We start from the raw sequence: 72,089 nt of genomic DNA on the forward strand, positions 1-72,089 counted from the left end.
GTGTTTTCTGCTACTTTTTGTTATTTTTGAACTACTTTTTTAAACGCTTTTCTTTTCTTCTTCCCTGTTCTATTTCTTCTTTCTTATTTTGCTTCCTTTCTGCCCAGACCATGGCAAAGGGAGCCGGGAAGAAGCCCGCAAAGGGGAAGGGTCCCGCACCCCGTGCCCGGCTCCCGTGCGGGCGTTTGAGGGGGGAGACAGTGATAGCTCGGGAGATGTTTAGTGCGGAGGAGGTGGCCGCACTAATATTTCATGTCCAGCGCCGCCCCCCCAAGACCATCATGGGAGGCTGCAAGATCGCAACCGGCTACGGCATCCGGGAGCGCCGGAAGCGGTGGGAGAAGGTGTGCCGGGCCATGTTTAAACTCTCTGGGGTCCGGTGCACTTATAACCCGGCCACCCACCGCTGGACGGATGTCATGGACCGGGAACGCGACTTGCTGGACGTGCTTGGCGTAGAGATCCCCGGGCTTGGTGAGTAGTAATAGCTATTTCTAGCTATTTCATCACTACTCTGTTTTATCCGGCTCTGTTATTTGCAAATGTTTGTTTTTTACCAAGAGCAATAATGCTGCCGATTACATTGTAGGTAAATTATGTTTGAAAATCTTCTATGCATTTCAGGTGCAGTGCTCTCCTTCTCAGTAGCCTTGCTACTATGCTTATTTGTTTTGTATTTTGTGTTCATTTCATTGGCCTGAGAAATTATGTATGAGTGTAGTGTAAAGAACTGCGTAATGCTAGACACTAAGGGTCATATTTTCAATTACCGGCGCATCCCTGCAAAGTAGCAGGGATGCGCCAGTAATTGTGCGCCATGCCACCACCACCCATGGGCCCAAAACGTCACAGAAGCCTTACGCATCTGTGCCGCAAAGGTGGCGCATTGCTGGAGTTGCGTGCCAACGATGGCGCAGCTCCAGCAATGCTCTGGGGTGCCCGATCTCCCCAATGCTGCATCAAGCCGTACGTCGGCTTCAAGCAGGCGCAGGGTTTGAGTCACGCATCATTGTCCTAAAAGTGACTGATTGACATCTTGTAGATTTCCCTCAGCCACTTTTAGGATTCGTTCCTGCGCAGGAACGCCCTCCCTTGCGCCGGAACGCCCCCTGATGGCGCAGGGCTTTACAACGTGATGCATCTCCCATATGCGTGACTTTGTTAATATACGCCGCACCATGGCGCCTCTTTTGTTCTGCCGCTGCGTCACAAAAGTCACGCAACAATGGAGCAAAAGAGCCGCAAGGGGCTTCAAAATCAGCCCCTACAGACTCAAGTCCAGTCCTTCCTTTAGACACATGGCTATAAGAAGAAATAGTGGTGGTGGTCGGTGGATTTATAGTTTGAGTATTCACTGATCTGCAAGCACGATGGACTTTGTCTGTCACTTCGCGTGCTGCGGACTGCTGCCTGCCAGGCCAAGGTAAACCTTTTTAGTAGTCTGTTTAGTGAGTTACATAGGAACTTTCAAGTCAACGGTCCGAAAATCAAGCAATACTAATAACGTAGTATACCACATGAGATCGGTCAATATATCCCGTGGAATAGTTGTCTATCTATTTGCTATTTCGCCAAAATATTTTGTATTGTTATTTTGAAATGTTTGATTTGGTTGACAAATATCATCCATGTTTTCTGGTCTTTCTTTCTTTCATGTTGTACATCAGCTCCCCCCAGGTGCAAGAGGACACAGGAGGAGGAGGAGGGTGCTGTTCAGGATGCAGGCCAGGATCGGGCAGGCGAGGGCTCCTTTGCTGGCCCCAGTAAGTTTTAATTTTAATATAGAGTACCTATTTTTTCCTAGCGTTCCTCATTCGATTTTTTCTAAATCGTCTTTGATCTTCTTGTAGACTGGATCTAAATTCTTATCCTGCCTCGACTATGACTCCCTGTGGTATTACTAGATTATTCTTATTAGTCTGTCTGTGTAGCTAACTAAGATTGCACATTTGGCAATTCCATTGGACTCCCATTCTAGTCAGCAATAGCTCTATGCACTGAATGCAGTCCTCTGGGATTGTCCATAATGTCTTTTCAAGTCTTCGAAATGTTTATGCTTTGACAATTGCCAACAATAAAAAGGTGAATGACCACCAAGAAAGAATAAGATACTACTTTACTTTTGGTTTAGATACTAGGACAATCCATTCTACTACTGTTGCAGGGACAAATCTGCACAAACAGAACTATGGACACGAAATAATGCAATAAATGATTACATTGTATTTAGTTTTTTTCACATTTCTTTATTCCTCCTAGACCAAATATTATATAGTAGTGAGTGGTGTATTCTAACATTCTTAAATGTACTTTGTAGGTGGAACATCTGGTGGTGGGGCCAGCGCGGTGGTGGTGGTGTTGGACGAGGACTCTGGGGAGGAGGCGGTGCAAGTGCCCGACGTTCCTGTGAGGGTTCACACGGTGGTGGCGGGAAGAGGTAAGCTATATATTCCTTACTTATTGAGATTGAAGACTGCATAGTGTGCTTTCTGCACGGGTGTATTATAAATCAACCAGGTAGTAGCCTCCTCTAAATGTACTTCGACTTAGCTGTGAAGTCTTTGGCGAGAAGAATCCCAATAAGATCTGAGATGAACTTGATGGATGGGGTGAACGAAAAGCGAAAGAAGGGTGTAAGTAAGTGTGGAAGGACGAGAAATTTAATGATGGCTGGCAAAGAAGAATGATATGTGTTTGCTTGGTCCCCGAGGTGGCTGGGAAGGAAAGAAAATGGTATGATGCATGACTGGGTGAATGATGAAGCAAGGATGGGTGGAAGGAGAACAGCCTGGGTGGGTGAAACAGAAACTGTATGTGTGCGCATATACTTTGAATGGATGGATGCCTGGATCATGGTATTATCTGACTCTTAGATAGCATATGTGTATCTAGAGAGAGTAGACGGTCACTGGATGAACTAAGTGTTACCTTGAAGAGCATGTAACACCGCACCCGCACGTCCGTTCCAGTGTAGGAAAGGCAAGGAAAAGAAGTTGTAATTTTGTCCAAATACTACCATGAATAGTAGCAGTAGTTTGTATTGCAACTGCAAGCACAGCATATATCCGGTTCTTACGGTGGACACTCCCTACCTCTCTTAATAACTTTAGTTTAGTAGTAGTACGTCATTCATGTGTGGGTGTATCACTGTTCACTCAATAATAAGCAAAGCACCTAAAGTCATCCCATATGTCATCAAATACATCCCATGTGAAGTGATAGATAATCAAATTATTTAGCTTCTTCATTTTCCTTTTCTAGTACTCATTTGCACTGTAGGGTGAAAGCTAAATTAATTAAGCAGTAGCCCTTGTAACAGAGTATTCTCAGTGCCACCCGTAATAGAAAAGGAAGAGCTTCACCACCTGCATGTACTGGACCGGTACAGTAACGCAAGTCTGTCTCACTCATCATGGTGTGCGTCTGTTTTTCTCGGGTGCAAGTTCACTGCGCTGGCATTATGCCGGCTTGCATAAGATAACGTACCAATTTTCCTAAACAAGAGAGAAGAAGAAGAATAAGACTGGTGGACTGTCATAGTCGACTGTAATGGAAGTCCATAGTGCTCATAGAATTAGTTCCTTAAACTCCCACTAATGTTAGAGCAAGGATGAAGAAGTGGGAGGTTAGATAGATACTGTCCTCAATAGTTATGTACTGTGCTTTCAATTTGCTACTTGTGCTGTGACACAACTTTGTGCTCAATCACTTTGTGTTATTAATCTTAAGGAGCATTGGTTACAGACTATGTCTTTCTTTCTTCATATAGTTGCTCCTTCCAAATCAACTAGACCATCCCGGAGGGAGCAGGCTCGAGTGGCCCGGCAACGGAGGCTGGATGCCACTGTCGCCGAATATCGGCAGCTGGTGGCCCTGGAGGAGGAGGACACGCAGTCAACCGGTACGACAACAACAACATCTACTGGGACAGCTGCATCCTCCTCCGTGCCCCCACGGGCTGCCAGCCAGCGCAGTGCTCCAGCGGTACGGAGCCGGGCTACCAAAGCCAACCGCCGAGCAGCAAAGACACCAGCTGCCCCCCACAGGAGTTGCAAGGCACGCCAGCGCCGCTTATCCCTAAGAGTGTCCTACCTGGAGCAGGAGGTCCATACCTACAAGAACTTGGTGGAGGGCCTCCGCTTCGAACAATCCACCCTCCGCAAGCAGTATGATGCCCTGGCCGCTAAAGTCAACAGCACCCTCCCGTAGTGTAGTGTCCCTTGCCCCTTTTTTAGAGACTTTTGGGGGGTGGGAATTGGGAGTTGGGTTGTGGGACTTTTGAAGGACAATCGTTGGGGTTAGGGAGGGTCTTGCAGGAGATTATTTTGTTAGGGCTACTAAAATATACTTTTTGAAACTTTATCTGACCATACCTGTTTTTTACTGCTTTTGAGTCTGGTGGGTGGGGGTTTAACAGTAAGTTTGTTTTCCTGAGGAGTCCTAGGACTTAAGTAGTACTACCGTCAATCTCTCGTCTATTCCTAATACTCCATTATACTACCTCCCACCAAACGCTTATCTGACCTGTAATTTGTGTTTGAAAGTAGGGCTAGTCCCAGGGCTGGCTCCACAGGAAATGGCGATTAAGGTTGGCAATCCTGGGCGGATTAAATGTCCTCATTGCGGTGGTACTAGTGGTGTGACACAGTGGCAGTTGCATGCATATGGAAAAAAAGAAAATGAAACCTGGTTTGTCCTTACTATAGCATTACAATGGTACGATAGAGAATATAGGAGGTGACAGTTCACTAGAACAGTGCCACACAGAGCCTAACAAATGGTAAAGTAGAAAGTATAACTAGTACTTGTGTTGAATTTCTTTGACATTGGCTACTACTACAAGAAATAGTACTGAAGCTAGCTGAGTAAGTCTAGAATATATCCTCGGATTCCTTCACCAGCCTGTTGCTATGACCTTATCCCCCCCAGCAAGTGTGTGGAATTATTGATGTCATTTAGTCACACATCAAGCAAAACCACACAGCCCGGGGGGAGACGGTTAGGGTTTTGAAAATGGATGGGAATGGGGGTTTCTTTTTGGGTAGGTTTTGTTGAGAGAAAAAAAAAAGCACAGCATTGACAAACAAGAATTGAAGATAAAGAAATCTTTGGTTACATGGCTAAATCTTTTGAACACTAAGTGCCTCTCACAGAGTAAGTGATCCCCTCTTTCCCACCATGTATTTTCTTCAAGTCGCTTGCAACAAAAATTACACATTCCCACGAGTGCTCTAAAACCCCAGAACTCAGTTGCAAAAACCAAGAACACCCCGAAACATATGCAATCCTGCTGCTAGGGCTAACCCTAACAAACCCTAAGTTACAAAAAGTACCAAAACCTTATTCATCATGGATGTTGTTAAAAGCAGTTTTATCCGGTATTAGACCTTCCCAGCAATAGCCCCAGAGCCGTCAACCCAGGCGAAAACAAGTAGAAGACCCCCAAACTGCCAAAAAGCAAAAGTACAAAAATGTGGACTTTGTCACTTTTGTGAAAATTTGCCAAATCACTCCGCGCGCGCTCTGCAGCTAGGCCCTAACTCCCCTCTGCCTCCATGGATTTCCTTCAAACCTCTTGCTATCTAAACTATCCATACCCAGTAGTGCTCCCAGACCCCGAAACCCACCCACAAACACCAGGAAGGCCCCCAAACAGGCCCCCGAAAATGCTACATTGAGCAAAATCTCAGAAAAAATGCAAAACCTTTTTCATCATGGATGTTGTTAAAAGCAGTTTTATCCGGTATTAGACCTTCCCTGCATTGGCCCCAGAGCCGTCAACCCAGGCGAAAACAAGTAGAAGACCCCCAAACTGCCAAAAAGCAAAAGTACAAAAATGTGGACTTTGTCACTTTTGTGAAAATTTGCCAAATCACTCCGCGCGCGCTCTGCAGCTAGGCCCTAACTCCCCTCTGCCTCCATGGATTTCCTTCAAACCTCTTGCTATCTAAACTATCCATACCCAGTAGTGCTCCCAGGCCCCTAAACCCACCCACAAACACCAGGAAGCCCCCCAAACAGACCCCTGAAAACGTTACATTGAGCAAAAAGTCAGAAAAGGCAAAACCTTTTTTCCTCATGAATGTTGTGTAAACCAGTTTTATCCGGTATTAGACCTTCCCAGCAATGGCCCCAGAACCGTCAACCCAGGCGAAAACAAGTAGAAGACCCCCAAACTGCCAAAAAGCAAAAGTACAAAAATGTGGACTCTGTCACTTTTGTGAAAATTTGCCAAATCACTCCGCGCGCGCTCTGCAGCTAGGCCCTAACTCCCCTCTGCCTCCATGGATTTCCTTCAAACCTCTTGCTATCTAAACTATCCATACCCAGTAGTGCTCCCAGGCCCCTAAACCCACCCACAAACACCAGGAAGCCCCCCAAACAGACCCCTGAAAACGCTACATTGAGCAAAAAGTCAGAAAAGGCAAAACCTTTTTTCCTCATGAATGTTGTGTAAACCAGTTTTATCCGGTATTAGACCTTCCCAGCAATGGCCCCAGAGCCGTCAACCCAGGCGAAAACAAGTAGAAGACCCCCAAACTGCCAAAAAGCAAAAGTACAAAAATGTGGACTTAGTCACTTTTCTAAAAATTTGCCAAATCACTCAGCGCGCGCTCTGCAGCTAGGCCCTAACTCCCCTCTGCCTCCATGGATTTCCTTCAAACCTCTTGCTATCTAAACTGTCCATACCCAGTAGTGCTCCCAGACCCCGAAACCCACCCACAAACACCAGGAAGGCCCCCAAACAGGCCCCCGAAAATGCTACATTGAGCAAAATCTCAGAAAATGCAAAACCTTTTTCATCATGGATGTTGTTAAAAGCAGTTTTATCCAGTATTAGACCTTCCCAGCAATGGCCCCAGAGCCGTCAACCCAGGCCTAAACAAGTAGAAGACCCCCAAAATGCCAAAAAGCAAAAGTACAGGTGATTAACGTTTTAATTATATTAACTTGTGCAAAACAAAGAAAGACAGAAACACAGGAATAAAAGTCAATAAGTACAAAAAAGAAAATGTCTGAATTCATTGGCTCATTTTCAAGCCTCGGTGTCAGGGAAGAAGAGTTCGTCCTCATACTCTGCGAAATGATCAGGCAGGAATAGGTCAGTGTCACCTAACGCAGAAGAAATTCCCTCATCTAAGTTGCTGTCCTCCTCGTCTTCTTGCGTCGTGCGATCTGGTACTTTGAAATCTGGTGGTATGAGGTGCTCATTCATCTTGATCATTGTCAATATCTCCACATTTTTGGGTGAGAGGCGGGTCCTTTTGCAAGTTACAATGCCACCAGCAGCACTGAAAACACGTTCAGAAGACACACTTGCGAGTGGGCAAGACAAGTAATGTATAGCCAGGCGGGAGATCTCTGGCCACAATTATTTTTTCCCATGCCAATACGCCAATGGGTCAGCATTAACATAGACCTCTGTTGAGTCACTCAGATAGTCCTGCACCATCGACTCAAAGTTCTCCACGTTTCCTCCACTTTGCTGAATTTTCGCTCTGACCTTTTCAGAACCATAACCAATCTCAGCTAGCCAATCGTCTTCATCACCCGATATTTCTGTTGTGTCTGGTGCAGATGATGCGGTTGCCGGTGTCTTTAACGGCTGAGAGGTCACTTGTGCCACAGCCACAGGTGCAGAAGTGGAGTCTTCTGACTGGGGATGGCCTGCTGATGCTGATGTACTGCCTTTTCCTTCAATTTGCTTCCGTTCTTTTTCAAACCTGATGGCTGACCAGGCTACCCAACGGTTGTACTTTGTAGCATCTTCATCACTAAAAGGAAATAATGCAGAGCCTGCCAGCGCCTTTTTGTAGCGTGGATGCAGAATAGTAGCACAAATGTAATGCTGTTCTGAGTGGATCTTTTGAAGACGTTCATCGCCACGTAGACGCTCTAATAATTTCTCCGCCAAAAGAAAAGCGTCTTGCTTTTCTTCATCGTTTTGAAACTTTGAAGACACCGCCTTCAGTTTGCGCTCCAGCATGCGCAACAATGGGATAGCTTTTCCCAAATCACAGTCCTCCCTGCTGACTGCACGCGTGAAGAACTCAAAAGGATGAAGCATGTCTGTCAGGCTTTTAACTAGCTCCCATTGCGCCGCATTTAACCTCAGGTCCTCCTTCACAGCTGAACCCATTGTTAAGAAATACTGATCGAGTACCGTAAACTGCTCATACAGATGCTCAAGCATGTAGAAGGTTGAGTTCCAACGTGTTGGCACCTCCTGGATGAGTGCTTTCACTGGCATTCGACGTTCATGTAGCAGGCTCCTCAGATGCTTCCGGGCCTTAAAAGAATGGCTGAAATGGTTGCACATTTTTCGGCAGGTGACCACTAACTGGCATGCTGGACTTTCTTTCTCCAAGAATTTTTTAACAACCAGGTTTATACAGTGCGCCAAACACGGCACTCTGAAATAGTCACCCAGTTCCATGGCCTTAACTACATTGGCGCCATTATCCGTGGAAACATAACCAATGCCGCGTTTTTTGGGAGACAGCCAGTGAAAGACCTTTGTGTTGAACTCATTCAAAATGTTTTCTGCTGTATGATGTTTCTCCAAGCCAAACATGGCTAGTGTTGCATGTTTCCGAGCAGCTTTAAAAACTTGGTCCAGATCAGCACCTGCGTTTAGCTTTGCTTTAACCCCTGAAAAAGAGACCCAGTGTGCAGTGATGCACATGTAATCAGTGCCTGCGCCACTGGTTCACATGTCTGTTGTGAGATGTATAGTGTGAACAGCACTCTTCTGCAAAGCTGCCCCAATCACCTCCAGCACATCTTCATGTAGTACTGGAACCGCAACTCGGGCAAAATAGTACCGGCTAGGAACCTTCCATTTAGGGCAGAGCGCTGCCACTAATTCGAGAAAACCAACCCCTTCGACAAAAGAAAATGGGAGAAGATCCAGCGCTAGCATTTTAGCCAGCTTAGTGTTATACAGACGCACCATTGGGTGGTTGCTGTCATATGGCGCGTCTGAAAACAACAATGTTTTAACGTTGCCCTGGACCATTTTAAGGGACGATGATAACTTCTTCGACCCAGTTACGCTCGCTGATGAACTTTTTCGCATTGGTGTCTCACTCTGTCCCACACTCTTAGTGTGGCTCCCAGGGGTACTGGGTGTAAGTGAAGTGTGTGACACTTCTTCCTCCTCGTCATCATCAGATGGAACATCAACGTTTTCTCGACTTGCAATTCGGGCTTCCTTGATCTGCTTTAGGTGCGCCAACCATTGGACAGTGTGCTGTCTCTTAAGATGACCTCTCTGGCCTCCAGTCCCATAGTTGGTACCAAGCTTACCACGACTAACTGCAAGCTTACAAATGCTACAAATGGCTATGTTTTCCCTTTTTGTGGAAACACTAAAGAAGTCCCAAACTGCGGACTTGAAATGTCTGTGGGGGCCGGAGGAGGCGATACTGGTGGTGGCCGTCCTGCTAATGCCAGATGAAGTGGAGGATGTGTATTGCTGAACTTTACTATGTTGTGCACTTTCACCACCACTAATTGAGGTCGAGGTGGATGGAGGTCCCTTCTGGCAAGTAAGAAATATGGAAGTGGTACGTTGTGGTGTACTAGTTAACATCAATGATTCTGGTGTTCCCATTGCCTCCTCGTCGACTTCATCATCACGCTCAGCAGCCTGTCGGGCTAGGGTCAAAATGTCTGTTTGCTGCATGCCCGCTGGGGCTTCAGTGACGTTAGTGATGATGACTGTGTCGTCGTCGTGAGAGTCTTCAGCAGCAGGAGTATACGCCACTTCTTGTTGAGGGTCATCACACTCCATAACTTTGAGAGTTTCGACGACCTTCCTTTTACGCTTAGCTACCTTTGTCAGATCATGGTGTGCCTCCTCAACCTCACTCTCAGACGGCAGTGGTGCTGGTTCCCAAGTAAGATCCAGATCATCAGAAGGAGGTGGGCTTGAAGAAGATGTAGACACCAACACCCTTGATCTTTTCCTTGCTCGGGATGTGGACGACAATGAATGATCATCAGGAGGAGTGGCTTCCTCGAATGATACCTCGGCTTGATTGTCCATTTCCAGATGTGCCCCTACTTCTGGAGGATCAACTATTGTGGATACTTGTTGTGCCCCTCCATGCACCTCTGCTTGCTCCTCTCCTTGCGCCGCCTCTCCTTCCACATGTACTTGGGCTTGTACTTGCACATGTGATTGTTGTTGCGGCTGTGGTTGTTCAACACTCGTCAGATGAGCTACAACAACCTGTGTTGATTGAGGGACATTGCTGCTGCTTTCTTGCGATGAGCCAACATCACTGGTCGATGGTGATTGAAGAACTATACTGGCTGTCTCTGAAGCACTCAAGGGCTTGGACCTAAGTTGGCGTGGTGGTGGTGGCACTGAGCCCAATGGAGCGGAGGTGCTGCTCCCAGCTTGGTCCCCAGCAGACCCCGCTGCTGCAGCAGGCGTAGTTTTTTTTCCCCAAAAAATGTGGCGGTCGTCATCACACCAGTCTCCTTGGCAAGTGGCGCCACTTGCTTCTTCTGCTCCTTACTGGCAACTTTCTTGCTAGAGGAGCTACGGGTAACTTTTTTTGGGGCCATCTTCTTCAGATGTCACTCTGAACAGCAGGCCACAGTTGCACAAGTTGCAGAGTTGTCTGTGGCCACACGTGACGTTGTGCTGCACACACCACAGCAGGACTTCTTCCTGGCACTGGTGGTTCTCTTGTGCACCTACAAGCAATGGAAGACAGAGGAACATTAGTTATACACCCCAAAAAGTCAAAAAAACACACAAAATCAGCACAATCCCAGCCCATCCATGGCCTGAATGGTGTTTAAATTCAAGAAGACAACCCACAGAAAGACTAGGCCCATGCACCACTCACTACCCCTGGCCAAAATGCCCCACCAGCAGCCCCAAAAAAACGACAAAAAACACAAAATTCAGCACAATCCCAGCCCATCCATGGCCTCAATGGTGTTTAAATCCAAGAAGACACCCCACAGAAAGACTAGGCCCATGCACCACTCACTACCCATGGCCATAATGGATGAAAGCTAGGCAAAATAAGTGCAGGCCTCAGACACTGCCTCTCTTCAAAATGGCCCCTTGCACCCCAAGCATATGTTGCTTGCCTGTACCAGCACTCAAGATGGCCACCACCACCACCCACATGGCCAGTCCAAATCAACAGTAGCACTCCCAAAAAAACAAAAAACACACAAAAATCACCACAATCCAATGCCATCCAGGATGTTTACATTAAAGAGAGTGAGACCCCACAGGCAGACTCAGTCCATGCACCACTCACTACCCCTGGGCAAAAGGCCCCAACAGCAGTCCCAAAAAAACGACCAAAAACACAAAATTCAGCACAATGCCAGCCCATCCATGGCCTCAAGGGTGTTTAAATCCAAGAAGACACCCCACAGAAAGACTAGGCCCATGCACCACTCACTACCCCTGGGCATAATGGATGAAAGCTAGGCAAAATAAGTGCAGGCCTCAGACCCTGCCTCTCTTCAAAATGGCCCCTTGCACCCCAAGCACATGTTGCCTGTACCAGCACTCAAGATGGCCACTACCACCACCCACATGGCCAGTCCAAATCAACAGTAGCACCCCCAAAAAAAGGAAAAACACACAAAAATCACCACAATCCAATGCCATCCAGGATGTTTACATTAAAGACAGTGAAACCACCACACAGCCAGACTCAGTCCATGCACCACTCACTACCCCTGGCCAAAAGGCCCCACCAGCAGCCCCAAAAAAACGACAAAAAACACAAATTTCAGCACAATCCCAGCCCATCCATGGCCTCAATGGTGTTTAAATCCAAGAAGACACCCCACAGAAAGACTAGGCCCATGCACCACTCACTACCCCTGGCCAAAAGGCCCCACCAACAGCCCCCAAAAAATGACAAAAAACAAAAAATTCAGCACAATCCCAGCCCATCCATGGCCTCAATGGTGTTTAAATCCAAGAAGACACCCCACAGAAAGACTAGGCCCATGCACCACTCACTACCCCTGGGCATAATGGATGAAAGCTAGGCAAAATAAGTGCAGGCCTCAGACACTGCCTCTCTTCAAAATGGCCCCTTGCACCCCAAGCACATGTTGCTTGCCTGTACCAGCACTTAAGATGGCCAACACCACCACCCACATGGCCAGTCCAAATCAACAGTAGCACCCCCAAAAAAACGAAAAACACACTAAAATCACCACAATCCAATGCCATCCAGGATGTTTACATTAAAGAGAGTGAGACCCCACAGGCAGACTCAGTCCATGCACCACTCACTACCCCTGCGCAAAAGGCCCTAACAGCAGCCCCAAAAAAACGACAAAAAACACAAAATTCAGCACAATCCCAGCCCATCCATGGCCTCAATGGTGTTTAAATCCAAGAAGACACCCCACAGAAAGACTAGGCCCATGCACCACTCACTACCCCTGAGCATAATGGATGAAAGCTAGGCAAAATAAGTGCAGGCCTCAGACACTGCCTCTCTTCAAAATGGCCCCTTGCACCCCAAGCACATGTTGCCTGTACCAGCACTCAAGATGGCCGCCACCACCACCACCCACATGGCCAGACCAAATCAACAGTAGCACCACCAAAAAAAAAGGAAAAACACACAAAAATCACCACAATCTAATGCCATCCACGATGTTTACATTAAAGAGAGTGAGACCCCACCATCAGACTGAGTCCATGCACCACTCACTACCCCTGGGCAAAAGGCCCCAACAGCAGCCCCAAAAAATCGTCAAAAAACACAAAATTAAGCACAATCCCAGCCCATCCATGGCCTCAATGATGTTTAAATTCAACAAAACAGTTGTATAATGCATGCACCCATAACCAACCCTGGTCCTACTGGATACTGTGGCTACCCACAATATATTTTATTTAATGTTCTGAAAAAGTTCCAAAATTGTAGTTGCAGCAACTGTAATGCCCCAACAAACTTACTTGTGAAAGTTGATTTCTAATCCAAAAGTGATCCAAAGAAAGTCAAAAAGGCCTCAAATCCAAATATCCAGCAGCACCCACAAAAAGTAATCCTTCCAGGTCAAGGTCCAAATGAAAGTGACCAGCACATGAAGAAAGCACTGGGAGGAGCCTGCTGGACAGGAACAGGAAGTTGGAGACTGTGGGGCACTTCCTTCCTCTCCCCCCCCCAAAAAAAATGGACTCCTTGCAACAAAAAAGTGCAGGCAAATGTCAACCTGAGGAGTGATTCTGATAAAAATCATCATTTTCTGAAGGTTTATGCTGTTTGCTGGTGGATTTCTTGTGCAGAATTGCAAAATCTCTATTTCGCGAGTGCGAGATTGGTCCTGCCCGCCGCACCTACGTGTTCGCAATTGCGAACTCTCGCGATGCGTGCTGTGCAAGGTAAGGTGGCAAGCCGCGATTACGTATTCGCGGGCGTCAACTCCCGCGGGATCCCGCAGCAAGATCCAAAATGGCACAGCACTCGCAAAATATCGAGAAAAACAACTCGGCAAAGGCTGAATGACGGAAAGTGAACGCCGTGCGCCACGCCGCGCGCCGCAATATTGTATCACCAAGCAAAAAAATCTGCCGCGTGCGAATTAACGGATTTTCGGCAAATTCGCTAGAGTTCGCGGATTGCGAATTTACCAAAAATCCGCAAATTCCGCGAGCGGAACGGATTTTACGCCCATGCTTAATTTGTATGCATATTGCTTAGCACATTATCATGTTGGAGGGGGGGCTGTGACACTTGTTGGTACCTTAACTGTTCCAAGACCTGTGCACTGTGGTTGCCCTTCATGATATTTTGGCACTGATCATGAGTCTCAACATGGAGTTCTGCATGGGTCTGCATCAGTGGCCTTTGTCCTTGGTATGCTTTGTATTTCTCATGTGTTAGCTACATGTGCACACTGTCCATGCATACAAAGTTAGGCTTGTGCATACTCACACTGGACAGTGCGTGTGTGCATAGTCACAAGAAATATTGCAGGTTCTTTGGGAATAATATTGATGTGCAGCCACACAATGTGACCTTGGCTTACTTTATATAGCTTTCCGGTTATTGAGAGCCAGATTCTGACTTTTCACTACTTGGGCTGTATTACTCACATTGACGGAGTGATTGGGATGTTGTGATGGGCCTGCCTGTTTAGCCTTGTCAGTGGTGTGCTGAAGTGGACTTGTCACTATGCACTTAGCCTGTGGTGCTGGACAATGTAGTAATTGTAGGATTTACAGGCAATGTTATTGGCTCACAGAGATGATTGTTCAACATTGTTTTATGCTACATGTATGTATTGGTGGTGCAACACAGTTTTGGCTTGGTGTCCACACTACTGTATTCACATTTCTTTCCCATGTGGTTGCGGATGTGTCAAGAATGTATCAATGTTTTTCACATTCACAATTGTAGGCACATTAGCTTTGCCATTGTCAGGATTTTGTATATGTGTGCCGCTTCACTTGACAGCCAGTGTGTGTTATGTGCTAGCAACTGTATGGTCTGGGGATAGATGCCCCTGTGAGGAGTTTCAATAAAGTGTCTGATGATGGAGGGAGCCTCTGTACCAATCATATACCCACACCCAGTAAACAGGTCAGGCTTTTAACCATCACCTCCCTGTTGTACACTCTGCCCCCAAGTTCAAACATGGTCATGTGCAAATCTGTCTATCCATGTGCCTCATGGAAACAGTCTAGCCATATTTGTCAACCAATGCCTTCCCTGGACTGGTAACAAGGTTCCTGCAACCACTTTCTGGCATTACAGCCATCTTCTGCCATGCTTGTTTGTATCCACATATGTGTTTCACACAAGCCTGGCTGTAGACAGCTGTGATGCCAGTGAGAGGTGATTGAATACTTGTTTCAGTTCCAGGGATGGCATCACACGGCAGTTCGGGCAGGACTGTTGCTATGTGGCACAGGGTAAAACAGATTTGAACATGACCATGTCTGGACTTGGGTGGCAGAGTGGGCAACTGGACGGTGATTGCTCAACACCTATCCTGTTGACAGGCCGTGGCTCATCATTGTGACTGTCATCCAAGTTGTGGCCTGGTCTGTTACTTGTATCTTTGTATACAATGAGCGTTGTGTCTATTACAATTGCGCATTACTAGGCTTATATATGTACAGAGTTATGTGGCATGTGACTCATGATGCATGCCATGATTAGAAATGCCCCCAAATTATTTGTTGCTGATATGTATGATGTGTACAGGTGACTGATATATTTGTCATTTTCTCGTTGCCAACAGCATCATCACCACAACCTGGAGGAGACACAGGCACAGACTGGACAGAGGGACCCAGCAACAGTGCCACCAGCTTAGAGGAGTTGGAGGGAAGCAGTGGCACAGAGAGTGAGGGGAGTCAGGCGGCCGGACCTCATGAGCACGACACCTCCTACCATGCGGACGGCTCAGATTCTGACTCCCAGGAGCAGGGGGAATATGCAGCTATGCCATCTACTACAACTATGGCTGTCCCCTCCTCCTCCAGACCCATCTCCACCCTCCCAGTTGTTAGGGTCCCTAGGGTCCGTGCTACCCCCGTGTCTCCTTTGTCCCCGGCACCACAGCCCCTGCCCCTGTCTCCCCTGCTGCCCTCAGTGCTGAGCCTGTGGACCTGCTCCGGCAGATCCAAATTGGCCAGACATCAGTGCTGACTGTCCTCCATGGCCAAACACATGTCATGACACAGTTGTTGTCACACATGGAGGGCATGTCATCAGCCATTTCTGGCCAAAGTCGGAGTTTGGCAGCCATAGAGTCATCATTGATGGCAGCACTGTCCATCCTGCAGCGTCACCCCCCTCCTTCAGACCCATCCACATCACCCTCTCCCATACCTGTCCAAGGTACACGCAGACGCCACAGGTCAGACACCATAACAGACACACCCAGCACACCCACACGCAAGTTGAAACGCAAATCTCCATACACCCAATATCAAGGGGAAGAAGGCACACCCACAGGGAGAGGGGACAGACATCACAAACGCATCCACAGACCCACCACACCTGACTCACAGCCCTCTACCTCCACCCCCATTGTGTCCCCGGGTTCAGGTAGTAGTTTGTCCGAGCTGGCAGCAGTGTGCAGCACGGAATATCTGTCAACCTTTTGCGCTGCACTGTCCACTGTGGAGGAATCCACCCCACCTGCACCCACTACACCTGCCCTTCCCTCTCCTGTCCCTGCGGTGCCGGACCATGACTCCGATAATGCCCCTCATGTGTCCACAGACATCTGAACTCCGTGTGCAGGCAAGTTTGGGTGTGTCAACATCCACAACGCCACCACTGTTGTGGACATTTATTTGGACTGGACATTGGCCTTTTGTGAGCCTGGACTAATTACTTGCTTATTTTACATTGTTTGGCTGAATAAAGCGTTTCATTTTTCATTCAGAAGTTTTGCTTTTCAGGAAATTACTTAAGCTGCTGTGTTCCTACGAGTTGGTGTAATGTTCATTTTTGGGTATTGTGACAGATGACTATTTCGTGATGGTAATGAGGTGGAACATCGTGGGCCAGATGTAGCTCGGCAATTACTGGTCAGTAACGGCCGATTTCAGCCGTTACCGACCGGTATTTGGGAATTGACATGTAGGAGGCATGTTATTTACAGAATCGGTATATTTACCGATTCGGTAAATTTACAGAATCGGTAAAATACCGAATCGGTAAATCTACCGATTCTGTAAATCAATATGTAGGTGGCACTGTAATCAGTGCCACAGTCCCTTACCGAATCGTTATTTACCATTGAATACTATTCCATGGTAAATAACGAATTCCAGTGTACATGCACATCTGTGCATGTACCCTGTGCCATGTGGCACACAGACATGCCCTAAGGGCCTGTCTGTGTGCCACATGGCACACAAGCCCGAAACAGGGGTGCAACAGGGTGTCAAAGTGACACCCTGTCCCCCTTGTAAAATCGGTAATTTTACCGACTCGGTAATTACCGAATCAGTATTTGCTATTGAATCCTATGGGCTTCAAGGCCCATAGGAATCAATGGCAAATACCGATTCGGTAATTACAGAATCAGTAATTACTGAATCTTACAGATTCGGTATTTTTACTGAATTATTTACCTACATAGCAATTACCGAATTGTAAATACCGAATCTGTAAAATTCGGTATTTACCATTCGGTAAATGGCTATTACCTACATCTGGGCCCGTATGTTTGTGCTATCCCAATGTTGCATCAATTTTTCTAAATTGTGCTGTGTGCAGTATGCAGGCAGAGATTGTCCCAAAGAGTGTCCCTTCCTCAGTGACACATGTGATCTGAACTAGGGACAGTTACACAATTGTAGTGATGAAGTGTGTGTTGCTTCCCTATAGATTTGTAGCTTCCCTTCGGCAATGCCCATGCCTGCTCACAAATCCATTCAGATAATTGGTCAGTGCCATCAATGCTACTCACTGTGCTTGGGGTTGCAGTATGTATTAAGGTCTTCAGGGAGACCATCAAACTTTATCACACTATGCATGACAATGTTATCAGCCTTGACGTTATGATTCAGATTGTACATTTTTTACATTTGGACACACAAAATACATGTTGGTTCTTTGTATCTGGGGGATTACTAGCCTGTTACATCCATGAGGGAGTACATGTTGCACCCCCTGGACATTGACATCATGTCCGGTATGTACATGACACTTCATTAGTCCATTTGTGCATCATTTATTTGGTGGTCTGTTACATGACTACACACTATTGAGTCATGATGGAGGGGTGTGTGCCAGCAAAGTAGACAGGTGGATATACATGTGGGATCTGACAATACACCCACATGTGGTGTGTCACCCAGTGTGTGACAGGATACCATTCTCCGTGGTGTATGTCACTGCTATGTGTGATGTGTTGATATGCAACTATCATGAGTGTTCCCAGTTAGGGATGTACACATACAGGCATGTACTTGCTGTATGATGTTGGACATGCACACCCCTATGACTGTGCACAGCTGGGGGTCCTCTGCACCCAACCCCTGGACCCTTAGGCACTGCTAGGAGTCCTCTGCACCCACCCACTATACTGTTGGGCACTGCTGGGAGTCTTCTGCACCCAACCCCTATACTGTTGGGCACTGTTGGGCACTGCTGGGAGTCCTCTGCACCCACCCCCTGTACCCTTGGGCACTGCTGGGAGGCATCTGCACCCACCCCCTATACTGTTGGGCACTGCTGGGAGTCCTCTGCACCCACCCCCTATACTGTTGGGCACTGCTGGGAGTCCTCTGCACCCACCCCCTGTACCCTTGGGCACTGCTGGGCACTGCTGGGAGTCCTCTGCACCCACCCCCTATACTGTTGGGCACTGCTGGGCACTGCAGGGAGTCCTCTGCACCCACACCCTATACTGTTGGGCACTGCTGGGGGTCCTCTGTATCCACCCCCTACACTGGTGGGCACTGTTGGGCACTGCTGGGAGTCCTCTGCACCCACCCCCTGTACCCTTGGGCACTGCTGGGAATACTCTGCACACACCCCCTATACTGTTGGGCACTGTTGGGCACTGCTGGGAGTCCCATGCACCCACCCCCGTACCCTTGGGCACTGCTGGGCACTGCTGGGAGTCCTCTGCACCCTCCCCCTATACTGTTGGGCACTGCTGGGAGTCCTCTGCAACCACCCCCTATACTGTTGGGCACAGCTGGGCACCCCCTGTACCCTTGGGCACTGTTGGGCACTAATGGGAGTCCTTTGCACCCACCACCTGTACCCTTGGGCACTGCTGGGAGTCATATGCACCCACCCCCTATACTGTTGGGAACTGCTGGGGGTCCTCTGCACCCACCCCCTGTACCCTTGGGCACTGTTGAGCACTGCTGGGAGTCCTCTGCACCCACCCCCTATACTGTTGGGCACTGATGGGGGTCCTCTGCACCCACCCCCTGTACCCTTGGGCACTGTAGGGCACTGCTGGGAGTCCTCTGCACCCACCCCCTGTACCCTTGGGCACTGCTGGGCATTGCTGGGCACTGCTGGGGGTCCTCTGCACCCACCCCATATACTGTTGGGCACTGATGGGCACTGCTGGGAGTCCTCTGCACCCACCCCCTATACTGTTGGGCACTGTTGGGGGTCCTCTGCACCCACCCCCTATACTGTTGGTCACTGCTGGGGGTTCTCTGCACCCACCCCCTGTGCCCTTGGGCACTGTTGGGCAATGATGGGGGGTTTTTCCACCCACCACTCTGATGTGACGAACCGTACCCCCAGATTTCTGACGTGTGTGCGGCACGTATCACTTTTGCAATGGTGATATGGGCTAGCGTGTGACGCACCGTAGCCCGACATTTCAGAAGTGTGTGCGGCACGTATCACTATTGAAATGGTGATATTCGCTTGCGTGTGACGCACCATCCCCCGACATTTCAGACGTGTGTGCGGCGCGTATCACTATTGGTATGGTGATATGCGCTAGCGTGTGACGCACCGTCCCCGAGATTTCTGACGTGTGTGTGGCACGTATCACTATTGCTATGGTGATATGCGCTAGCGTGTGACGCACAGTACCCCGAGATTTCAGACGTGTGTGCGGCACATATCACTATAGCAATGGTGATATGCGCTGGCGTGTGGCGCACCGTACAGGTATACTTCTGTTGTTGAGGTGGGTTGTACTCACCGTCTGCGCCGTCGTCGGTTTCTATATACGAGGTCATAGGCGTACAGGGCTTGGATAACACGCTCGAAGGTGTTCATGTTGTGTATGTCGCGTACCGGGGTGCAGTTCGTGCCGGAGTCCGGTTATACGGCTGTTTACAGCTCTCATAGCAAAAGGGGCGTACGGAGTGTCGTCAACACGGATCGTACTTCCTGGTCCGGAAATGGCTGCCTATTTACGTACGGACGTAGCGTACAGCGTCGGCCGGAGTGAATCCGTATGTACTTTCTAATTGTACGGTGTTTGGTACGAGTCAAACGGAGTGGCGCTTTGGGTTAGGATCATACTTGCTCGTTCGTACGGGCATGTTGTCGGTGTACGATTCGTACGGGAAAAAGGCTCCGTACAGCTAATCGGAGCGCTTTTTCCCGAATCGGAATCGACCCCCAGGTGTTGAACAGTGACTATGGTCAAATGAACAATTCTAATTCCACTGAATGCTTACCTCAAGGCAGTTGCTGTACATCAACTAAGGGACAACATTCCTACTCTAACTCCACCAGGAAGGTACCTCAGGGCATGTGCTGGACAGTGACTAGGGGGTAAAATAACCATTCTAACTCTACTGAGACCTTATCACAGGGCAAGCGCTGGACAGTGACAAAGGGTTAAAATTACTATTCTAACTCCACCAGGAACTTACCTCAGGTCAGTTGCTGGACAGTGACTGAGGGGCAAAATGTATATTCCCACTCTGTCAGGAACTTACGTTAGGGCAGGTGCTGGACACCAACTAAGGGGTAAAATTACCATTCTAACTGCACGGGGTACTTACCTCAGAGCAGGTGCTGGCAGTGATCAGGGTGCTGTGTAGTGACTAAGTGGCAAAATTACTATTCTAACTACACCAGGAATTCACCTCAGTGCAAGCGTTAGACAGTGATTAGGGGGCAAAATTACTATTCTAATTCTACCAGGAACTTACTTCAGGGCAGGTGCTGGACAGTCACTGAGAGTCAAAATTACAATTCTAACTCCAGCATCTACTGACGTCAGGCCAGGTGACGGACAGTGACTGAGGGACAAAATTACTATCCTAACTCCACTGGGTCCTTATCTCAGTGCAGGTACTGGAAAGTGACTAAAGAGAAAATTTACTATTATAACTCCTTCAAGTACTTACATGAGGGCAGGTGCTGGACAGTGATTAGGGAAAAAAATACTATTCTAACTCCACCAGGTACGTAACTCATGGCAGGTGCTAGACAGTAACTAGATGGTAAAGTTTCTATTCAAACTCAATCAAGTACTTAGCTCAGGACTGGTGCTGGACAGTGGCTAAAGTGAAAATTGTTTAATTTAAAAGCACCAAATATTCAACTAAAACAAGATGCTCAAGATCAAAAAATACATAGGGGCCAATTATGATGTCCGTCGAAAGGCCATTTCCCTATGGGAACTTGTGCTACAGCCGTAAACCAGCACTAGCATAAGCTCCCATAGGGAAAGGGGAGATTGTGTTCATCCCTGCACTGCGTGGCAGGCACCTCAGGTTGCCTGCCACAAGACGCAGGAATGAACAGGTGGGCACCATAGGTGCCCCATCTTCCCCCAGATAGGGGTCCGAAACTTGCTTTCTGACAAGCTTTCTATGTCAGAAAGTCAGGCATGGAAATCCTGTGAGACACAAAGCATCGTAATCCCAACAGCATAAGCGCCATCTAATGGGATTACGGGCCAGACTCCGACTGGCCGATGGGCTCCTTGAGCATGTCAGAATCCAGGTGGAAAGAAACCGTCAAAGTTAGTATAAAAAGCCTGTGACCTGTGCACAAAAATGAACAGGTTCCTAAATGTGAAGTCATTCATCTATGTTATATCATGCCCTAATCTGCGTTAGTATCACATAGAAGGCCAATGGTGAATGTATTTGTAAGCATCAGATAATAACATTCACAACTCCCATAGAACAAGGCAGTCAAGCAAATCCCTCTCCTAATGTGAAGAATGAACTGTTCCAGGAAGCAAGTAACTAAATTGGAATAATTATTTATGTTTAACTCACAAGACAAATATCCAAAAGAAAGAATAATTGAGAAAAGGGCAGAAGGGTGACGGTGAAATGGGGAACAAAGGGGGAAGTAGAAAAGAAGCGATGGGGAGCAAGAAGGAGAAATAAATAAGCATCTATGTTTCTCTCCTAGGTCCTATTCAGTTAATGTGTTCATCCAACATGCACAAATAATTTCTTGTCCTTCTTGAGGCCCCCTGAAAACTTAATTTGTGGTTTAATGATGTATTGTGATTTTGTTTGTCTTAACTTTTGTAGTCTATCCACTCCAAGTATGTCAATGCAAAATAAATAATATGGAATCTCTCAGTGTCATACTTCAGGATATGTGTTTTTAGCAGTTCACTGACAAAACATCGAAGTTAAAAATAATAAAAGTAGGGGGGCGTGGCTTGCATGTCACGGAGATGGCAGCGTAGACCGGGAGCTCGGAGCCGACCTCCAGCATATCGCCTTTTTCAGCAGTATTTGGAAGTGTCCACCGAAACCAGGCACTGCAATGGAAACCGGAAGGTGAGGAGAGCCCAGCGCCCTCACTTGTTACAAGTTTTGAGCAATTTTGACGATTTTGCTCGTTTCGGCCGGGCAATCGGTCCCGGCCGCCATTTTGTGCATTTTGTGCGCGTTGCGCACTTTAGTCTCCTGAGATGTCCATGTCTCATGCGGATTTTACAGGCTTGCTGTTAGCTTCAATGTGCCTCCCTAGACATGCGGTGAGTCAAGCACGCAAAAGGAATGTCATCTAGTGGCTTGTCTCACCCTATTTCTGCCGCGTTCTTTATTCATCTGCAGCTGCCGCCATTTTGTGACTGACTCTCCTCTTTTCTCCAATGCTGCGCACCTCTGCTGTTTTACGTCTGATTTGGAATATTTGGATGAGCCTCAATATGGGAAAAGGTTTACATTCGCTTTTGTTCACTGCTGCATGCCTTGGTCTGTCGTCTCTTCAGCATATTTGAGACCAGCAATCTGTTTTCTTTTGCCCGCCTGCGGCCTTTACCAATATGCCACCTCATATTCTTTGCTGCATGATTTGACTCTGTCGTTTTGGTCCTCCTTACCAATTTACCAATTGGATGATGTTATCTACGTGCTCCTGTCTTTCAGCACATTTGCCTTCTCATTTTTGACTACACTGTTTTATTCGTCAGCAGTAAATTGTTCTAGGCTACTTCACCCTGTTGGTTAGGGAATTAATGCCTTTCCCATTCTTCTCCAAACACCTCCACAAGGTTTCTCCCATATTTCTCCATTACTGAGCCTCTTGCCTTTTCGTTTCGCTCAGTTGCCTCTTCTCAACTGTTCTCTTTGAGTATTTACATGGGGAAACTCCGCAACCTGAAGCTATCTACAGTCACTAAAGCACCTATCTGCCCGGATTCTGACTCTCCTCTTCAGGATATGGAGGAAGCTACAATGTCCAACTCTGACATCTCACATGGCGCTATCCCTAAATCTCAAAATGGCGGGAAAAAACCATCTTCCACCTTAGCTTCCATCAAACATCTTAAAAAGGACCCTCCCTCTCCTGGGAACACTACATCTTCTTCGTCCATGGATCTTATCTTAGAGGAACTGAGGGCCCTTAAACCTTTCATGGAGGCTACTACTAAAAATATGCAGGTCATGCAAGACAAATGGGCCTCCCTGGATTCCCGTGTTCTAATTCTGGAACAATCAACGGACTCTCTCCAATCCTCCTGCTCTTGTATCCCTTCATTGGGAGCTGAAGTTCTTCTCCTTAAGAAACAGACAGAGGATTTGGAAAATAGAAACCGCAGGAACAACCTCCGCTTGTATGGTCATCCTGAACTCACGGAAGGGTCCAACCCTACTGCTTTCTTCCAAACGTTTCTCTCAAAGATCTTGGATGCCCCAGCCTTAGCCTCCATCAATATCCAGAGGGCCCACCGCCTTGGTCCTAAAATCGTTGCTAAACCTAGAGGAGTCATCATGCTGTTCCTCCAATACACTGATCTCCTGCAGGTTCTTTCAGCCGCTAAGCTCAAAAAACAAATCCTATGGGAAGGCCATCGTCTGTATCTGTCTCAAGATGTCTCCAAAGACACTGCGGATAGGCGAAGGAGGTTCTTGGATTTGCGACCGCAACTCAGAGCCCTCAGTGCTCAATATGGACTTCTTCACCCCTGCCTTTTCAAGGTTACGTACAAAGACAAGACCACCACCTATGAAGATCCTGCCGCTCTTCAAGCTTTCCTTCGTCAACATGGTCCTGATATTATGGACGTTTCCAGACCGGGCGGATTGGACCTGCGGACTCTTCACTTTTGCTGATGTTGTTCTTTATTTGTAATCCTTATCACTGTTGTTATTTCACCCTTATATATTTTACCTTTGTTTAAATCCGTCCACATTTCATGTTTCTTCCTCTACTCATACACTTACACCCATTTCTTTTCTTATATTTACAGATGCTTCCCTCTCTTTATCCTACCCGATGTAACCACTGTTTATCTATACTGCCCCTTGGAAATGTGTTATTTGAGGTCTGGCGTCCGCTCTAGCTGTTGTCGCCGTCAGCTCTCGACGCCTCTACCCTCGTCTTCGTTTGCGTCTTCCGTTTTTCATAAGTATGTCTTTCAGTCGTTCGTTTTGGACTTGTACTGTCTTCTTGATCTTTTTTGTCCCTGTCTTTATTCTTCCCTCTTTTCTTTCCTTCACTACTCTCTCTCTTCCCCTTTCTGTCTGGACTAGTATTACCTTTGCAGTAACTGCTTCTTTCCTTCCTTATTTCTCTTTCTTCTCCTCTTTCCTTTTCCTTTCTAGTATCTTCTCCCACATTGCTATGTATTCATTCCACTTGTTCTACTTTGTTTTTGCATTTAGTGCGCATGATATTGCTAGCTATTTTCTTTTGCTGTTCCATTCCGTGTTACGTCATGGAACATTAAGGGATTAAATAATCCCAATAAAAGGCAACGGGTGTTATCTCACCTGGCCAGATTCAAAACTGATGTTGCCCTCCTTCAGGAGTCTCATCTCTCAGAGGCAGAGGCTTTAAAACTTAAACGTTGTTGGGTGGGTCATGTTTTTTGCTCTCCCACTGTGGACAAAAAAATGGTGTTGTGATTTTGTTGCACAAAAAGTTACATATTTCCTCAGTTTCTCATGAATGTGATGTTAATGGTCGTTGGGTCATTATTAACTTGCTTATTGACAATATCCCTCTTACTCTCTTTAATGTATATGCCCCTACTGGAATTGACAGATCTTTTTCGCCCTCTGTTTCTGATAAACTAGCTTCCCTCTCTGGGGATTACATTCTTCTCGGGGGAGACTGCAACCAAATTATGGACCCCTTTCTTGACCGCCACTCGAAAGTCAAATTCGTGCCCTCCAGGATGCATTCTCAATTCATCAAAACTACTCAGAACAACGCGTTAGTTGATATTTGGAGATTGTGTAACCCCGATCTTAGGGAATATAGTTTCTTCTCCCCCTCACCAATCCCAATCACGCATCGATCATATTTTCCTTAGCAAATCCCTGTCCCAATATGCCATCCGTTCTGAAATAGGCTCCATTCTCCTCTCCGACCATGCCCCTGTCTTTGTGGACCTAGATCTTCTTCCGTTTTCCCCTCGCTCAGGCAGATGGAGATTCAATAATACCCTACTCCTTGACCCCACTTTCTGCTCTGAATTTACTACCTTTGCTATTGAATTTTTCCCTCTTAACCACATTCCTGGTTTCCCCTTTGTTATGGTTTGGGATTCCTTCAAAGCTGCCTCTAGAGGTTTTATCATCGATTTTGTGGCAAGGCGTAAGAAACTCAGAGAGGCCAAATCTGCTCAAATTCTGGCCGATAATAAACGCTTAGAACTCGATTACCACTCTTCCAATTCAGACTCTTCCCTTAAAAAACTTATTGATGCGAAGGTCTCCTTCAACAAATTTACGACTGAAGCTGCCTCTAACCTTCTATCAAAATGCAATTCCCGATACTATGGTGGTAAAAATAAGATGGGGAAACTTCTTGCTAATTACTTAAAAATTAGGAAAGAACGTACAAAGATTGAATCTATTCGGACCTCTTCTGGTGAGTCTCGGTTTAAGGATAAAGAAATTCGCGCAGAATTTGTCAAGTTCTACGATAATCTCTACACTCCTGAACAAGTTCCTTCTTCTATGGATCTTCTTTCTTATTTCCAGTCTCTTCCCTCTCCCCCGACGTCCCATGTAAACCTTAATTCACTGAATCGGGACATATCGCTTTCTGACATTTCTCATGCTGCCTCTAATTTGCGACATGGAAAAACTCCTGGCCCGGATGGCTTCACCATCGAATTTTATAGTAATTTTGCCTCCATTCTTCTCCCCAAGCTTCTACTCCTATTTCAGTCCTTTTGTACATCAGGATCTTCGAGCGGTTCTTTTCAACAGGCCTTAATTTGTTTGATTCATAAGGAAGATAAGGACCGTTCCCTCTGTAAGAATTATCGTCCGATTTCCCTGGTTAACACGGATTATAAAATACTGGCTAAGATTCTGGCTTTGCAAATGGATCCCCTCTTACCGGATCTAGTTGGTTCCGAGCAATCCGGGTTTGTTAAAGGCCGTCTTTCCTCCGATAACTAGCGAGTCTTCCTTAACATTCTAAGCAGAGCTTCGTCGTTAGATCTTCCTCTTGCAGCTATCTCCTTAGATGCGGAGAAAGCTTTTGACAGAATTGGGTGGTATTTTATCTTTCAGGCTCTCCGTTGGATTGGCATTCCTCCCAAATTCCATTATCTCCTTACTCTATTCTAATCCCCAAGCTTCCATTTTTGTTAATGGCATGTCCTCGGACTATTTTTCTCTACATAGAGGTGTCCGTCAAGGTTGCCCATTATCTCCTTTATTATTTGTTTTAGCCTTAGAACCCTTTCTTACTAAGATCCGTCAGGATGATAATATCTCTGGCTTCCACTTTGGTGCTCATCAGGTCAAACTTTCAGTTTATGCGGACGATATCCTTTTTTATTGCTCTGATCCTATCTCTTCTCTTCCCCCTTTTCTTCAACAAGTCTCTTCTTTCTCTGCTGTATCCGGCTATCGTCTAAACGTTGATAAATGTGAAATCCTTCCTTTAAATTCTCCCTGCCAGAAACATCTTTTTGCGCAATCTGGCTTCTCCTGGCAATCATCTAAAATTAAATATTTGGGCATTTGGTTCGCTCCCCTTCTTTCGGAACCTCTTAAGTTGAATTTTGATTAAATTTCCAAGAAAATGGAAGCAGCTATCTCGCGTTGGCATCCGCTCTTTTTGTCTTGGTGGGGTTGGCTCAATTCTATAAAGATTATGCTTTCTCCCCTTCTTCTATACAATATTTCTATGCTTCCAATGCGTATTCCCGTTTCTTATTTCAAGAAGATAGATTCTTTGCTCCTAAAATTCCTATGGAATGATAAACGTCCTCGAATAGCTATCGCCTCCTTACGAAAAGACAAGGCTCAGGCCGGTGTTTGTTTTCCTGATTTTAGAGAGTATCACCGAGCTTTCTCTCTGAAGCAAACGACTTGATGGCTTTCTTCTGGTCTTCCCTTTCATCCTCCCATCTGGCTAACCATGGAATCCTTCTTTATTTCTCCTTTCACTTTCCGTGAACTTTTGTCATTTACGTCTTATCCGGCCCGCTTTTATACCCCCATTATCTCTCATTGTCGGGCTCTCCTTTACCCTTTCTTATCCTCGTCGTATCCTTCCCTTCTTTCCTTTCACGAACAACCTATCTGGTATAACTCACTTCTTAAAATTCGCAATCGCACCATCTATTGGAAAGTCTGGCACTCTCGAGGATTGTGTTGGATCTCTCAACTGCACTCACATGGTGTCCCTCTCTCTTTTTTAAACTTAAATCCTCTTTTTCGTTACCCTCTAGTGCCCGTTCACAACATGATTTGCTTCGCCCTGCTCTTACTCTTTACCTCCAGTCACTACCGTCTTCCAGTGATATCCCTTTGGATCGTCAGTCCACTACTTCATGAATAGTTTCTTCTCCTTCTCCCTCTGCATCTTCCTTTTATAATTCTTTCCGCTATTGTAGTGTAGTTCCTATCTTCCCAATAGGCTCTGCGCATTGGAATAGTACCTACAGCAGTAAAGGCCTAGGCCAGTCGTTAACTAGGTCTACTACTGTCGATACTAGACTTAATTTTTGGGTTTGCCAGCTAAGCTCAGAGTTCGCTAGAAACTTTCTCGAATGTTCAAGGAAGGATTAACTTCCCTGATTAGACAAGAAGGGATTTAGTTTCTGACAACCATAGAACATGACAACTTTGCTCTCCCCTAATCAAGAGTCAATCTCCAGAGTCGTGTGAGCACAAGGCAATTATTTTACTCAGTCAGTACGTGCATTCTTAGTCTCATCAGAATGTAGAGAAAAGGAAGAGACGGGCGTGTTCAATAAAAAGGTGTTATTTATTGATCAGTCTCTTTTCTCATACATGAGAAATGGATCGATATTATTGCAATACTTATAGTTAAGTAAAGTGCATACATTAAAAGCAATAGTATAAAATAATACTGTAAAAACATTGATATGGTTTCTGAGCCATATGATGTTTAAAATGATTAAGATATATTTACATACACATATACATTTGACTAAACGTACTCAACTGGTGTTTCTAAATACGCCTACCCCGTGTACCTGACCTAAGTCTAATGCGTGGGCGGGAATAGAAAGATACAGTTTAAGTTAAGTTTGTTTTTGCCAAGTGAATAACTAAAGAATTCTCTGTGAGGGGTTATTCAGTTCTGTACCTGGAATTTAGGATGAATGAGGAATGGTATCTCTTTCTCTGCTCTCGATATTCCAGGCTGCCTGCGAGGGCTGCCCAGAAGCGCCGGTGCTGGGTCTCTCGGCTTGAGATAGCAGCGCGTCTCTCAGCGCGTCAGGAAGGCGGGGCTGCTGCCAGCGGGGTCTGCTTCTGCTCTCGGCTTCGGCAAGGGTGGCTGCTCCGTCTTGTCACCACGCGTGTCTTTGCATAGGGCAAGGTCGGCAATATTTATACCTTAAAGGTGCCGAGATTGACGTAAGGATGGACATAGGTACGTCAATAAAGATGTCATACGACTTGCTCGTTAGCACATTCTTTTGCAAAAGTTCTCTGTGAAATCAAAACAATGGCCGCACGGATTATCCAGGTTGTCATAGGTTTGATTTGTTATGAGAACGTCGTATGCCTTATCAGGGGCTGGAGGAATGTCGCTTGTCTAATTAGATCTCAAGCGTTATGACCTAATCAGATAAAACGTTCCTGTGCCGTAGTGTGACTGCGTCAGATAACGGTATCTGCATCATGGGGGTTTTCATGCCTCATGGGCTGACTGTTAGTTAACTAGCTAGTTAGTTTAACCAGAATAGGGTCAGGAATAGGGGGATCGATTCAGAACCTATAGAAATACACGACACCCACTCCACGCTAACTATGGTCATATCTACTAATCTATGCATAGTATAACATACTATAGAGTATAGTGTATACCTTACCACCCCAAAATACATAAATGCATTTTGAAATTTTCAAATATACTGAAAAATTGCAGTCATATATATTGTATGCACTTAAGCTATGAATTAAATGCAAAAGTAAACACGCATTTTTATGCATTATTGCTTATTGGTATATGAGAAATACACATGAAATGGCTCTTAATATGGCTATACAGAAAGGAAGGTCGAGACCATTTCATCACATAATAAAATATTTGTGAACATACCAGCGGGCAGCTAAAGTCTATAAAGTATCTAAAAATAGAAATCTTAGTTCTCTAGGAATAGTTTCTTACTTTAAGCAGAAGATCAGAGTCCCGGAAAAAAAATATATAGAAAAATATTTTAGGGGCTTGCTGAAAAAAATTGCTGTCCGTGAGCTGGAGTGAAATTGTTCATGTGACTTTATTTTTAAAGTTGAAGGCCGAATTCAGGGAACGCCGTGTGCGAGTTTACTCAAAAGTCTCTATTTCTGTTCCGGAGAGAACATCATATCATTCAGGCTTTCGAAAAAACTGTCAACAGCTTCATGGGAAAGTTCCACTAAGTCGGAAATAGGGGTAACCATGCATTTGTGCGCATGATTGTCTCCATTGACATTCTGATTTGCATTGCTGACAGAAGGTCGTACCTGTTCGATGCTGCTTTCATCTTGAACTTCACTACCCTTCAATCGTAGTGGTGAAGATTCCAGGAATGCCGTCATCAGGATTGGCAGCCTTTGAGGGCAGCACAAAGCGTGAACCTTGGTAGGAACCAACAGTGTATCTGCATCCACCGGCGCATCCGATTGTAGCGTCAGACAGGTGTCTAACACGCATTCTTCTCCGCATAGCAGACACCTTAGTACAGGTAAAACACACCTTTGCCACATTGGTCGAAATGATAGAAACCAAGTCATGTTCAGGTCTCTAAGCCGGGAGAGTCCCAGGATTTTTGATATCCGGTCCCGGTATCCAATGGCTAGGATCGTATCTTCCATTGTCGCGAGAGTTTGATCTGTGACATGGGTTGCCATAACGAAAAATAAGGACTAGGAATAGGATTCCTGCAGTTAGTCCCAGGATCAAGGGAAGTCCGCCAAAAATCGAATGGACGAAATCTGGAAAAATACCCAGTATGGCTTTGAATGGTGTTAATGCCATCGAAAATACTGTCTTAAATACCTTTGAGACCCCTGTGGTATCAGAAATATTTAAGATTTCGCTCAGGATTTCCGCGAAATGTACGGGGGAATTGGTTGATAATAATGTATGTATCTCTGCAGTCGTCCTTGCGACTTGTAGATCATACGTTTCTTTAGATGACGTGAGCCTTGTAGGCGTCTGAAGAAGCACTGTTTTCATTCTGCTTAAAGTGTCTATTCGAATAGAAGTAATTTTCAAATTGGGCCATGCCCTTGCCTCCCTGTCTGGAAAGGAGCTGGGGAACAAAGAACGTCCACAGCACTTGACCTTGGCCGTCGTAGTGACTAGATAAGGAGTCCCGGGCATAAGACTACAACATCTGCGGTCTACAATAAGAATGTAACTCCCATTATAGAGTCTTTGAAAGAATGGTTCTATTTCAGTTGCAGGTGCGCCTTGCTGGTGACATGAAAGGTTGTATGAATTCCCTTCACAGGCTCCGTGCAAACTAATACCGTTACACAGAAGCGTGCCGCTTAGTGACATAGCACAATTGTTGCCACTAAGAAACACTTTCTGTCCTTTATTACTGACACATGCATGTGAATAGGGCAGGTTCCAAGTTGTTTTAAGGTACCCCTTTCCCAATTTCTCGTACATGCCAGCCTGTATATATTTTTGGCAGTATTGAAACCTGAAGGTTGAGATTGGAATATTTATGATTCCGTGTATTATCCATTCACTGACAGGTCGTTCTGACATTGTCATTGGTAATCTTTCTAGTTTTTCAATGCTCAAGATTGTATAATCAGCACCCTTTTGCGCCATACCGATTTGTCTATCAGTAAGGTTAAAGATTTGGAATAGTGACGTTGTGTTGATTAAACGCCAAGGCACATAGCCTGAACGCAGATTTTGTAACGTCCAGCCAAGCTGTACAATAGAACGCAATTGTGACTGACCATGTTGTAATAACAGTAAGTCTTGCGATAATATATCGATTGCTGAAGACACAATGCTGTCCAATGAAAATATTCTGGAGGACAGAGTCATTAACCCATTGTCCACTACAGAAAGTGATTTTTCCAAATTAATACGATCAATTTCAGGTATTCTCTCTGCTGTTTCAATTTGAGTAACCTTCCAGGCCTCATTGTATGCTGCATATACAGAGGCTGCTATGAAACGCTTTTGACGCTGTTTGCGTGGTCCCATTATGAAATCACGCAAGTCAGCACCATCAGTAAGTAAAGTTAGGTGTTGCTTAATTTCAGGCAGTGTGGAAGTTTGTAGCCATTGAAGGCATAATTTGGCCACACTGTAGGTTGTTATTATCCCTGGGTGATGTCTTTGAGGATATCTAGGGTCTGGCCTGGTCATTTTGAAACCCTGTGTTTTATTCAGGAATCTATCTTGACAGTTATTTGTATCTGTGGGCCAGATCAACTATTGTTTCCAATCAGGATGTGTTCTGTTTTGGTTAAGTATATGGTTTATGTCTATTTCTTCATCTGTATCAGAGTTATTGCTAAACATTGTTGGCTTTGGAATAGACAGGTTATTTAAATCTTTGATTTTGGCTAAGCCAAGACAGGTGGTTTGTTGAACAGTGTCATTTAAAAATATCATTTGTTCTGGGATCATGCAGGCTCTAAACAAAGCTTCTAAACCCTGTACTTGCCATTCTTTTGTACCCCAAACACTTTTCAAATCAACATTTTTGTCCCAATAATCAAATCCAAAAGTATTCATTTTTTCAAAGAATGAATCTGAATATATCAATTTTGTGTTGGTTATCATGGTTTTCATCCCTGTCTTGTTTGACAATTTGTAATAAAATGTTTCAACATTACTTGTGTTAAAACCTTGAAAGTATGAATATTTGTCATAAACGGTTCTTGAACTCCCTTTTGGAGGTGTTGCACAATGTTCCCATTGATTATAATTTAAAACATTTCTAGGTTGTGCAGATTTATGCAAGAAATGGTTACCATAATGGTTATAGCAATACATACTATCATAATTTGTAGAACCTTGCAAATAATCATGTTTTGTAAATTTAGCAGACATTACTAAGTCAGACATCATATTGTTAATACTTTCAAAGTCCCAATCATCAGCAAATGAGTTTGGTTTTGCAAAGTCACTCAAGGAGATCTTGATTTGGTGTGGATATTTCAGGATCTCGACCGGACCATAAATTTCATAGTCAGTGTTGTCCCAGGCTACCCCACCAGGTATTGGAATTGCTGTGAAGTTGGCTGAAGAAAGTTCTGAAGAAAGTTCTCTTTTCTCGACGTGCGAAGATGTGTGTGGTTTGAGGACCAAGTTGATGTTCTGACTTGCTGTGTCCATTTTAGCATATTTTCCCTCAATGAAGCGTCCCAAAGTAAATACCATGATGAGCCAAAGTATGAGGATAAATGCACCAAAACCCACCCAAAATTCAATCCATGGAGAAACCAGATATGTTTCTTTCAGTTGTTTCAAAAGTTCCTTAGCTTTGTCTTTAAAGGATTTTGATGATGGCTGTGTCTTTTGTTCGCTGAAACCTTCAGAGGAATCATCGAAGTTGATTAAGTAACCAGATGCAGTTCTGTCAATTGTTCCAATTGGTTCAGGATTTTTGTTTCTTGCATCTTCACTTGGTACTTCAGTATAGATTGGTGTGTCTCTGCTAAATGTCTTTATTTGGGTTTTCAGAGGTCTGAGTTCTATTGCATTGTTGCATAGTCCTTGTTGTTCTTCTGTAGGCGTTTCGAATGTGATGAGCCTCTTTGATAGGACCTCTGTACTGGTAGCAAACCTTGGTGTTCTGCTACTTATTGGGAGTCCACTTGGCCTACTGTTTGTTATCGGCCACATGTTGTGGTTTTACCAGGTCGATGGATACAACTCGGTTCTCCTTTTTTCCAGCAAGTGGCGGTAGTACAACTGATCTTGTCCCGTTGACAGACAAGACAGGAACTGCTTTTCTGTAAGAAGGCCCAAATTCCTTCTTTACCGCGATCTTCTCCCTGACTAGATCCCCGACTTTTGGAATCCAGACAGGTCTTGCTGGGACAGGTGGTGATTCTTCAGTGGTTGTTGGCTGTTGTTTCAACTGTATGTTGCTCAGGTCTTTTCTTGTTTTGTTTAAGTCCTGCAAAATAGCCAAACGGTCTTTGACATCAAAGGTTTTTTCTATTACCACTGAAGTCTGACTATCAAGGTCAGAGATCAACATCCTAGTTCCGAATAATAATTCGTACGGACTGAATCCCCTCAGAGAATTTCTTGGCAAGTTATTTAGACTACGTTGGACACTTATTAGATGTTTGACCCACCCAGCTCCCGAACCTAATATCCTTTCTATTATAGATTGCTTTCTGCCTTGGTTTTTTCTTTACACCATCCCATACCCTCAGGAAGGAAGTGAGAAGATTCCCGCTGGGCTGTGCTCATTTGGCCATGTTTCCCCCCTAGGCTCGTTTGCCTGAGTGAAAACAATGGTCGAACGTAGCATGCTCTTAGCGTATATGCCATTTAGACTCGCAAATCTTTGTATAACAGTCCGGACGTCAGCCGAGTGCTGTGGATCTACTTTATAAGTGGAAACTAGCCTGTATATGTTAATCGCAAGCCATTCTTTTTGCTGGTATTATTATCTGCCTTGATACGACGAGGTATTAAACTGCTTCTCTCCCCACTGCGATCTCTGTTGCAGTTTGGGCAGTTTTTTACAAACATGGTGTAGTGCAGGCTCATGCCTGGCCACCAGTACCGTGATTGTAATTCTTCCAGAGAATCTTTTAATTTAAGGTGTCTGAGACCCTCGCCCATGTGTGCGTCTGCGATTAACAAGTTTCTCCTGTCCATGTTTGGAATCACTCTATCCCCCACTCCAGGGATTCGAGCAAAAGGAACGGAGTTTGCATCTATGATGTATGTGTAATTGAGTGGATAGTTGATCGGTAACGCTGCGCAGTCGCCTTTTGATGACGTTTTCACCGCCAGCAATGTTTCACCGTCAATGTATTTTAATGTACGCTTTTTTCGATCTACGGGAGCCGGTTTAGTGGCTGCCGCTGCGGCTGCTTCAGCCAATGAATTCCCTACAACGTGAACGCCATCACGTTGATGACTCAGTGAGTGAGTCACGTGAGTCTTTGGTAGTTCTTTTTTCAAAAGAGCTACTTGTTCCCAGAGCAGTCTCTGCTTTATTGGTGCATCTGTGTCATCTTTGTAACCGTTCTGAATCCATGTCTGCAAATCGCTGTTATATGATTTGACGCAGTAATATGAATCTGACACTATAAGTGTCGGGAATTCGCGATCCGCATTATCTAGCGCCATTTTCAATGCGATTATTTCAGTTTGTTTTTCTGAATTAGTTTCTACTGAGTGTGATTTTGTTAATAGAGGTTTTAATTTACCTCCGCGCCACACTTCTTTTGTAATCTCACATGTGGGGTTGTATGCTTGTTCTCCCCAAACGGATGGTTGAGCATGTCCGTCTGTATAGATTACACAGGCGTAATGTCGTAGAGGCAGAATGTCGATTGGCAGAGGATACGTCTTTTCATATTTTAGATTTTTTAATTCTTCTAGTTCTGGATCAAAGTAGTAGTATACTTTGTCCGTTGTGATTGAATTCACCCATTGTATCCATTCCGGATTCAATGTTGTTGTTGGTAAATTACACGGTGTTGTTAGTGCCTCAAAGGCTGATTCTGCTGTTCTGACTGTGATATGTCTACCGTCAGCTATGTCTTTTTCTCTAGCTATTGCGGTTTGAACTGCACGAATGATTTTTTCTGTATTACTGAATTTCTGTTCAGCTTCTGTGTACATGTGTGATTTGAATGCAATTGGTACCTTATCTCCCTCATTAGAGGTTAGGTATGTGAATCCGCATCTCCCTGGGATGACTCGGATCACAAGGTTGCGTGTCTTATCACGTGTTTCTAATTTTGTTTTAATTAGCATGTCTGTTTGTAAGGATCTCAAAATTTCTGTGTGTGTTTGAGTCTAACTGGATCTTTTAAAGTCTGGCTTAATTAGATCATAAAGGGGTTTGACCCTTTCTGCGTAATTTGCAATGTATGTTCTTCCGAAATTTAGGAAGCCTAGAATTGACTGTAAGTTTTTTAGTGTTTTAGGAGCTTGGATAACGGCACATTTCTCTAGGAAATTGTCTGCCAGGCTTTTGCCTTCACTTGATAACTCATATCCTAAGAATAGGACTGTCAGATGGGCAATTCTGGATTTTTTGAAGTTGAATTTGTAACCCTCTGCAGCGAACCCAAGAATTATGGTGTTCACTCTTTTCAAGTGAGTCTCCAAGTCATCATCTGTTAAGTAAATGTCATCGACATAAGATAATGCTTCATCATCATATAGTTGTAGTAATTCTGTTACTCTCGCTGAGAATACCCCCGGGCTGTTCTTGTACCCCTGGGCTAACCGACAGAATTGTTTTTGAGTGCCATTTACTGAGAATGCAGTTAAATATCTGCTCTCTGGTGCTATGTTTTGACAAAAGAATCCATTGGAGATGTCCAAGGTTGTTTTGTATTTTTTGCGCACTATGTTATTCATTAGTGCAGCACTGTGTGAGTTTTGCACTGCAAAAGTTTTGCAACATGTGTTAAGGTGTCGGTAATCCAAAACTAGACGGTATGAATTGTCTGGTTTGGAGACCGGAAACAAAGGATTGTTCATTTGTGAGGTGCAAGTTTCAATGACCCCTTGGTATTCTAGCTGATCTAGTATTTCATTTACTTGTTTTTTTGCTTCTTGCTTAATTGGGTACTGCCTTTGTGCAGTTGGTTGTGATTTTAACTGGATTTTGTGAGGAGGAGAATCCTCATCCCATCCTACATGATTTTTATATAAAGCAGGTGCTAAGGCCACTGCCCACTTTCTAGCAAGTGTGTATTTTTTATGAATCGGTATTTGATTCGAGAAGGCAGGCATAATTACTTCTTCGCCATGAGGGCACTCCCTGACAAACTCTGGTGGCCAGTCTTTTTCAGCTAGAAGGATGTCATAGCCTTTGGAGAGGTTATCCCAAAATAGTCCCCTTATTTTCCTAGTCTTATCTCCCTCTATACGTAATGTTATCTCGTATATCTTGTGGGGCTTGCTAACTCTGGTATCTGCAGTTTCCACTTGAAGGTATTCATTCGTGTCCACTGTCTCCAGATGATTCATAAGGACTTTGCGAGCTATGCTCACCTCTGCTGCGCTGTCTAGCATTGTCTGAGCCCATTCTCCGTTTTTCAGTTGTGTCCTCAGTATTCTCGGCATTGTTAACTACCTTGATACTGGCTACCTTCTTTTTTGGAAATTGTAATTTCTTTTTCAGTTGAGCAGGTTCCTTGTCTTTGGACTTGGCGTGCTCTTCTGATCGTCCTCTTCTTTCCGATTTCTGCGAGGAATTCTGAAAAGATTGAGAGGGACGCGTATCAATGTCTTGATATCTATCAGGTTTTTTAATATTATCCCTATTTCTAAGGTTATATCTATTCCCAGAGGGGTCACTCTGCGGTGACCTCTGTCTTTGGTTTGGAGATTTCTCTCTTCGCCTAGGAGACCTTCCTCTGGACTGGAATTTCTTTTCTTTGGGATTGGATTGTTTGTTTCCATCCCAGTTCTTTTTTGGTGAATTATTATTATTAAAAAATATTTTTTCTGGACTTGTAGTCAGTTGCGGTTTTACTGGTATTCCACCTAGACTATCTCTGCCTAGTTCCTCATAGGATTTTTCTATGATTCTGGCAATTTCAGCTGGTTGGTCTGCTATATCTGTCTCTTTTAACCTCTGGCGGATCGCCACGTTTGCTGCTTCACCTTTTATGTTGGCTAGTAATATAGCCGAGACCTGCTTGAAGTCTTTCAGTAATTTCATACCAAGAGTTAAAGCAGGTTCTGGACCGTATTCATCTTGAATTTGTTTTAGCACATCTGGTATCACCGAAATGGATGGGACACCGTGCGTTTTTGTGTAGATGGAAGCAAAGACTGTACCCCAAGTGTCACAGTCCTCAATGTGTGGTGCGATTCCCATTGGGAGACATATAGTCAGAATCCTGTGTTTTTCTAATGGGGTGGTGTCAGGAAACACCGCCTCTATTTGGGTGATTTTCTGTGCCAACCAGAATGGTATTTGTTCCCGTTTAGCTGGGACTTTACCTAGGCAGGATTGGATGTTCTGTGGTGTAATTTTATTTGTGTTCCCCTGGTGAGGGGTCAGCTGTGGAAGTTTAATCGCTGGCTGAATTGTTGAAGTCCGCATTACATACTGAACTAATTGTCTATGAATTTTTAGTAATTGTTTCAGCTGTGTTAATAGTTCAGCTGCAGGCATCCTATCGATGTCTGGATGTGGTGTGTATCCGGCTAGGACTGGCCACGTTGCTCCTGGTCTACCTAAAGGACCGAGCCTTGTAATGTGATTGTTATGTTTTAGGGCGCCATCAAATAAGAGCAAATGCTCTTGGAATTTGAGTGGTACTTCCACCTCCTCGAAAGGAGTGTGAATGTCAGGTGGCACCTCAATTTTGTAATAGTGGAAGTACTTTGTTACAGCATTAGCTGCTGGAAAATATATCCATGTATAGTATACCTCTGTCTGCCGATATTCGTGTGCCTCAATTACGAATATGACTGTACCACCTCTAGGTGTCAGTCCATTTTCTATAAGTTTTAAGGTTATAGATCTCCTTTTGGCGACCTGGATGAGTATTATATCCGGGTCTGCTTCGAGTGCTGTAGCATCAGCTGCTGCTATTTCAGCTGCTAATCTAACTGCCTCTCTTTCTTCATCACTGTCTCCCATTTTACTGACAGGATGGTATTATGTTTATTTGCAGATCAGGTTTCTTTTGGAAACAGAGATTAGATGCACAATATTTTGGAACACTGTTTATCCTTCAACGTTGACTAGACCAAGAACCATACATAGGAGTTCCCTCCTGCGAGGTTTTGGAGGATATTACCTTTCACCCACTCCAGACGTCTTTGGAGTATGTGGGAAAAAGGGGTCTGAGTGAGAAAGCACGACTGAGTTACTCTAAATGTCTTACGTTAGTTTTATCGCCCTTTCCAAACGCGTTGGGCGCCATGTAGTGTAGTTCCTATCTTCCCAATAGGCTCTGCGCATTGGAATAGTACCTACAGCAGTAAAGGCCTAGGCCAGACGTTAACTAGGTCTACTACTGTCGATACTAGACTTAATTTTTGGGTTTGCCAGCTAAGCTCAGAGTTCGCTAGAAACTTTCTCGAATGTTCAAGGAAGGATTAACTTCCCTGATTAGACAAGAAGGGATTTAGTTTCTGACAACCATAGAACATGACAACTTTGCTCTCCCCTAATCAAGAGTCAATCTCCAGAGTCGTGTGAGCACAAGGCAATTATTTTACTCAGTCAGTACGTGCATTCTTAGTCTCATCAGAATGTAGAGAAAAGGAAGAGACGGGCGTGTTCAATAAAAAGGTGTTATTTATTGATCAGTCTCTTTTCTCATACATGAGAAATGGATCGATATTATTGCAATACGTATAGTTAAGTAAAGTGCATACATTAAAAGCAATAGTATAAAATAATACTGTAAAAACATTGATATGGTTTCTGAGCCATATGATGTTTAAAATGATTAAGATATATTTACATACACATATACATTTGACTAAACGTACTCAACTGGTGTTTCTAAATACGCCTACCCCGTGTACCTGACCTAAGTCTAATGCGTGGGCGGGAATAGAAAGTTACAGTTTAAGTTAAGTTTGTTTTTGCCAAGTGAATAACTAAAGAATTCTCTGTGAGGGGTTATTCAGTTCTGTACCTGGAATTTAGGATGAATGAGGAATGGTATCTCTTTCTCTGCTCTCGATATTCCAGGCTGCCTGCGAGGGCTGCCCAGAAGCGCCGGTGCTGGGTCTCTCGGCTTGAGATAGCAGCGCGTCTCTCAGCGCGTCAGGAAGGCGGGGCTGCTGCCAGCGGGGTCTGCTTCTGCTCTCGGCTTCGGCAAGGGTGGCTGCTCCGTCTTGTCACCACGCGTGTCTTTGCATAGGGCAAGGTCGGCAATATTTATACCTTAAAGGTGCCGAGATTGACGTAAGGATGGACATAGGTACGTCAATAAAGATGTCATACGACTTGCTCGTTAGCACATTCTTTTGCAAAAGTTCTCTGTGAAATCAAAACAATGGCCGCACGGATTATCCAGGTTGTCATAGGTTTGATTTGTTATGAGAACGTCGTATGCCTTATCAGGGGCTGGAGGAATGTCGCTTGTCTAATTAGATCTCAAGCGTTATGACCTAATCAGATAACACGTTCCTGTGCCGTAGTGTGACTGCGTCAGATAACGGTATCTGCATCATGGGGGTTTTCATGCTTCATGGGCTGACTGTTAGTTAACTAGCTAGTTAGTTTAACCAGAATAGGGTCAGGAATAGGGGGATCGATTCAGAACCTATAGAAATACACGACACTATACGATGGATAGATTAAAATCCAAAATCGAAATCGCGTGGGAATCTGATCTTTCTCAGGTTTGGCCGGTTCTTCTCTGGGATAAAGTCTGGTCCAAAATCCATAAGACCTCTAGAGCTGCTTACACTACCCAAACTTTATACTTTGTTTATACTAGAACTTTACTTACCCCTCTTGCTTTGTCCCGTTTCTCGCCAGAGATTCCCTCTACATGTTGGTCTTGCCCCTGTCACTCCGCAGACCTAAAGCACATGTTGTTTGATTGTCCACCCATATCCCAATTTTGGAATTCAGTTTGGACTCACATACAAAATAATTTTCCAGTTTCAGATTCCCCTCTCCTCTTCTCTCCTTTTTCTAGACTCTCTTTCAACTGATCTCCCTCACTCTCCCCGCCATTATCAGCTCATGGACCTATTGATAGCTGTTGCTTTCCACACTATCACGTCTAACTGGAAACAGGCTATGAATGTTTCATATCGCTCCAGGAGGAATGCAGTCTGTTTTAACCATCGCCTAGACACCAACTATGTATCCCACATCTCCTTGGCAATTAAACAAGATCCTATTTGGCTTTCTTTGGTAACTTATCTTTCCTCTTCTGTTGAGGTACTGGGTTTTTCAGAACCGGTACTTAACCGGTAACCCAGCGGTGTCAGGGAATACACACCCAAAGACCTCGAGTCCTTTTCCTGATTCAGACCACAGAAACTCAGAGTCTTCTAGGTGAAGTCAAAGATTAGTTTATTGGCTGCAACCAAGGTAACAAGTGTCCTAGAAGTACAACACGGGGAAGTATATTCTCAGGAGACTGCTCGAATTTACAAAGCCAGGCTTCTCTCTTTATACAGAATATTCAGCTTCAGGCAAACATTCTTCGAATTTGTAGTATGTCATTTACAGTTATTGGTTTACAAAAGAAAAGCAGAGTCATGATGACATGTACATATTTCACGTCGTGCTGCCCATAACAAATCACCCTGCAAGGCCCAACATTTCATCAGATATCAGTGGACCCCCAATAAAACAGGCACCTCCCCATCATAAAGTAAGTGAAGCAAAAGAGTAAAGACAGATGTGAGCAAGATACGGCAGGTGTGTGCGCAATGAGGAGGTTTATGGCCGGCTGAGCCCTGATGCTATCTTGCTTGGCCACTGGAGAGGAACTGACCTAACAGGTCCGGCCTGGGGCAATGGTTCCAACTGGCATAGGTCAAGGAAAAGTCGATCAAGGTGTACGTGTCCTTCTGGGGTCGAATCCAGCTGGTTTATAAGCCTATGTAAAGGGCAACTCACAAAATGGCTGCCATACACAAAATGGAAGCCGAGGGTTCTGAACGAGAGTGACGATTTCAAAGTGAAATCGTCACTTGAATATGCTGAAAATACCTGTACAGGACGTACTCGTCATTCTCGGTCTTTTGGCACTAAATTCGTCCATTTACGATGAAGTTTATATTCTCGAGTGCAGACACATTACACGAGTCCAGAATTTTCAGAACTACAATCCCTCCTTTTGCCCTTACATAGGCAATTAATCTATCCTCATGTTAGTCTGAGTCCAGATCTATATCCCTAAAGTCATTGAGATGTTGCTGTAACATCATTCTAGTACTTAGTTCATCTCTTGACACAGGTTTCCTTACACATGATGTAACACAGATGCCACATATTGCAGGAGCACACTGTATGCATAGACAGAACAGGAAAAGACTGGCTAAGACCATCCCAATGACCATTAGAATTTTCCATCCCCAGGTGGATATCACTTCCCAGAACTAACCCGTTAACGACCAATCCCCTTTTCCCCTCATGAATAGATTCGGAAATCTTATGTAGTTTGGAGATGGCCTGGTACACTGTTGGAGCATTATCTGGGATAAAAATGCAACAACTTGATTGGATCAATCTGCATACTCCACCTCGGTCTGCAAGGATGACATCTAAGGCGACCCTGTTCTGAAGGGTCATAAGACGATCCGACTGGAGCTCAGCAGTCAAGTTACTAAGGGCACCAGCAGTTTCAGTCACGGTGGACTCAACTACCCTTGTCAATTGCCTTATGTTTCTGCTGTTAGCCATGGATCCCCAGAACGGCAGAAAACCCTTTGCAAAGTCCCCAAATTCTTGACCTGCAGTGTTTTCTTCACTCAAAACACCTCTAACTATCCTTGTCCGGTGGTAGTCTGCCGCTGCTGTGTAGGTGGGAGGCAACAGGAAGGAAACAAAACATGAGCCCGAAAAGTCAGGGGGCAACCATGTGTAGGCTCTATCATGACAGATAAAATAAGTACCCTTAGCTGCTAAAAACGCTGGGGAAGTCTGAGATCCAAAGACATATGTTTCTGTACAGACACTCTTCCCTAACTGAGCTCTGGGATTCCTGCCAATACCTTGCAGACACAGGTGACCCTGATGGGGTACGATCCATATTGGGGATGATCCTTTAGCTTGCTGTCTCTCACAGAGAGTGGCTTCATATCCGGTCACGTTCCAATTTACATATGCAAGTATCTCATCATCAGGAGTATCTTCATAAGAAATTACTTCCTTAATCATGTCAACTATGCCTTTTACTAGGGCGCTAGTCTTGAGGTTGTCTTTTACAGAACGTAGGGGTTGGATTTCACATGCATATATGAACATCGTTCTGTACGCCCATACAGAGCCATTACGACTGAAAGGCAAAACTAGATAAGGGATACCTTTATCCGTAGTGTGAGGCATAAGGCCACAAACCCAACAGTTAGTTGTGTTCATTACAAGTTGGTGTTGGTGTAACAACTGAACGAAGGAGTTATTAATGAACTCTAATCTTCTATTGTATTCATGGCCAGGAAGGGGGTGGAAAGAATGAGAGGAAACAGTAGTAGGAGGTATGGGTGATGCAGTGGGTGCAAATGTTACACGAAAGGAGAATAAAGCGTAACCTATCAAAAATATCATCATACTGAATAACATACAAATGCACATTATGAAAAAACTTTTCTTTGTCATCGCATTGCATAACATGTTTTTACAGTTTGCTCGTTTGGCAGGTTTCTCCACATCAGGAAACTCCATCCTCTAGATTGCTGCCCGCGGTGGTAGGTTGATTCTGCTAAAGGATGCTTCTGTCAGTCCAGGGCAACTCCCTTAGACCAACCAGAACTACCGACCTAACGTCGTTAGCTGCACCCAAAAGACTTTTTAGGCAACCGCAGCCCTAGCAGCGGAACCCGGATGGCGGTTCGAAAAACAAAAATAAGCAAGTTACCTAGATGGGAGATCTGCACTTTCAAAAATAGTACTTGGGGAAAAGAAGTATCTTTTTTTATTTGTCCATGGATCTTAGTCTCAAATTGCAAAAGGAATGACTTTATTAGTTCGTTTTTCTCGGTCTCAAATTATACCGTTGCTTCCCAGGTATTGTCTGATCTGGAAACAAAAGGTCAGGCTCTGTAATGTTCACTCGCTTGGATGGTGGCACAGCCTTGTGCAAAATGTCTTCTTTTTCTTGTTCAGAGTCAGTTCCTTTTACATGTGAATCATTAAAAGGGACGGTATTTGGCACGGCATCAGGTTCTTTACTCTGGTCATAGGGCAGAGGTAAGGGTACCCTTTTACAGTGGACCCCATGGATCCAGGCCTTCTTCCCTTCCACTCGAACTGCCGATCTGGTAGAGAGAAGGACGAGGTATGGTCCCATCCACCTGGGCTGGTCGTTTTTAGTCCTTTGGAAATTCCGCACCAGCACCCAGGTTCCAGGGTCAATGCTGTGTCCCGGAGTCTCAGAGACCGGAGGCAGGGTGTCGATGACCTGTTGATGCAAAACACGCAATTTAGCCGTCAATTTATACAGGTAATCAAGCAAAATAGGGTGTTCTAGCTCGCTGAACTTCGTGGGCCTATGCCCTCCCCATATGTTGGCTGGCCGGCCAAAGACAATCTCATAGGGGCTGAGTTTCACTCGCGAATGCACAGTCATTCTGGTGGATAGGAGTGCTAAGGGTAGAGCGTCAGGCCATTTAAGACCTGTGCTCGCTTGGATTTTGGCCAATTTAAGTTTTAAAGTGCCATTGTGACATTCTACTAATCCAGCTGATTAGGGGTGATTTGCAGCGTGAAACTTCTGCCTAATACCTAGCCCTTCACACACTTTCTTCATCACGCGACCCACAAATTCACTCCCATTATCAGACCAGACAATTCTAGGCATTCCGAATCTAGGGAAGTACTCTTTCACAAGGGCTTTCGCTGTGGACAAGGCAGTATTGTCCTTTAGGGGATAGGCTTCTATCCATCTTGAGAAAGCACAAACAACAACGAGCACGTATTTTAAGTTATTACACCTCTCCATGTGTATGAAATCTAGCTGCAAAACCTCGAACGGATACGTAGGAGGTGCAAAATGACCAGCTGGAGTTGGGGTTCCCCTACCAGGATTGTGTTTCAGACATACCATGCAATTCTTGACAACATTCTCTGCACACTTGGGAATCCCTGAACTCTTCCACACTGGGGCCAACAACTCGCAAATCCCTTTCACGCTGATATGAGCCATTCCATGAGCCATTGTGACTACTGCAAGCACATATGCATCGGGTAACAACCATCTCTGATGTTCTGTCGATTCAATCCAACAACCATTTGCATCCATTCTACCCGTACTCTCTCTCCACGTGCTCAACTCTTTCTCTGTGGCCTCAGCTTGGATGGACTTCACACTTTCTATCGTGTCCTCACATATTCCAACATCACCAGTCCATCTTTCAGGGCCTGCAACATACATTCGGCTCATCACATTCTTTGCAGTTTCTTTCGCGATCTCATCAGCAAATGCGTTTCCATGACCTACGTCATCAGTCACCTTCTTGTGAGCACTACATTTTACAATCGCCACTTGTAAAGGCAAAGTCAGTGATTCTAGAAGCTCATTTACCAACTGACCATGCTTAATTTTAGCTCCATGCGAAGTCAGGAACCCACGTTCTCTCCACAATCGTCCAAAACTGTGAGCCACTCCAAACGCATACTGGCTGTCGGTGTAGACAGTCACTTTCATTCCTTTCGACAATACACATGCTCTCGTGAGTGCAACTAATTCTGCAGCTTGAGCTGAACCATGTGGTACTCGTGCAGTTTCAACAACTGTGTGCAAAGTCGTGACAGCATATGCTGCAGTCGTATCGCCATTCGGAAGCTTGAAACATGAACCATCCACCCACAATGTACCATCACATTCAGCAAGAGGAATGTCGAAGAGGTCTACTCTTCCTTTTGTCTCTTCTTCTGTTCTATAAAGACAATCATGCTGTTCTGAAGCATCTGATTCTTCTATGAATGGTAATAATGTGGCTGGGTTAAGGGTGTTGCACTTTTGAATGTGCACATGACTTGCTAGCAAAGTCAGTTCGTACCCTGACAATCGAGCACTGGTTAAGTGCTGTGTCTTGGTTCTATTTAACAATGTGTCTACTGCATGTGGGACCATCACGACTAGTGTATTATTCATGACCAGGCCAGCAGACTGTCGAATAGAAACAGCTGCTGCCGCTGTGGCTCTTAGACAACTTGGCAATGCTCTAGCTACCGGGTCCAAAGTCGACGAAAAATACGCGCATGGACGTTGTTTGTCCCCAAATGACTGAGTCAGTACTGATAATACGCAACATTCCTTCTCGTGGACGTACAATGTAAAAGGCTTACTGTAGTTGGGGTTACCTAACACCGGAGCCGAACATAATGCTGTGCGTAATTCGGAAAAACTCGTTTGACACTCTTCAGACCAAGGGACGGGATTTAGTGTATCTTTACACGTTAACGCCACCAAAGGTTTGGCCAATAATGAAAAATTTGGAATCCACTGTCTACAATATGATGTAATGCCCAAAAAAGCACGCACTTCTCTCTGTGTTCTTGGCACATTCAATTTCGCTATTGCCTGAATTCTTTCTGGGGTCAGTTTCCTTCCCTCCTTCGATAAGAGATGACCTAAGTAGGTCACCTCTTGTCGGCAGTATTGAAGCTTGGAAAGTGACACCTTGTGATGGAAATCACACAGATGACGCAATAATAACAGCGTGGCCTTTTTACAAATTCTCTCAGTGTCTGCAGCAATGAGCAAATCGTCCACATACTGTGCAAGAGTAGCACCTTTAGGCAAAACAATCATATCAAGCTGTGTTTTCAGAGCTTGACTGTATATTGATGGACTTTCACAGTAGCCCTGAGGAGCGCGTTTAAAGCGGAAGCTGCGACCTCCTAAACTGAAGGAAAAAATATCCCTGCTTTCCTCAGCAATCGGGATGCTGAAGAAGGCATTCTTCAGGTCAATCACCGAAAACCAAGTGGCAGAAGCTGGAATCATAGTCAATAATGTAGTAATGTCTGGGACAACTGGAAATTGTGGCACCACGATCTTATTCACCTCTCTGAGATCGATCACAAATCTGTACACCGGTGGCTGAGATGGGTCAGTTCGTTTTAAAACAGGTAGAACAGGACTATTGCAAACGTTGCCTCTTGTCTCTTCAATCACATCTTTTTCAATTAACTCGTGAACGATCGCTAGCAAAGCTTTCTCGCCTTCACTAGAAATTCTATATTGGGGAATTCGTGGCATTTGAACATTGGTTTTCAATGTTACAACATATGGTGGAATGTCTAAAAGACCTACATCATTAGGACCAGTAGCCCAAAGAATATCTGGGAGAAACGACAATTCTGCTGGAAGTGCATCTCTCGACAAATACATGGGAGAAACCACTTTCTTACCTAAAGTGAGTTGTACTCCCGAGGGAGAACAGTACAAAGTCGCATACAATCTTTTTAACAGATCCAATCCCAACAAATTTTCACCACAACCTGTTGTCAGAATAAGGGGTGCTTCTAATTCACGGCGACCAACAGAAAGAGTCAAAGGGTCAGAAATCGGATCTCTAACTGGGGCGCCAGAAAAACCGGAAAAATAGAGTAAGGAGGGTCAAACAAGGGGGGAATATTTAACGACCATAGCAGCTCAAACCCCTGCAGTTACTAGAAAATACAATAAGAGATGCTAGGTCAGTGATGTTGTCTGTCAGCTGTGTTGGACCAAGAAACGTGAGTCCACCAAACCACTAATGAAATATTGCTGGGTTGAAGAAAATTCCCATCAGCCCACCCTTATGGTGGAATATCGTCATGTGGGATAAATCTCATTAATCCAGATCTCACCTCACGCACCTGGTGATTGTGCGGAGAAGGATTTTGATAGTATTTATCGCAACCACAGCAATTTTCAGATAGTGCAGATGGAGTGCAGTGCTAGTGAAAAACAAAGTGAGAAGGTGTAACAATAAAATTGACTCAAAGGACAAAAAATATGTTTATTAAATATTATCCTAGGGTCAAAAATTAAAACAACGCCTGATAGTTTCAAATAATAACTATCTGTTGGCGCGGTGCAGTGGGGTCAACATGTTTCAGCTCTATTGGATGAAGTATCCAAGCTTTCTTCAGGCCCAGATGGTTCTAGCGACTGCAAAAAGTGTGGAACTGTGAATAACTGTAATGTTAATACTCATACACAAAGATAATGGATTACTCCCACCAGAAATATGGAACTCAAATTCTAATCTGGCGGATATCCAATCATTCTTTTCTTCCTGAAAAGAGAAGGTTGTGCAAACCAATAGGTAAAAATAGTGCATGGAGACATCACAATAAAAAGGACACAACAACAAAGACAAGGCAAAGAGAAAAACTCTCTGTGCCGATCAGAAGACCAAAAAGTCCTCCTGATGTTAAACAATACAAACTTTGTAGTTCAATTTAGTAAGATAGAACTTACCCATCATTTTGTGGGAAGTTGCCTCACCTCACCCGGCACCCGCTCGGGAAAAAGGGAGGCCCCGCTCTGTTAGAATGGAAAATGAAGAAAACCACCTCAGAGCCAATCTTTAGAGGTGTGATGATATATTAATCCAACATTCCCAATACATTTCTAAATACCCAGTTTTCAAGAAAGAGAGACTCATCCTTAACATAGAATGGGCTGTAAAAAAAGGGTATAAGCCAGTCTTGATGACAAGAATCCATTCAATTCTCACCAGTTTGACCAGAGAGAGAGTGGTTGCTAATATATACTCTGTATCATAATTTAGTACATGTTGGAAAATAGCTGGGAGCAGCTAACTGAAAAACGAAACCCTGTAAGTCTAACCCTGACAAATAGAGTAACAGGCGCGAAAAATGGAGATGCAGCATAGGTTCATTACAGTCATGAAGAGCCCTACCTGTCCGTCGGTACCTCTAGGCCAGCGTCCGAGAGGGAGTGGAGGTAACTCGTCGCTGCGTGTCTATTTTTATACCCGAGGTAATTGTTTAACTGAAAACACCTGGCTTGATTTGTTAACATGGCCGAAGTGCGCTGACTCTGAATATGGACGCTACACTTAACTCGCGCATGCGTCATTGAGCAGCGCCATAGTGTATATATCTGTCAGAACGACTGTCGGAATAGCGCATGCGCATGAAAGTGAGGCTGTAAGTTGGAGCGCGCGTTTGTTGTAAGACGCATGCGCTTACCAAATCAGCTATTATTGCCGCGCATGCGCCTCAAACTAGAGATTGAGGCGAGCGTCTAAACGTGAGGCGGCAAGTGGGTGCGCGCGTCTCTATTATGAGACGCATGCGTATGTCAAGTCGGCTGTTCTTGACGCGCATGCGCGTCACGCTAGAAGTTGGGGCAAATGTCCATGTAAAAGACGCTGTAATAGGGAGCATGGCAAAGAAAGACTGTTCTAACTGCGCATATATGTCTCAATAACGGTGCAACAGGCGTCTACCGATAGATATTCACAGAGATCCATAGAGAGGCTATGTTATTTATCACTTTATCGATATTTACCTAATGCCATAGAATACTAAGATAGTCTGATTTATATTAGAAATTGTCATATAATGTTTATGGCAAATAGGGAAAAATAAAAAGTAATAATAAACATAAATAATCATACGGGGCATGTAAGAAAACTTTAGATGTGTGAACTCAGTAATGTTATGTGAGACACAATGCAGATCCTAAGTTACTAATGCCTCTATGTTACATGGACCCATGGAGTATAGTATAGATGTTAAATATAGTGATAATATACTTGTATGGATCTGGCCTAAAATCATTCATAACGATGTCCACGGTATATCGTCATTAAGGCCATTGATGTCACTTTTAAGAAGGTAGATCCATTTCTGTTCCTTCACGAACAGGAATCTTGATACATCACTTATGTGGGGGGGAATGTATGGATGTCTAAGATCACCCAGGTCATGTCGTCCGCTGAATGTTTAAGAGCCAGAAAATGATTGGTTAGTCTTGTAGATTGTTTTCTGGACCTAATGGTGCTTTTATGTTCCCCTATTCTCAGTTTGATCTTGCGGGTGGTATGCCCGATATACCTAAGGGAGCAGGGGCAGGTGATCATATAAATGACCCTGTCGGTGTTACAATTAGTGTGTTATTTAAGAAGCCATGTTCTCCCTGTTCCCAAGTCAATCGTGTTGGTCTTCTTTGTCTGAGGGCAGACACTACAGGAGCCACATGGAAAATGACCTGAAACCAGTGGGAGTTCCCACAGGGTCATGGATCTGTCAGTGTTCTGTGTCCTAGGTCTAGTGTGGACCAGAGTATCCCGCAAGCTAGGTGCTCTTTTGAACGAAAAGAGAGGTGGAGGAATGTTGGCATCAGTGATATTTAGAATACCCCAATGTTTCCGAACATTCTTTTGGATTTTGTTGGACGATGTGCTGAAAGTGCTGACGAATGTCAATCTCTCTAGTGGTGGTTTAGGAGGCCGCCTCTCTACTAAAGCCTCGTGATTATTGTTGGATGCGCGTTTCCATGCCTTCTTTACCAGGTATTTTGGGTATTGGCGTTCTTGCAATTGGGTGGAGAGAACACTGGCATGTTTATTGAACAGTTCTTTAGATGAACAATTCCTCCTAAGTCGGAGAAATTGTCCCACAGGAAGGTTTTCCCTGAGGGAGCGAGGATGATGGCTATTAAATAGTAGTAGAGAATTTCTTGCCATAGGCTTTGTGAACAATTCGCTTTGTAAACCACCTGTTTCGGGGAAGATTGACAAGTCCAGAAAAGACAGTCTCTCATGGCTGTACTCCACTGTAAAATTGAGATATTGATTTTGTACGTTCAGCCATTCATGAAAGAACTGGATCCCTAATTGGGAGCCTCGCCATACCACCAGGTTGTCATCTATATATCTCTTCCATAGCACCACATGATGGTAAAAAGGGTTGCTATGGTTGAGAATGACATCCTGTTCAAATTGATGTACATAGAGGTTGGCGAGGCTCGGGGCGAAGACACTGCCCATCGATGTCCCGGAGATCTGGAGGAAAAACTGGTCCTCAAATTTGAAGAAGTTTTCCTTCATGGCCATTTGAGCACAGGCTAGAATGAAGTTGACAGGGGTGATGCTATCAAGATCTTCTAACGACAAAAGATGTCTTATGGTATCAAGGGTGTCTTGTTGAGGTATACAAGTGTAGAGAGACTCAACGTCGAAACTGACTAGTAAATCGGTCTCTACATTGAACTCTACACTGAGTAGTAGTCTCAGGACATCAGCTGTGTCCTCTAAATAGGTAGGCATTTTCCTAACCAGAGGTCTGAGGAAACAGTCAACAAAGGTAGAGAGGGGTTCGAGAAGAGAACCGATCCCTGAAATGATGGGACGTCCCGGTGGTGGTCTAGTGGCTTTGTGGATCTTAGGAAGGCAGTTGAACCCCGGTATAACAGGGTTCTTTGTCACCAGAAATTTAGCCTCATGAGGTGTAATCCACCCTTCAGTATTGCCCTCGTCTACCAAAGCCTTAATCTCAGCGAGCAATCACGGAGTGGGATCTTCAGATAGTCGCTGATAAAATAGTTGGTTGTCCAGTTGTTTAAGGCATTCCTGTCGGTATTGAGACATGTCCAAAATTACTGTTGCACCCCCTTTGTCCGCTGGTTTGATTATTATAGACGGATCTTTAGTGAGGCCAGTCAGTGCATTCCTTTCCAATTTCGAGAAGTTTTGAAACTCTTTCGAATCAGCATCTAGTAATTGTGAGATGTCATGTCTGACAGCTTGTTCGAAGGTGGTCACCTGAGAAGGAACTTGGTGACTCAATGGAGTGAATGTGGACTTGGGGCGTAACCCTGTGTTTGAAAGTTGGGCTTCCCCAGTAGGATCAGATTTTACTTTATCTTTAAAAAAGAAATGTAGACGCACCTTGCGAAATAATTTTTCAAGTTCCGTTCTGATCTGAAATCGATCTCCTCTGTTGGTCGGTACAAAACCTAGACCTTTTTATAAAACAGTCTCTTCAATTGATGTCAAGGTCCTGGAGCTCAAGTTGACTGTTAGGTGCCGGTCGCCTCTGTGCTGTTGCTCTGTTGTGCCGCTCTCCTGCTCCGTGTGTTGGGGAACGATGGATCGGTTTCCCATTGGACTGTCTGTTGTCCTCTTCTTCTGCCCCGGTTTTGTCCCCGACCATGTCCTAAAAAAGACTGATCTGGAAAAAACTGGGGATGTTGTGTATATGGGTTCATTTGTTGCGGAAATGGCAATGGTGGTTGGAAGCCCCAAGGGCCAGGGGGCCACCAGGGTCCAGGATTTTGATAATTGCCTGGGTAGTTATTATACATGCCTCCTCGTTGTCGACCACCCCTTTTGAATGGTTGCTGATGTTGACCACCACCCCGCGAGTATGTTCCTGCAGGGTTGGATGTGTCTGAGTCACTGGAATTCGAGTCGGAACCAGAGGTTGAGTAGTTAGACCCATAGCGTTTCCCTTTGCTATTAAATCCAGGAGCAACATAGTTGTCACTGGTGTATGGATATATTTTATCCAGTGAAAAACGTGCAAGATCCTTTTTGAACTTGTCAATCTTACTTGTTAGAATGTTATCTTTATAGTCCTTATTGGTCTTGTTGGTCTCATCTAGACGTTTTTTGAAAAGGGTATTACAGGTCGCCTTGATTTGGCCTTCTAAAACCTGGATCTCTATCAGGATAGCACCTGCTATCCTGTTAGCTGAACTGATGATGTGTAACAGCCAGTCTCACGTGCAACGCCACACTATCAGTGACCAGTCACGCATGAAATCCTTATCAGTCAAAAACAGTCTGGGTGCATTTGTGACAATAAGGCCCGTGGGGGCACATTTGCCCCTGAGATATTGTGCCATGATCGCTCCATGGGTTGAAGTGTGAGTGTGTGATTTTTTTCAGGTTGAGTAAGGTAAGCCAGTCATCCTTAGCTGGATTGATAGTCTCAGGTAACGAGTCAAGCATGCATGGATTCTCATCTAAAATTAGGTTAAGCATTTCATCGTCAAAGGCCAAGCCTCCAAAGTCTGCCATGGTATGTCAGGGGAGTCTCAATTTAGAAAATAAACTGGGTGAGCAATTACAGGGATGTAGCCCTGCAAAGTATAAAACGTACAAATAAAGGGACCCGCAACAGCAGTTGCACTAAATAGGAAAAATAGAGTAAGGAGGGTCAAACAAGGGGGGAATATTTAATGACCATAGCAGCTCAAACCCCTGCAGTTACTAGAAAATACAATAAGAGATGCTAGGTCAGTGATGTTGTGTGTCAGCTGTGTTGGACCAAGAAACGTGAGTCCACCAAACCACTAATGAAATATTGCTGGGTTGAAGAAAATTCCCATCAGCCCACCCTTATGGTGGAATATCGTCATGTGGGATAAATCTCATGAATCCAGATCTCACCCTACGCACCTGGTGATTGTGCGGAGAAGGATTTTGATAGTATTTATCGCAACCACAGCAATTTTCAGATAGTGCAGATGGAGTGCAGTGCTAGTGAAAAACAAGGGGGCAGATTTATGTTAACTGGCGCATCCCCAGGGATGCGCCAGTTAATGTGCGCCACAGCTTCGCCACCCATGGTGCACCGCATTTACAATGCGGCGCACCATGGGGCAAAAACAGCACAGATGCGTGACGCATCTGTGCCGTAAAGGCGGCGCATTGCTGGAGTTGCGTCGCAAGCGCGACGCAGCTCCAGCAAGGCTCGGGGGTGCCCTATCTGACCAATGCTGCATCAAGACCTACGCCTGCTTCAAGCAGGCGCAGGCTTTTGACGCAGCATTGGCCTGAAAGTGACTGAGTGAAATCTTATAGATTTCACTCAGCCACTTTTGCGAGGCGCACCTGCCCCGGAATGCCCACCCTGCGCCGGAACACCCACAAGCGGCGCAGGGCTTTACAATGTGACGCATCTGCCTAGATGCGTCATGTTGTAAATCGTTCGTAGGAATGTGCCACATTTACGCCGCCTTGCGTGACGCAACAACGGCGTAAACGTGGCACAAGGGCCTCATAAATCTGCCCCAAAGTGAGAAGGTGTAACAATAAAATTGACTCAAAGGACAAAAAATATGTTTATTAAATATTATCCTAGGGTCAAAAATTAAAACAACGCCTGATAGTTTCAAATAATAACTATCTGTTGGCGCGGTGCAGTGGGGTCAACATGTTTCAGCTCTATTGGATGAAGTATCCAAGCTTTCTTCAGGACCAGATGGTTCTAGCGACTGCAAAAAGTGTGGAACTGTGAATAACAGTAATGTTAATACTCATACACAAAGATAATGGATTACTCCTACCAGAAATATGGAACTCAAATTCTAATCTGGCGGATATCCAATCATTCTTTTCTTCCTGAAAAGAGAAGGTTGTGCAAACCAATAGGTAAAAATAGTGCATGGAGACATCACAATAAAAAGGACACAACACAACAACACAGACAAGGCAAAGAGAAAATGTCTCTGTGCCGATCAGAAGACCAAAAAGTCCTCCTGATGTTAAACAATACAAACTTTGTAGTTCAATTTAGTAAGATAGAACTTACCCATCATTTTGTGGGAAGTTGCCTCACCTCACCCGGCACCCACTCGGGAAAAAGGGAGGCCCCGCTCTGTTAGAATGGAAAATGAAGAAAACCACCTCAGAGCCAATCTTTAGAGGTGTGATGATATATTAATCCAACATTCCCGATAAATTTCTAAATACCCAGTTTTCAAGAAAGAGAGACTCACCCTTAACATAGAATGGGCTGTAAAAAAAGGGTATAAGCCAGTCTTGATGACAAGAATCCATTCAATTCTCACCAGTTTGACCAGAGAGAGAGTGGTTGCTAATATATACTCTGTATCATAATTTAGTACATGTTGGAAAATAGCTGGGAGCAGCTAACTGAAAAACGAAATCCTGTAGTTATTATTTGAAACTATCAGGCGTTGTTTTAATTTTTGACCCTAGGATAATATTTAATAAACATATTTTTTGTCCTTTGAGTCAATTTTATTGTTACACCTTCTCACTTTGTTTTTCACTAGCACTGCACTCCATCTGCACTATCTGAAAATTGCTGTGGTTGCGATAAATACTATCAAAATCCTTCTCCGCACAATCACCAGGTGCGTAGGGTGAGATCTGGATTTATGAGATTTATCCCACATGACGATATTCCACCATAAGGGTGGGCTGATGGGAATTTTCTTCAACCCAGCAATATTTCATTAGTGGTTTGGTGGACTCACGTTTCTTGGTCCAACACAGCTGACACACAACATCACTGACCTAGCATCTCTTATTTTATTTTCTAGCGCCAGAAAAACCTACAGAAACGTTCGTTTCGCCAGACAAAGGTGTTTTGAGTGCTTAATGGAACTCTTCGTAGCACCAGTATCCAACAGAAAAGGCTCTGACACACCTGATGTAATCACCTCAACGTATGGTCCGCTCTGATCTACTGGAACTGAAACAACTCCCTCTCTTTGTCTATGGCTGTCCTAGCAATCATTACTCTCCCAATTCTCACTTTCTGTATAGTAATCATTTGTATAGTACTGAGCTGTCCTACCAGATGTGTTATTCTGATGATCAAACTTGTTCATGGAATTTTGAGGTGGAAGGGGACGTTCGTTCCGGGGGGCATTCCCGTGTCCTCTTCCTCTAGGCGCTTGCTGAGCACCTCGACCTCTTACACCAGAAGCGCCATTCGCGCGCTGTAGTAGGATAGGGCAACTATATTTAAAATGACCTTCCTCCTTGCAATACGAACATTGGTTGGGACCTACAGAAACACGTGGTTGACAATACTCGATCCTTTGCGAGTTCCTCTGATATTGTTGAGGTTGCTGCAAATTACTCTGGTAATTATTCTGACCATTAATATTTTGACCGCCACCACCACGTGGTGGATATGCTTGCTGTAACAAGACCTTCGTTTTCAACTCTTTCGTTTTCTTTTCTACTTTATCTTTCTCGTCTTTGTCTCGATTTTCGTAATACTGTGCTGTAGCTAATATCTGTGCCGAAGGCGAGACTGCCCAAGAACTTTCCGAGTCCTTTAACTTTTTGCACAACTCAGGAAGCAAATTGTGCACAAATTTATCGACGAACAGTCTCTGACCACCTTCTGTGCTCATATCTTGACCACTGTGGTCGACAAAAGTTTCTTCGAATCTGGTGAAGAAATCAGACACCGTTTCATCTTTCTTCTGTTTACATGCAGATAGTTTATCCCAATTCACGCCTATTTCAGTCATTATCTTTTTCATATAATCAATTATTTTACCAGGCAGTTCTGCTATCAAAGGTTCAGGCTTAGCGCCACCTACTTGTAGGGCATCTGTCGCAGTAATGTTAGCCCATGAGTCACCTAATTCCTGATCATGATCCGTGTGACGAATCTTTCCCCATAAAGGCTGTGGAACAACGTTCCCAAATAACATATCGATATCGGCTAAATTCATTACACAGGACCCAGCAGTTTGCGACAACTCTTTGTAATATCCTGCAGGGTTTTTACGCGGATCAGGTAATGTTTGTTTGAGTGCTAAAACTTCAGCTCGCTTCCATGGGACATGTACCCACACACGCTGAAAGTGTGGCAGAATAGGTGGATTAGCCGTTGCGTCACCCTCTCTCCATTGAGGGGGAACTTCTCTCATGGGATACTGTCGCGCCTTTTTCCTAGGTGTATCGCGCTCAGATTGCGAACCAGAAGTGTTCCCTTTACTCCGATAAGACAACAATATCTCAACCGCTTTTTGGAAATCGGGACCTACGATCATTCCTTCCCCAAACTTGAACCGTACACGACACAACTCCTGCGGGTTGCATTCTAAATCATTGTCTTCCAAATCCTCACAGAGGAAAACACACATTTGTTCAAAAACATATCTCTGTGTCGGTGCTTCCCACTGAAGGAAAACTTTCATGACAGATTCAACGTCATATTTTACACTATCCATAATCCATGTATGAGCTAAACGATTCAATACATCTCTCTCTTGGTAGTCAGGCAGTTGACTTCGCAACTGTCTTCGTTCCGTGTTAGGGGTCGTAGTAGGCGACCCGAAAAGAGGTGAGAAAAGGTTAGTAACAGTGCTGACCATTTTCGGCCGAATGGAAGGTGAAACTGAAGGAAGAACGGATGGAAAAACAGGGTGAGATAAGGCTGAAGTAGAGGCAATAGCAGAGGGAGCATTATGAGAAATCGAAGGTGCACTAGGCAAAGTCGTTGAAGGCATAAGCGAAGTAGATGTAGTCGGTGTGCCTTGAGGAGGCTGCACCGGAGGAGCGGAAGCCAGCTGAAGAGTGCTGTAGAGGAGCAGGCATAACAACCATGGGCGGCGCAACTAAGGGTTGCGGAGGCGCCGTGGCTGTTTGTGCATAGAAAGGTGGTGAACTTAACAAATGGCCCATTAACGGGTCTTCTTTAAGGTCTTTTGCTGCATCCTTCTTGGGACGCGGCAAAACTGGATAGCATTTATCTATCGCCATTTTACGTTGCCTGTGCAACTGCTCACTCATCTGTTCTTCTTCATTGTCTTTAAACTGCATAGCAGCTTTCATTACTGAAATATTCCCTTCTCTCTTATTTTTCTTCTCTAAATTAATTTCTTTTTGTCTGGCCTCTTTACGCCATAGGCGAAAAGAGTCAAACATCGCCGGCCGGGCTTTCTTTTTAAAGAGTTTAACTTCAAGGTTGTCTAAGATTTCGGAATCAAAACTACCATATTGGGGCCATTTTAGAACACCATCTTTCCTGGTGTATTTAATCCATACTTCGTTGTAGGTGATGGGGCCTACCCCATGTTTCACATATAACTCGTAAGTTGGAGTTCCAATCGGAGGAACCGGACATGAGTCCTCCAATCGGGAGTCCCTATTATTACTGCCAAGACAAAACAAATTTCCAAGTCTAAGACTAGGCATCTTCACTCTCTAGTCTAGTTCCAAACTTCAAAGGTTTATCGATTACGATATTTCTCGTGAATACACGAGTCCTTCGGTTTTGGTGCTTGCAAGTACCAACACAAAACTTTTTATCCCAAGGATACCAAAACTAAGATCAACTAAGGACTGGGAGACGCTCCACTTATACTTAACTGAGATATCGATGACGTCACCAGAAGACTCGTCTCAGTGTTTCGCTCTACCAAACTTCAAGGGTCCAAATCAGGGCGATAGCCAGGGCAGCAGACCTTCGTAGCCGTCGGGAAGCGGGGAACATCGCAGCAAAGACCTTCGGACCACGTCGACATGCAGGGGTCGATGAGGTGGTTGGCCGTCCTTCGGAATTTTCACACGAAGCTCCTCAAGATCTTCTGGCTGACTGGTACCACTGGAATCGCCCCAAACGTTGGGCGCCAACTGAGGTACTGGGTTTTTCAGAACCGGTACTTAACAGGTAACCCAGCGGTGTCAGGGAATACACACCCAAAGACCTCGAGTCCTTTTCCTGATTCAGACCACAGAAACTCAGAGTCTTCTAGGTGAAGTCAAAGATTAGTTTATTGGCTGCAACCAAGGTAACAAGTGTCCTAGAAGTACAACACGGGGAAGTATATTCTCAGGAGACTGCTCGAATTTACAAAGTCAGGCTTCTCTCTTTATACAGAATATTCAGCTTCAGGCAAACATTCTTCGAATTTGTAGTATGTTATTTACAGTTATTGGTTTACAACAGAAAAGCAGAGTCATGATGACATGTACATATTTCACGTTGTGCTGCCCATAACAAATCACCCGGCGAGGCCCAACATTTCATCAGATATCAGTGGACCCCCAATAAAACAGGCTCCTCCCCATCATAAAGTAAGTGAAGCAAAAGAGTAAAGACAGATGTGAGCAAGATACGGCAGGTGTGTGTGCAATGAGGAGGTTTATGGCCGGCTGAGCCCTGATGCTATCTTGCTTGGCCACTGGAGAGGAACTGACCTAACAGGTCCGGCCTGGGGCAATGGTTCCAACTGGCATAGGTCAAGGAAAAGTCGATCAAGGTGTACGTGTCCTTCTGGGGTCGAATCCAGCCGGTTTATAAGCCTATGTAAAGGGCAACTCACAAAATGGCTGCCATACACAAAATGGAAGCCGAGGGTTCTGAACGAGAGTGACGATTTCAAAGTGAAATCGTCACTTGAATATGCTGAAAATACCTGTACAGGACGTACTCGTCATTCTCGGTCTTTTGGCACTAAATTCGTCCATTTACGATGAAGTTTTTATTCTCGAGTGCAGACACATTACACGAGTCCAGAATTTTCAGTACTACACTGTTCCGGTGAGCCCATCTCCGGATCCTGATACAGTTGAAGTACGCAAACCTCCATGATTCTCCTATTGCCTTTTTCTTCAAATTTCATATCCATTGTTATTCTACGGTGCATATGCTTTCTATATATTTATTTTGTTCATGTTATTTTCATGCTCATTATATTTGCTTTGGAAGACCTTATACTGCATTGCTTATATGCCTTTCTGGCTTTATATTCGCTAATGTTCTCCTTTAAGTTGTATTTTATTGTCACATCCATTTTCCTGTTTTTTTCCTTTCCCCCCCTCCCTTTCTTTCGTTCTTCAATAAAATCAAACTTAAAAAAATATATAAAAGTAAAAAATATGGATGTGAAAATATAGAATGCAAAAATATCGACCCCCCTATACTTAAACAGGTAAGTACAAAAATATCACAAAAATATAGTTGTACAAAAATTCTAATTTTAGATATATATCAAATAAATAAAAAATATTAAATATGATAAATAATACAATAAATATAAAAAATAAAGTAGATTTAATATCAATTTAAAAAATAAAATAAAAAAGCTTAATTATAAAAGTTAAACATGGATACATATTAATTCATAAATAGTTCCTTTTATACAATTATTAAACTATTAATTTTAATTTATTTTATCATTTTAAAATTATTTACAAAACATTTACAAAAAAATATATATGTGTGTGTGTGAACCAATAACATACAATCTTATAAAAATATTTTATTATAAATTAAACCATTAAACTATTTAAAAATCTTTAAACTTAAATTTCCCACTCCAGTGAGTGCATCAGTAGGGAAAGTGTTGGATAGCGGAGGGGTAAAAATTACTATTCTCAATCCAGTGAGTGTAACAGTAGCTAAAGTGTTGGATAGTGGAGGGGTAAAAATTATTATTCCGACTCCAGTGAGTGCAATAGTAGGCAAAATGTTGGATAGCGGAGGGGTAACAATTTCTATTGCAACTCCAGTGAGTGCAACAGTAGGGAAAGTTTTGGATAGAGGAGGGGTAAAAAATTCTATTACCACTCCATTGTGTGTAACAGTAGGGAAAGTGTTGCATAGCGGAGGGGTAAACATTTCTATTCCCACTCCAGTGAGTGCAACAATAGGGGGAGTGTTGGATAGCGGAGGGGAAAAAATTACTATTGCTACTTCAATGAGTGCTTCTCTGGGGAAAGTGATGGATAGCGGAGGGGTAAAATTTACTATTGCAACTCCAGTAAGTGCAACAGTGGGCAAATGGTTGGATAGCAGAGGGTTAACAATTACTAATCCCACTATATTGAGATCAACAGTTGGGAATGTGTTGGATAGTGAAGGGATAAAATGTACTATTCCCACTCCAATAATTGTAAAAGTAGGGAAAGTGTCGGATAGCGGCGTGGTTAATATTACTATTCCCACTCCAGTGAGTGCAACAGTAGGGAAAGTGTTGGATTTCAAAGGAGTAACAATTAATATTCACACTTTGAGGAATTTTTAGACGAGATACGACCACCTCTGGCAAAAAGTCTATACCTAAAATTCAGGTATGGAATACTCAAAACAAATGTAATGCTAGCAAGATGGGTAATGCCAACGGGGCAACCGAAAAGCGCAAAATGTATGTGTTGCCAGTCAAATTCTAGACAGGATGATAATCATATTCTGTTTTTCTGTACTGCATATGATCTGGCAAGGAAACGATGGATCAAGCCCTTGTGTAATGCTTTAGGTATACGATCGTACGTTAAAGCATATAGGATTATCAAAACGGATACTAGTCAACTTGTCGTGTTCTGTGTCAGCAGATTTCTATTGTCAGCAAGCTTTTCCCGTAAGAAATTGGGTTTAGACATATAAATGACCAGGCCGTGTGCATTTATCGTGTATATGTTAGGTTTGTTCTGACTATTATTGGTTGTACATTAATGTGTTGCTCCACTGGAATATTATTTTTTGGAACTGTACAAAAAAGTTATTTTTAAATTATTATTTAAATTAATATTTTATGTGCCTTTTTAACTGATGAATTTTATTGCATCCTCTGCGATCCCGATTGGTCATCTTGTAAATACCGTGTTTTCACCATCGTAATATGTACTTTGTTGTTTTGCATGTATCTTCTATGGCCATAATATGCTGAAATAAAGATTACAGAGAGAATATTCTCACTCCAGTCAGTTCAAAATTAAAAAAAACAAAATGTTAACAACAATAATATTTAAAAACAAAATAAATTAAAAAGTAGATAAATATTTTACAAATTCATATGCAAATATATTTATTATTTAAAAGAATTAAAACAATATTATAATGTTAAATACATATAACAAATATCTACTACTTTTATATCAAATAAAATAAAAGACAATTTCCAATCAAATACATGTTTTTAATTAATACTTATTTAGCAACAAAACATTAATTATTAAATAAATGTTTTTTTTAAATGTTCTACCCTATAACACCACACAATTCACCACACACATATAAATGAAAAAATATTTACTTCCTGAACTAATATAATTAATTTCCAATGAAATAAATCTTAATAAAAAAAAACTCATAACAAATATTTTACCTCCCACACGTTTCCTCCATAATCCCTATAACCCACAGTTAAAATTAAACTATGAAAAAAATTCATTACACAATTAAAACTTATAATCAATAAAAAAACTAATAGTATTTACCAACTAAATACAAAGTAGGTAAAATGTATTTACTCCCCACACTGTCCCTATATAGAAATAAAACCCCCACACACAAATATAAAAATACCCTAGATATAAATTAATTAATTAATATTAATGTCCAACTACATTTTAAATAATTAAACAAAAATTACTTCCCACCGTTTACCCCATTAACCCCACAACCGACACCGAAAAAAATCACACAATTTCCATAATTAATTTTCAGTCAATAAATCAACATAAATAAACAACTAAATACTTCCCACCCTTTACCCCTATAAACCCCACACACTGCACCTAAACAAATTACACAATTACCATAATAAATTCTCAATTAATTAATTATTGTTAATGAACAACCAATTAAGAATTAATTACAAATAAATTACCTCCCACAATTAATGCAATAAAATATAAATTGAATAAATAAAAAATAATCGTTAATTTATAATAATTACATTACTTCCCTCCCTATTCCCCTATAAACTCACAGCCCACTACAGAACTAAAAAATGCAAAATGTAATTAAAAAAAATTCACAACTAGTACAAATATAACACGTATTTTAAAAAACGTAACCAATACTTATGCAAAAAATCATACATCACATACATTTAAAATATAAACTAAAAAACATAACAATAATTAAAACATCGATATTTTAAACATCTATATTTTTGCAAACAATATTAATGACTTCTATATTTATAAATACAAGATTTCGCACCTTAAATTCGATATTCTTGACCACAATATTCTTGCGGTCGATATTTCTAAATCACAATATTTCCAACTCGATATTTGTATAAGTCGACATTTCCAACTCAATATTTTGTCTCAGCAACATTTTCAGCATTGTTGATAGTCTACATGTGTTCTAAGATACTTTACTAAATACATCCCGGCCCACACTACAGTAAGGCAATTTGTTGCGCCTAGCGAAGTGGATGAATTTTAGATCAATCTTACAGTCAATTGAGCGTAGGAAATTACCATCTTTTGTGTGTTGTACCACCGGATTTTTGCCTTAATGGTTTTTGCTGGCTGTAGATATCTGTGCACTTTGCACCTGCTAACCAGTGGTAAAGTGTCTGTGCTCCTCCTTTCCCCTTGATGTTTTTTGTATATTTCTAATTAGCATATATAATTTACCTATAAGTCCATGAAGTGTACTCAGGACCTGTCAGTTAAATGTTACTAGTAGATTGCAGCATCCATTGTGCCATGCACTACACTGACAGTTTTAAACATAGCTTCAGGCATATCATTGAAGCCCGACTGTGGCAATTTAAATGCTGCAGTTTGACTATCAAAAAAAAACCTCTTTTGACAGGTAAAAACCTTGCATTTAACTATTTGTTACCCCTAAAAAGTCCTTAATGCCCATAAGGCAAGGTGCATGCTTTTTAAAGAAGGGCACATAGAAATGCAATGGTAATCATGTCCTTTCAGTGAAAAAGTCCTCAAAACTGAATTTTGCTGCAGCAAAGCTTGCAGCTCAATAGGAGAGTTTTGAGATGTTATATTAAAGATATTCATGCTATTGCTGGGTAAAAAAACAGCTGCACAATTCATTCATGAGCTCTTTGTAATTTTTATTACAGTCCTAATTCACTGATGAAATTGGACTTAAATAAATGCTGTGGAAAATGAAATTTCTGAAAGTTCCCTACTTAAAGTGCCTGGAGGCCGAATTTACATTTGTCCTCTGAGTGGTTAAATCTGAATGAGGTTCAAAACAGCTCCCAGGATAGCGGACATGGGCTTGGTGGTGGGTTAGTGCTTCGGTTCCTCTAGTAGGAAGATCATTTGGGCTGTGCCTTGGAACTTGATTAACTTCAAAAGATTGTCCACCCTGTCATAAGGAATTAGACTCCAGAACTGGTTTAGAGTGACCACAGAGGTGGATCTTCTCAGTTCTCTTGCCACACTACTTGGGTGGACAAACAGGTACTGCATGGGGGAGGGAAGGGCACTATGGTATTGTAGTACACGCAGGAACGGCCTCAAAAGTTATTAGGGTTAACCTGGAAACATTTATCCTATTGGTTACGGAGGGCCAGGAGCCACCCACAAGCTGGGTATGAGGCATAAATTTGGCACCAACAGTACCCGCCTCAGAACACTACTTGGCCTGTGGAAGTGCAGGCAGGGACTAAATATGCTGTCTGACACCTGCGAAGAATGCTGGAACACTGGAGCTCTCCCTCTTATACCCAAGCCAAAGAAGTGGTCTTCAAGGGTCCTCAGTCTGATCTTCTGTTCAAGCTACAGAGAAATAACAAGTTTCAAGAGGCCTTTTGTAGCAACTTCCCAGCTGACCAGTCATAAATGGACCTGCAACATGCTTGTGATCTTCCCTGGAGTGACCCTTACCCCAATGTGCTGTTTCTCAGAACCTGCTTCTAACATCCTGAAAAATTACAACTTAGAAACCTTTCGGTTTCAAAGACTTGAAGAGGATTGGAACAAAACTGTCATGCTTTTCTGATGAATGTACTTTGCTGTTGGGCAGAAGATTTTGGTTTCCCCCACCCAGAGCTTTTCCACAGCAGCCAATCAAATCCTGCAAGACCTAGCAAATGAGGTATCCAGCCTTGTGAAGCTCTATTCTGCCGCAGCCTGCAGCCTTCACTGGGGGAAGGTGCCAAAGGGTCTGACCAGTGACTAAACTTTTCTAGGGTCAAAATGGAAACTTCTTCTGAGTGGAGCTCTCCTGTAAAAAATAAATGACTGCACGTGGACCTCATCCAGCTGCTATCCAACATTGTGGAGCCTTTCTTGGCACAGCCTGCAGCTCTGCCCTACTGAAGATTTTGTATTCCATTTTAGAGCTTAGGTCTGAAGGTAAATCTCTGACCCGGTAGAACCTGGCTTCTGTAGCTACCAGCTGCATCACAGTTAGCCCCAAATTGTGCCTAGGTACCAGACTTCTGTGACCTTTTGAATGAGGCTGGTGCTTAATGTTTTTTGGCTTTATTTTTAACCTTAAATTTTAATAATTTATATAACTTGGTATACATTATTTGATTTTTGTCATTTGGGTGACATTTATTTGTTGAAATGTACTTAATTTGTCTAAATTAGTCTCAGATATTTCTTGTATGATGGTTTACTTTGTTACTGTTTTGATGGTGCATAAATACACATTACCACTAAGTTAAGCCTGTTTGTTCTTTGTCATTGATTTCTAGGGTTGAGCCCTTGTAAATTTTGTGACTTTAGTGAGTCAATCTAACAAGGATTGTGGCTGCTGCTTAACAACTTCGGTGCTCATGACGGCCTGGAGCCATCATGAGAAATGGTGGTCGTGTGCTCATGACGGCTCCCGCCTATCATGACACATGGCCTCGAAAATCCCTTTACACCCTAAGAGCCTCGGGAACTGGGGGAGCTTCCTCAGGTCCGAGGCCCCCCTGGTTTCCCTGAAATGATGATCGGCACGCACGGCACGGCACTCTGAAGTCATTTCAGCGAAAACGAAACGAGCCAAGAGGCTCATTTCAGTTTCCCTTTCTATGTGCTCAGGGGGCTATCTCAGCCCCCTGAGCACGTAGAAAGACGGGGAGGGGTATCGTTGATAACAGGAGTCTCCCCTTTCCAATGATAGCCCTCCCCAGTGGATCCCTGCTTGGGAATCGCCCTCTGGGGGGCAGATGGGGGCAGTAGCTCCCAATCTGCCCCCCGGGTGGCAAAAAGCCCACTAGACACCAGGGATTTTTTTAGCATATATTAGCATATATTAATAAGGGTGGGGGCTGCCCAAAATGGCATGCCCATGCCCAAACCCCCAAAATCATTACAGCATTTCTGCCCCCCCTGGGGGCAGTAACCCCCAATCTGCCTCCCAGGAGGGCAAAAAGCCTACTAGACACAAGGGATTTTCTTTTGGCATATTTAAATTAGGGTGGGGGCATGCCCATGCCCCAACCCCCACAATCATTACAGCATTTCTCCTCCCCCTGGGGGGCAGATGGGGCAAAAAATCCACTAGACCCCAGGGATATTCTTGGGCATATACGAATGAGGGTGGGGGCTGCCCAAAACATGCATGTGCATGCCCCCACCCCCTGCAAACATTACAGCCTTTCTGATGGGGGCAGTAGCCTCAATCTGCCCCCCCCGGGTGACAGAAAGCCTGATTTATTTTTGCACAATTTGTTTTAGGGTGGGGGCTACCTGAATTGGGCACACCAATGCCCTCAACCCCCACCACTATTACAGCCTTTCTGCCCCCTCTAGGGCATTTGCCCCAAATCTGCCCCTTCGGGGGCAGAAAGCCCAACTGACGCTAGGGACTTTTTTTGCGCAATTTGTTTTAGGATGGAGTCTGCCGAAAACGGGCACGCCAATGCCCCCACCTCCCCACTATCATTACAGGTTTTCTGCGCCCCTTGGGGGCGGATGGGGTAGTAGCCCCCAATCTGCCCCCCAGGGGCAGAAAGCCTGCCGAATGCCAGGGATATTTTTTGCACAATTTGTTTTAGGGTGGTGGCTGCCCGAAATGCCCCCACCACCATTACAGCCTTTGTGCCCCTCCTGCGGGGTGGATGGAGGCAGAAAGCCCACTTGACGCCAGGGATTTTTTTTTACGCATTTATTTTTAGGGTGTTTGATGTCGCCTCAATACGTTTTGGGCCCTTGCTTGTCACGGGTACTTGGGCCTTCCACACGAGTGAGGCACCATTTTTATCGGGAGAACAGGGGGAAAGCTGGGTGGTAGGAAATTTGTGTCAGCCCGGTGATGCCACTAATTTCCCACACAAAAATATGTGAAAAAAGTGGGTTTTTTCAGCTAAATTTGAGGTTTGCAGGGGATTCTGGGTAAGGAAACATTGGGGGATCCACACAAGCCATACCTCCCTGGAATACCCCGAGTGTCTACTTTTCAGAAATACATGGGTTTGGTAGGTTTACCTAGGTGGTCTCCAAGCATGGGGCCAAAAACCGAGATGACCCTCCTTGCGAAACAAGGTTGTTTTGAGATAAGCAATTTTGATGTCGCCACAATGAGTTTTGAATCCTTGTCTGCCGTGTGTACTTGGGCCTCCCACACAAGTGAGGCTCCATTTTTATTGGGAGACCAAGGGGAATGCTGGGTGGTAGGAAACTTGTGTCAGCCCAGTGATGCCACAACTTTCCCACACAAAAATATGTGGAAAAAGTGATATTTTCAGCAAAAGTTGAGGTTTGCAGGGGATTCTGAGTAAGGAAACGTTGGGGGATCCACCCCAGACATACCTCCCTGGAATCCCCCAGGTGTCTAGTATTTAGACATGTGTGGGTTTGGTAGGTTTCCCTAGCTGCCCGCTGAGCACAGGGCCAAAAATCCAGGTGACACCTCTTGCAAAACCAGGTCATTTTGAGATAGGCAATTTTGATGTCGCCTCTATACGTTTTGGGCCCTTGCCTGTCGCGGGTGCTTGGGCCCCCCACATGATTGAGGCAACATTTTTATGGGGAGACCCAGGGGAATGCTGGGTGGTAGGAACTTTGTGTCAGCCCGGTGATGCCACAACTTTCCCACTCAAAAATGTGCGGAACAATTTCTTTTTTCAGCTAAATTTGAGGTTTGCAGGGGATTCTTGGTAAGGAAACGTTGGGGGATCCACACTAGTCATACCTCCTTGAATCCCCAGGGTGTCTAGTTTTCAGAAGTGTGTGGGTTTGGTAGGTTTCCCTAGATGGCCGCCAAGCACGTGGCCAAAAACCCAGGTGACCCCCCCTTGCGAAACCAGGTCGTTTTGAGATTGCCAATTTTGATGTCACCTCAATACGTTTTGGGCCCTTGTCTGCATCGTGTACTTGGGCCTCTGTAGTGATTGCATGTTCCTTTAATGGTTAATGGAATTGTAATATGCATTAGTATCTTATTCGTGGTGTTCTGCGGATTGTAGAATGTCATGACTTCATTCTTATACTGGTTACTTGTTTGATCAGCTGCATGCACTTTTATCTTCGGTACTACGAGATTAATAAATACTAAACACAACCTTTGGAAAGTCGACTTATTTATGAAGGAGGTCACTACAGATTTGATGACGAGCCTGGGCACAGCGCTTATTCTACAGTACGATTTGACTACTTATTGTTGAAATCACCGAATTTTCAATCGTGAGTACCGGACTATTTTAAATCCATCTAAGAGAGATTCACGTTTTGGTTTGGTGCATCCAGATAATCGTTGTGGCCCAATTACCGAAATCTACGTGTGCATATCGTTATATGATTGCAAGAAGCCATCGTTTCTTCAAACGCGCATTTAACTGTGTGATTCGAGCGCAGCTGTTAGTTTTGCCTTTCATTGTTGGTGGCATCAGTGAAAGTTGTTTTTTTTAATTTATTTTCACTAAACAGCACTCTTCAATGTTATCAAGCAGTATGGATGTTTGAATAACCGACTTCAACGCTTACCGGATTTCTTTGGAGTCGCGCTCACCATTTCAAATCACGCATCGGCAAGGGTTTGTACAAAGCTTCAAGCGCGTTCACTTCATTCTACTAACAATGCGCTTACGTCACTGACTGTCATTACGCTCACGCAATGCGGCCATTTTGAGGTTGTCGTGGCAACGCAATCATCGAGACGAAGAGCGCCTTCACGGCGAATGTACTTTTTTCTACAAAGTCAGTATCTGGTACTTATCTGTTCACTATTTGAAGCGCATTTCTGCACGAAGTGTATTTGATCTAACAGCACTGACATAAGCATAACTGTACTCTTCAATTTTCGTATGCGCTTTGGACAGGAAGCATATTTTTTGGCGCATTTTACATGAAGTGTAGTTTTTTTTTTTTCAAGTGCATGCAGCGTGAGATCTATTCTTGAAGCTCATTATTTTATTTTGCTTTTTGTTCTTGAAGACAGTTATTATTATTTTCAGCACCAGATCTGTTCTTGAAGTTCATTATCAAAGCTTTTTATTATTGTTCTTCGGGTTGCCTCTATATCCTTCACGAGGACTCCATCCATTTGGACCGAATGAAGCGTGAATCGTATTTGGGAAAAGGCAAATGGAAGGAAATGTCCCGTTTTGGATGGCGATTTGTGTACTTTGTGAAGTCCAAACTGTGAGGGTTCTACCTACTGTTTACCTTTGAACTCGGTGCTGTAACGAATCCCTGGCAGAACGCACTCCGCACACCTAGCGTGACAGCATTAACACGCATCTCGCCACCCAGCGTGATAGCATCATCACAAATCACTCTACGTTTGACTGCCATTTTGAAAGCGTTTTCTCTTACTAACCCAAATTTTTTGTTGCAGGTTTTACTTAAAAGATTTGTAAGTAAAAAAAAAGTGAGTGGAAATATCAGGAGAGGCAGAAGCAGTGTAGTAACAAGTCGTTTTTCTTATAATTATTTCATGAAGCATTAGTTTAATAAGGGGTCACTTTGTAATTTGTGTCTGAAAGAAGACCTTTTTGGGTAGATATAATTCATGAAGTGGTTGCATTGAACAAGTACTATATTTTACTTGATGTATTCACGAAGTGGGCGCATTTGATAATTCAACAAGTACAAGAACCAGTTGTGTTTTTTTTTGGTATTCCTTTTACACGAAGATATTATTCACGAAGAGGTTGCTTTCAATTTTCAACAAGTACAAGAACTAACAAGTTATTATCTTTGCTTGTCCTTTTGATGTAGGCATTATTCACGAAGTGGTTTATTCAAAATTCGCTTTTCCTTTTGATGAAGGCATTATTCACGAAGTGGTTGTTTCAAATAACTAACCAGTTTTCTTTCAGGTATTTACTTTCTGTAAAACATTCAATTATGCTGCTAACAACGAGCAGACCAAGAACAGTTGCAACCAGAGACAAAAAACCATTGAGTTTACAAATCAATTCACCTAGAGGATTTTTGTCTGTTGGTTCCTGGCTAAATTGGAAAGCATGTTTCTTAGATCACATTGCAAACTTAGAGAATATCCATGGTTCATTCTCTCCTGAAAAGAAGAAACAGGTGTTATTATACTCACTTGGTCCAGAAGGTTTGCGTATTCTTGAAGTAAAGCATACGCATGAACAAACAGTAGTGGTTTTGGATGTTTTTGAAAATGCATTATTAAATGCGGATGATATTTTTTCTCCCTCAGTAGGTATTGCTGGATTTGGGGAGGAATTTACTTCAGTTTTGAAAAGGTTAACGAGTAAATGTGAATTTTATGATGATCTTGACCTAGTAGTAAGGTATACCAGCAACATGAAGTTATGGTTTGAGAATGATAAAGGTCCTAAAGATATAATTGCCTTAAGTAGAAAGACAGAATTGTCTAATCGTTGTTATAAAGCTACGTTATGGCAGGGTAACAGGATGCCAAGGGTAACTGTGGGGAAGGTGGTAGAAGAGGTAACAGGGTATAAGAAACTTGGAACCGATAAATTTGAGGAAGTGAAAACAGAGTTCCATGTTAGGAGAAAATTTGGGGATATTGAGAAAAAGGAGTGTAGCAACTTAATTGGTTATGATTGTGGTAATTCACTTGCTGTTTTCCTTGAAGAGTGCCTTTCTAGTTCTACCGAGTGTACGAAAGAAAGAACAAGAATGTGTAAAAAAACAAACAAAAAAAAAACACAAGGATGATTTGTCTGCATTTAGGTTGGACGAAGTGGATTTTGTTACCCCTAGTTTCTCATCATTTAATCCTGTTTGTGATATTTCTTTGAGTGGAATTACACTACTATCGGTGGCGGATTCGGGTTCACTGTTCACTGTAGTGCCACAAGAGATCTGGAAAAGTCACTTTGTAGACAAAATAGGAGGGTGGTTAGTACCAAATGATGTTACTGCCGAAAGTGGTACAGGCGGAGAAGTTGCTATTCTAGGGTTTAGAACCCTCGTGTTTCGTTGATATTTCTTTAAGTGGAATTACACTACCATTGGTGGCGGATTCAGGTTCACTGTTTACTGTAGTGCCACAAGAGATCTGGAAAAGTCACTTTGTAGACAAAATAGGAGGGTGGTTAGTACCAAATGATGTTACTGCCGAAAGTGGTAAAGGCGGAGAAGTTAGTATTCTAGGGTTTAGAACCCTCGTGTTTCGTTTTAAGGGAAGGCATGCTATGGGAAGAGTGTATATTGCAAAAAAATGGTCCACCGGTATTAGGGTGGAAAGACCTGAAGTTATTGAACTTCGTCTGCTGAAATCTTTCAGAGGTTAATGTCGAACCTTGGTGACCAATTTTCTCATGTCGTTGTTTTTAAAGGCTATATTCTGATGATGGGCATGGATAGTTTCAGCTGAATACCGTTTAAAGGGATATGTGTCAACTTCTCTTTGTCTTACTTTCTGGAAGCAGCATACTTAATTATAATACTAATTATGGAAATTTATCTTGAACTTCAGCTAGAATAACCAGCATTTCTTAAAAGTATACAAAATTTCATTTATAAGGTACAGTTGGTTCCAGGCATGTCAGTAGACATTCCTTACCGCTTAAAGTAATTGTCCGAGATCCAAAGCATGTGTAGATGGTATATCTGTATAGTTTCTAGTAAATTTATTCAGGGATGATTTTAAAAGGTTAAATTGAAGTTGATCTGAAAAAGATATGTTAGAATTGTTGAACTTAGTCCCAAATTTAAGGTCATCCAGGAGCCTCTTGGACCAAAACTTGAATTAAATCGTATTGATGTGAACATAGATAAACATGTTTGTTTTGTTTTTCAATGGGAAACTTCGGACGAGGCACACAAAGAGAAAAATGCTTAATTCACTGTCATGAATGATGAAAACAGTCTCATGGTTTAGCTGCATTGTGTATTATGGTACAGTTTAGTGATCGTAGACTTATAGTTTGACGAATTTGAAGCTGAGTTGTTGTAGAGTTTCGTGACTAGTTCAGGTAGTGAATTAGAATTATTTTTGCTTTACACTGCTTTACACTGTTCCAAGGGAAATTCTATGGTTGAAGGAGTGTATAGAATAGAATTGCTCCAGTAGGGATTATATTTGTGTAGAAGCTAATTTAGAAAGAGGTTAGGATTCTACACATAATTCCATTTCTTGGAGTTACACGGTGAGCAGGTTGGGTTTTTGTTTTTTCAAATTTTAAGGAAAGGGATGTGCAGGGTGTGGCAGAGGTTTCTAAGTTTGCAATTATGCCAGAGATTAGTTCTTCAGAAGTTGTGAGGGCCAATAGTTCCCCTGATCTACCTTCCTGTTTTGAACACATTGGGTGGTGTTAGTCCTGGTCCAGTTACCTCCTCTTTTAACTCCTCTCAGGTTCCAGGAGTTCCTGCTGATGAAGTTACCCATGTTCCAGATGAGATACGCATTGCTGGAGTAACAAAGTCAAGCAGTTCTGGAAGTCCTATTCGTACTCCAAGTAGATTTGATGATTTTGTGCATTTGTAATATTTACTTGTTTGTTCCTTTTAGTTTTATAAAGAAGGGGGATGTGTAGTGATTGCATGTTCCTTTAATGGTTAATGGAATTGTAATATGCATTAGAATCTTATTCGTGGTGTTCTGCGGATTGTAGAATGTCATGACTTTATTCTTATACTGGTTACTTGTTTGATCAGCTGCATGCACTTTTATCTTCAGTACTACGAGATTATTAAATACTAAACACAACCTTTGGAAAGTCGACTTATTTATGAAGGAGGTCACTACAGCCTCCCACACGAGTGAGGCATCATATATATCAGGAGACCCGGGGGAATACTGGGTGGTAGGAAATGTGTGTCAGCCGGGTGATGTCAAATCTTTCCCACACAAAAATTTGTGAAAAAAGTGATTTTTTTCAGCTACATGTGAGGTTTGCAGGGGATTCTGAGTAAGGAAACGTTGGGGGATCCATGCAAGCTATACCGCCCTGGAAGTTCCCCGGGTGTCTAGTTTTCAAAAATTTATAGGTTTGCTAGGTTTCCCTAGGTGCCAGCAGAGCTAGGGTTAAAAAACGACAGCTAGGCACTTAGCCAATAAAGGGTTATTTTTCACTGTGAAATTGT

This window comes from Lissotriton helveticus, chromosome 7 (assembly GCF_964261635.1).
Source record: "Lissotriton helveticus chromosome 7, aLisHel1.1, whole genome shotgun sequence".
Taxonomy (NCBI): domain Eukaryota; kingdom Metazoa; phylum Chordata; class Amphibia; order Caudata; family Salamandridae; genus Lissotriton; species Lissotriton helveticus.